The following is a 71475-nucleotide window of genomic DNA, read 5'->3' on the forward strand; positions in this document are numbered from 1 at the left end:
TATAAAGAATTATATATTAGTTAATTATAAATGATCAGATATTGACACGTGTCGTAACTAATTTTGTTAATATTTGGATAAAATAGAAATATTATTAACCCTATCAAAAAAGGAAATATATAAAATAAATATTATAAAGAATTATATATTAAAAATTATTAATAAAATTAAACAAATAACCTAATTTCAGTTATGTAAATTTGGTTTATTAATAAGATAGGGATTTAAAATTTATAATTAACAAGAATATATGGCGGTTTTTGTATACATAAGAGGATTAAGGTTTAAACTTTAATTTTACAATTAAATCATGTTAGTTGTTGGTTTGTGTATATAGCTGATAAATAAGAATTATGGTTTATCTTTATAAATTAAAATTATGGTTTAATTTTAACAATTAAATGAGATTATACGTCGAAACTTGGTTTTTAAATTTACTAACTCACGTGATCATGATAAGTGTCAAGTAAAAACATAAGATGTCGCAACATGTTATATCTAATTTTGTTAATAGTAATATACAAATAGAATTTTTAAACAACATTAAAATATAATTATAAAATTAAAGAGAATATTTGAGAAATACCCCTTTTGGTGTACCCCTTTTCAAAAATACCTCCTTTATCTATCCATTTTCAAAAATATCCATGTTTAAATATGAAAAATTATAAAGTTTTATATGGGTTATAAGGTACTTCTATATAATAACTACTACTTGGAAATTTGATACAAATATTTTATAATGTTTTAAAAGGTTTTAAATCGTTTTTACAAGTTTTATAAGGGTTTTAAGTGGTTTTTAAAAGGGTTTATAAGGTTTTTAAAAGGTTTTTAAAAGGGTTTATAAGGTTTTTAAAAGGTATTTATAAGTTATTTTACGCTATTTATGAAAGATATATAAAAATTTAAACATATATAAAGGTAATTTGTGTATATATTTATAGTTTACACACATATTTGGATAAAATTATGCAACAATAATAAGATTAGGATTTACAAAGGATTTTCATGTAATAAAAATAATAAAATAATTCAAATTACAATAATTCAATTTAAAACCTCTATAAATTAATAGATTTTCATGGTCCCAATATTATTAATTTATAGAGGTTTTACTGTAGCTCCCAAATGTTTTGGTGATTGTCAGTTTGACATTATTAGATTTTTATAATTAACGTTTAATAACGAATTTTAAGATATATATATATATATATATATATATATATATATATATACACGTTTATTTGATACTTCAAACCAAATAAAATCTTTTTCCAAATATAATTAATTTCTCTTATTTCTCCAAAAAAAAATTTAGAAATTATTTTTTTATAACCTATAATAAATTTTTATTTTTATTTAATTTTAAATAAAGATCACCCGTCCATCGAACGGATACTATACTAGTGTTATTATGAAACATACTTTTGCGCAAATATTCAGCTTAGATGTTTAATTTTTTGACAAATTTTTGCACTCAAACTTAATATTAATAATTGTCGTTTTTTTTAATTTTATAAAAGTAATTAATTGTGTTACTCTGTTATTGGTTTTCCTTATCTATGACAGAGTAACACAATTAAGCAATATATTTGGATCTTAAATCTAAAGCTTGATAATTAACGACCTTTAGCGGGAAAATAAACTATTTAAATATCTCTTTCTACTAGACTTGAACCCGCGGTACACCGCGGTATAATAACTAAAGTATATATATATATATATATATATATATATCATGATTTGCAGATATCTAAATTCAGAATCGTGAATCAGTTATTTCATCGATAAATTTTAGTTTTATTCAATCGCTATTTGAATAGTGTAATTTGTTATTATGAATTAATTAATCAAAATTCTAGATAACTAAAAACCTTAAAAGCTAATAACTATACAACACATATAATTCATGTTAACACAATATGAGTTAACATTCACAATGAAATTCGATTGAATAAACAACACTAACGTCCATCGGGATACAAAATCCTGGAACCGACAATATTGATCATTCTTTCTCCACCACCCCATCAAAATGGCGCATAGTGTGCGCGATCCACTTGAGCATGTGCTTAAATGAATAACTACCCAAGGAAAAGTTGCACAAAACTCCAGATCGTTAACCGCTCTTAAACATATGCTATCTACAGGTGTTACATTCTTACCCGAGTTCTTGGTCTCCCCGACAATGATAATCACTAAAAAGTAGAGTACCATCATCTTAAACCTCGCATGACTACGCTCCGGAACCATCGTCTTTAGCTTATCCTTGACGTCTTGGAATCTTACCTTGTATCATATAATCTAACATAAAATGGAGTATTTATCATTTTTTTTAATTCAAATAAAATTGCTATATATGAATATTTTTCCTTAAAATTTAAGTTAATACAGTAAAACCTCTATAAATTAATACTCGATAAATTAATAATCTCTATAAATTAATAAATTTCTCCGTCCCAATTTGGGACCAGTGTAATTTTAGACATATTTCGATAAAATAATAAGATAATATTTTTTTTGAAAATCCTTTGTAAATATATGGTCCCAACAATATTATAAATTAATAATTAGGTAAATTTTTCAAAATATATGCATATATAAACACATTAGTTTTTGTTAGAGTTTATTTCTAGTATTTTACTATATCAGAAATAGTTAGCATTCTCTTTCAAGACATAATAATTATTATTTTCTTTGTAATTGATTATATAAAATACTAATTCTCATGATTAAATCTTATTTTTAATTATTTTTTTGAAAAAACTTTCCAAATTAGGAAAATCTCTCTATAAATTAATAATTATTAATTTATCGATAAATTAAAACCTCTATAAATTAATAGATTTTCATGGTCCCAACATTATTAATTTATAGAGGTTTTACTGTAAATCACATCAAACTTTCCTCCTCCTTTAAAACATTTTTACATAAATTTATTAATAAATTGTTTTGTAAGATATTTTTAATTTATATAAAATCAAATAGTAAAATAACTAAAGTGAATTGTTTACTTTTAGACTTTTAGTATAGTGAAATCTATGAAAATAATAAAATTAGAGGAAGGTTGATTACTTTTCCAGATAATAAATCATCAGATCATATATATAATTTATATAAGAAATATTTATAGGATATTTTCTTATAAGATAAGAAATATCATTAGATTGTTTTTGTGTAGTTTACCAAAAATGAGTTGAACAATGGAAGAAGCTTTTTCTCACTATAAACAAGTAATTATCATATGATTTGGGTTCACTCTATGTACAAAATGAAATTGGAAATCTATAATAGTCCAGCCTCTTCTGACCAATAGATCGTAACCAATGGATCGTAATAAGTTGTTACTCAACATTTTTTTTTTTGATTCAACAACACTAACCTATTTTTCAGAAATTTTTCATATATACTCATCAAAAATGTAAATGCAATTTTTTAAAAAGAGTTATCGAAGTTTTGAGAAAAATTAATTTCCCTTAACCTTAACATTTCCTTCTTTAAAAGGATCATTTGGAGAAAATAATGCAATCATCACTATCTTGCGACTTGTGGAGAGACTTGGTAGTTGTTCGTTTCACTTAAAACTAGATAAATTGTTTAGGCTTAATTAGTGTTGATGGAATAACTGTAAAAGAAGTTTTGTCCAAATGTTTTGAAAGCTCCATTGTTATGTCCTCCAACAAAAATAACAACAACGTAACCACACATTATAACATGGATTCCAAAGTTAGTTTTTCAAAAAAAAAAAAGGCCGAGAAACAATTAAAAATTAGATAATTGACTATGAGGTTTAGAGTGAGAGACATTTTTTAGAAAACTGAAAATTGTGACTCACATTTTTTTTTCCAAGACTAACTATTTTTATTTTAATTTTATAAATAGATCAACATTTCGTTTTAGATTTAGTTAAAACTATTAATCAATCTTTTTTAAATATTAAATCTAATAAAATATTCATGTATCTTATATTTAAATTTATTTATTTCAAAGTTCAAATAATAAAAATATTTGTGACCGTCCACCTCAATTCATGAATTAGCTAAAGAGCAACAGCAAAATAATTAGTGTTTTAAAAATATTAAATCTAATAAAATATTCATATAACCAAATCAAAATAACAACAAAATAACTTTTGTAGAAATTTAAACTACCGGTTATCGCTAATTACCATATGAAAATTATTATGTACCTTGCAGAATATGCATCTGGTTAATAAAAAAGATCATCATTGTTGTGATTCGCTAATTCATATGACCTAAACATATTACTCTGAACCTTTTGTTAAATAGTTCAATTATCTTATGATTTCTGGAAACAGTGAAGAAAGAATCCAATTAGATACACTAACTACCGTAAAAAGTAGATACTGAAAGGTTTAGCCATAAACAACTAAGAAGCTATATTGCAGGTTTACATAACACATTTTTCAGGTTAGCTATATTACAAGTTGATGGTTATCTTATATTGAACACATTAGTCTTGGACAGTGTCTCGGTGAGTCAAAAGGACATGAATGGCTCAAAATGGTCAAAGCCTGCTGTAAAAGAACTTCGGTTTAGTCTTTGTTAGCTGGTGGCTCCATATGAATTTCCGAAAGTTAATATTATTGGGATTGAAACCTGTATCAGGAAGTAAATTGCAGCTACTTAACCACTATACTAAAGGACATTCTACATGCTGCCCCTAAAAACTTAAATATAAATATGCTGCCTAAAGCCCTTGCTTGTTGGGCTTTAGGCACGGGGCGGCTTGGCCGATATATATACTCGACAGACAAAGGAGACTACGTATTAACCTATGAAGCACAAGGCTTAATTATGTAGGCGGAGACGTTTTGAAGATGGAGACAGCTCAGAAAAATAAGATTCGCGTTGGCTGGGACGTTTGCAAGACGTTTTTTTGAGAGAGACATATTAACGTGTTGCACACGAAGAATATAAAAGAAAGGAAAAAGGAAAAGAACGTGAATCCTATATAGTAGGATAAGATTTTTTTTAACTTTGTCTAAACAATGCTATATTTAGTGCATTACACTTATGACACGAGTATTTTTCAAATTTTAATTTAATACTGTAAAATTAGGGAATTTTGAAATACTCGTTTTCAAAAACACCACTTCTTTCAAAATTTATCGAAAAAGCCACCAAAATATTGATATATGTCCATATATGTGTGTAATCTTTTAAATGTATACAAAATTATCTTTCTATGTGTGTAAATTTATATATATATATATATATATATATATATATATATATATATATATATATATATTATATAAATGCCGTAAAATAGCTTATAAAAATCGTTTAAAAATAATTTAGAAACTTTTAAAAACCCTTGTAAAAAAATTTAAAACCTTATACATCGTTTGGATCAAATTTCCTAGTAGTAGTTATATCTAGAATTACCTTATAAACCATATAAGATTGATAATTGTTTATATTTAAATGGAGGTATTTTTGAAAATGGATAGATAAAAATTGTGTTTTTGAAAAGGGGTACACCAAAAGGAGTATTTCTCAAAAATTCTCTTTAAAATTATTTTATTTGACTCCATTTCGTTTGTGAGTTATATGGTATATGTATAGTTTTTTTTAAAAAGGTATCATTGTTACAAAAATGTAATTTTCAAATTTATTTTCTAATAAAATTAAATATCATATAACTTAAAACATAAAATGGATTAGTTATAATTTTGTTATTCAAATAAAATTGTTATTTATGATTTCTTTCCTTAAGATGTAAGTAAATAAATCACATCAAACTTTACTCCTCCTTTTTATTTTATTTTACCTAAATTTATTAATAAATTATTTTTAACAAAATAATAAATAATAAAATTTGAGAAAATTTGATTTTTTAAGTATAATAAATCATCAGAGCATATATAAAATTTAGATAAGAAATAGATATTTTATTTTTTGAAAAAAGAAATATCTATAAGATATTTACTAGATAGAAAATATCATCATATTTTTTTGAGTAGTTTACCAAAATTGAATTGAACAATGGAAGAAGCTTTTTCTCATTATAAACAAGTAGTTTTCATATGATTTGGGTTCAGAATGTGTACAAAATGAAATTGAAAATATGTATTAGTAGCCATGTCTCTTCATAACATTTAGCAATTTGGTTTACGGATTCAGATCAAGTTCCTTCAATAGAGGCTAAATCCAAAAGAAAAGCTGCAACATCCAACGCGACTCGGATTGAGGGTATGCCTTTCTTCAAATCCTTAATACGACTTTTTCACTAATTTTCTCCTCAATACAACGGAAATTCTGGTGTAGGTATTTCTTGATGATTCATTTATAGGATCAATGGCAAAACAATATCTTTTGTTATCGTATTGAATGTCGATTCCATCTTTAATACAACATAACTAGTTCCTTCTATAATAAAGAACAACTTAATGGTGAACTAAATATATTATAAAATAAATCGTAATAAACATAAAAAAATTGATACCTACTCAAGTAAATAAAATTGATTACCTTCAAAATGTAAATATACATTTGCTCTAGGTGCGAGTCCTCTAATTTCCTAAAGTCTTACTACTAAAGGCAGAGTTTCTTCTTGTTGGTCAAAAGACAAAGCAATGCTAATCCATCTGACCACGTTCTTCCTGCGATTAAACCTTTTTGATTGCTTTTTCAAAAATAGTAAGAGAAAATGATATTGGAGATATCAAGCAATGAAAATTAGATCTACGAACATTGCTCATCATCTTTCTCCCCTTTAGAAAATTTCGTCCATAAATTCTGTTGAACTCAAGACAAACTTCGAGCCTTGTTTTTTTTTTGTCTTTTCATCTTTTCTTCTTTTTGGAAAATTTTGCTTTTGGGGAGTTTTGAGGCTATAACTATCTTCACTGTCATCTTCCTTTTTCTTGATATAGTTCTAAGTCGAGTAGTAGCGGGATTCCTCGGTATCTTCCCCTCTTCAATGATCCGAGGTCTGTGAAAGTTGTGAGGAAACAAATTCTCTTCGGTTGCCTCACAATTTGTCATATTATAAGTGATTTTTTACAAAACATTTTGATGACCCACCTTATTGATAACATCTTTCATGAGCAATTAGATCATTTATTTGTTACTTCACCAAAACAATGCACAGCCTTGAGAAAACATGAGACCATGAAATTAGTGAGAAGTATTTTTGTAGTTTCATTCCAACTATATATCACGTTCGTCATTCTTTTATTTTACTCCATGCTTATTAAAGATGTTTTAATAACCTCTCAACATGGTTCTCTGTTTTCTATAATACCTGGTTGCTAGTTATAAAATTCTCATACTTACGATAATGTGGATTCCTAGCTAGATTAAATGTCAAACATTCATTATAAAAGTGATTACAAAATAATGAAAATATATTTATTGAAGAACGAGGTCAATACAAAATGCTTGACAATGCAATAAAATACTTAATGAGTTCTCTCAAAGGTGAGAAGTAATGGTTTTATATGTGAACGTCTTTGCTTGAAGATTACGGTATTGCTGCATGAGGCTTTGGACTTTTCTTCTTTTTGGATTTCAGAGGCTTTGAAGTATTTTTCTTTTTGGTCTTAATTAGAGGCTTTGGAGCTTTCTTCTTTTTAGGTTTAAGAGGCCTTGAGATTTGTCTGCAAAGCTTCTCTTTTACTGCCGTAACTTGACTTCCAATATTAGATCCACATGGTGGAGATGGCCATACCGGTGAGGGTGGTGGTGGATTTAAGATTGGACTTGGGGGCATCGCTGCCAAACTCATACCAAGAAGTTAATACACATAGACCACAATATTCATAGACTTAATATGAGAGGAAGATCATAATAAGAAGGTACTGACCTAGGTTAGGGCGTATAGCTTCTGTGGCACGAAGCTGAAAGGATATACATAGAAGTATATGGAGAAAACTTAGAAGAAGAGAAGCTTGAGCTGTTTTCTTCATAACCATTGGTCCTCTTGTCTCACACTCACATGTCGTCGACCAGTTTAACGTAGAATTTATAATGGAGCAAACCAAAAGAAGAAGAAAATTATTGGAGGAAACAATTGTAAACTCTAAGTCAACAATTATATTTTAAGTCAATACTAAAAAGAAACTTACTTTTGGTTCGACGACTTTGCATTTTTTTGCTACAAACAATTGTGCAAGGCTGGCTCAATCAGTCGTTATTAATTATAAGGGAGATATTAAATAATGATAGTAGTAGGTAAGGAATTATCTAATTACTATCTTCGTTATTAATTAGTTGTTATATAAGATTGTTCACACAGTTTAAGAAATAATAGAACCTATTAAACTCTTGCTTAGCTATTAGAAATTCCAAAGTATTGAATGTTTTATTTATTTAATAAGGGAGAATTGAGATAGTTTTCTTCTACTAAAAAATGACATTAGAAAACAACCACGACAACTAATTTTAAAAAAATAAATAAACAACTAAACCTAGAACCTAGAACGTAAACTATTTAAAAACAGAGGTAGTATATAACATAGTAGGTAAGGAATTTGTGCTAGTTAAATTATTAATTTGTAATTAATTATTTTTTCATGAAATTTGTATATGTGCATAAATTACCAACTGGGGATTAAAATATTTCTTTTGTGATTAACTATATATTAGTGACTTTTAAAATCTTAATATTCATATCTTATATAATTAAAGTTAGTAACTCACGTGTCGTGACACGTGTTAATTTTATCGATTAGAGATGTTTAAAATAAAAAAAAGTAATTGATAATTATAAAAACATGAAAAAATAATGAAAAGAAAATTATAAAGTGAATTTTTTTAAAACAAATAAAAAACTATTCTTTTAAATAAATAAATGAGAAAAATGTCAAAAACTATGAACTTTCAAATTTAGGTAATTTAATAATTTTACATTTTGAACTTCTTGTACGCCATTCAAAACATTAACTAGCATTAAAGGGTGTTATTGGTTTATTGATATGTAAATCCATATAAGATTTGTGATACCTTATTATTTATAAAATTAAAATACATGAATTTTGAAATAACATGTTTTATCCTTGGATTTAAATCCTTCTATTTTATATCAAATCATTTCAAATTCATTTAAAACATACTGCGGATTTTAAAATCCAAAAACAAATCACTAAGGCTATGAAGGTTTTGTAGTTTTTAAAGGGTTTTAGCTTTTAGTTTTTGGCTTTTGACTTTTGGTTTTTTTAGTTTTTGATTTTTGCTGTATATTTTTTTTTTTTTTTGTAAAATCTTGAATGGTAATTTGCTTAGTTTTTGGTCTTTTGGTTTTTGGTTTTTTAGTTTTTGATTTTTGCTGTATATTTTATTTTTTGTAAAATCTTGAATGGTAATTTGCTTAGTTTTTGGTCTTTCTAAGATTTTTATTTGAAAAATAAATAAAAAAAGTAATAATCAATAAGAAAAAGTCACGTAATTTGTTAGAACGCTGAAAAAATGGTTTTTAGATTCTATGAAGGAATTAGTAAAATCTCATAGAATCTGATTTTCCTAAATTTAAGGGAATCTGTTTTTAGCAAAATCATGAATGGCAATTTTTTAATAAATAAAAAAGTAATAATCAATAAGAAAAAGTCACGTAATTTGTTAGAACGCTGAAAAAATGGTTTTTAGATTCTATGAAGGAATCGGTAAAATCTCATGGAATTTAAATTTAAGGGAATCTGTTTTTAGCAAAATCATGAATGGCAATTTTTTTTAGCTTTTTAGAATCAAAAACCAAAATCTGTTCTAAAAACTACTGCCATTCAAAGAATAAACGAATAACATAGAATTGTAACTTTCTAAATCATACAACCAATAACACATGATTTTGATAGTTATTTTAAAATCAATGATTGCATAACATATGATTTTTGTTTGGATTTCCAAATCCATCAAAATCAATGATCCAATAACCCCCTAAGTGTTTTATACATCAAGTTTATGCATCAGTATTCTTAATATGCATTAGTATCCAAACAAAAATCGAAATATTATAGGCTAACAATAATTAAGTTCTTGTTATTTTGCAATACTATACAACAAGAGAAAATTGTTGGCAGTGACATGAACAGTACCGAAAATTATATAGATTGCCACTTATCCTATTTTCTTTTCCCGCTTGCCACACTTCACATGAAAGAAGACGATTTTGCCCTTTTTTATGACTTTCACAAAACCTCAAACATGTTTTTGTTGCTAAAAAAATATGACCTTTCGTTGGTCTTTCCCCAACAGTCTCTTCCTCACACTCTCCTAACAATATGATGGATAAACGACAAATTATCTCTATTTTTTTATTAAAAAATTTCTCCACCCTCATTCATCGAAGAAAAACATTCATATTTTTATGGTTATGGATGACTCTCCTCCTTCCGTAGCCAGCGCCACCGACGAAAAAAGCTCTACTACCTAACACCGAAATTAACCCACCAGACTCTATTATATCCTGCCAAGATAGATCCCTTTCTGACGAAGCTGTAAAAACCTATTTTTCTCTCATTCCCGACGGAGCAGTCATAGCCGGCGAGCCCATAGAACAAACGGTGAATCATTCTACCCAGTATGAGATCCCAACGAATTTGATGGCAGACGACGTGAATGTTCTATCAAATATGAGATCCCAATGAAGTTGATGGCCAGATCAGATGTTGTCCATCGAGAAACCAAAGAGTTAGTATTTGATGGACCAGATCTATTTTCCAACTCATCCGGTATAATTTTGTCCACTCATCTAAATTTTGATTTTTGTCATCCCAACGAAGTTGATGGCCAGATCAGATGATTGTTCTACGACGCATGTCAACAATAGATCAGGTGTTGCCCATCGAAGAACCAAAGAGTGAGTATTTGTCCATCAAGGACTAGATATTATTTAACTCGGACATTTTATTTGGTCCACCGATATGAGCAGTTGTTTTTTTGTCCATAGATTCTCTTTGTCTCGCGGCGCATGACAACAATCTCGGTCCGGATACGAGATCAGGTATTGTCCATCGAGGAACCATAGAGTGAGTATATGATAGACCATGTTTATTATTTAACTCGTACATTATAATACCTTGTCCATTACAATTTTTGTCATTTTACGTTCTTCATGGACCAAAGCTATTATACTAACTCGTCCATTATTCTAACATGTCTTTTATGTTCAACTCTAGCCAGTAGCAGATTGCATAATGGACTCTTCCTTGGACTCAAAGCCATTGACTGTAATGTACATCAAACTTCATCCATCAATGCTCAGGCAATAGACATTCACACATCTACGAGATATGTTTCAGAGATGGACATTTATCCTTTTTATTGGGATTTTGTCCATCGGCGACAAAATTTCATCGCTTCCCGATTTTTTGTTACAGGCCAAATGTAAAAAAAATTGGAAGAGCCAACAGTATTGGTCAACCGCATGATGAATTTGATCCCTATGTGCTCCCACCTCATTTATTTGCGACTACCTTGCATATAATTAATGGACAACATATTATTGGTAGACGACACATAATCATTATATTTATTCTCCATTGCCTTTTCAGCTTCAACATCCCACTTTTGTCCACCATCACAGACATGTTCCTGAGAGTGTCCCAGCCTGCTAATGTCTATTGTCTTATCGGATTCAACATCCGCCAATTGTCCACGACCATGGACATGTTCCTCAGAGTGTCCCATCCTGCTAGTGTCTATTGTCTTTTCGGATTCAACATCCGCCAATTGTCCACGACCATGGACATGTTCCTCATAGTGTCCCAGTATGCTAGTGGACAACAGACCTGCATCATCTCTGTAGACCATAACTGTTGCGTATAAATATAGTCCTTCAATTATCCTATGGGTAATAGATTCACTTTTTCACTCATTAATGTTCACTGTGCCCTGCCAAAAATCCTGTCAAATCAGTTTTTTTTTAATACTGCGCAAAAGCTGTTCTCCTGCTGGAGGGTAGTTTTGTCTTCTTACCTTATCCCTTTTCACTGTTTGTGGAACTTTATAAAATACCTAGAGGAAAGTGGCAGTTCCAGTTTTTTTGGATTAAAAACTGGCAAAACAGATAATATTCCCATACAACAACTAGTTATAAAATAAATTTAACAAAATATTAAGAATCATGTAGCAAAGTTTTTGGGATAAATAGATACTGACCTACATGACGGAGTCTAGCCTCCGTGACTGGGCCAGGAAAGGAGAGACATAGAAGCATAATAAGTAAACTTAGAAAAAGAGACATTTGTTTTTTCTTTACTAGCATTGCTCCTCTTGTGTATTACATGTTTACTAGTTTTAGGCTGTATTTATAGAAAACTAATATCATTGGAGAAAAAAATTCATGTTAAACCACAGAGCATTTATTTACTCTATATTGAAGACTTAAGTGAGTGTAGGGTGCATAAGTCACTCTCTTTTACTATTGAAGACTTGAGTTAAGTTTGAATATCACAGCATTGAATAGTTTATACTCAAGAGAGTGTTTTCTTTGAACTGGTCACATACATAAAGGAGACGACCACATACATTCCCAATCCAGTTAAAAGGTTTATGAGTCTAAAAGGTTTGTACTCGCTGCCTGTAGAATTTAACATTTGGACCAGGTCATACCATATGCTAATGTAGAGACGAATATTCAATAAAGGAAAAACAACAAAACTAAGACAAAGATGAAAGACGAATATTCATACCATCTTTGTCTTAGTTTCATCTTTGTTGATTGAAAGAGGATGGTAGACAACTCAAATTCAAGCTCAAAAATCGAAAGAATCATGTTATGTACTATCACGTGATGTAATCTTACAGCAGGTGACTGGCCTTGAACTTTGATCACACCAATCAACTTCCCTCGAACACATAATTTTTTTTTTTTTTGAATAACTAAGAAGTTCTGGCCGAATCTTATACATTCCCTCGGAACATTTTATATGATCTCGTCTCAAACCCCACTCGAAACAGCGATCTTTATGATTTTGTCAGAGATCTTTACCGATTAAGGTATTGACACATCTGACATATTGTCGAACGCACAATTATAATAATTTTTATTTGGTAGTCAAAATAATGTTATAGTTTTAGATTCATTTTGGTGAATGAACTACTCAGAACGATCATATTCATCTTTAAAGTATTTCTCTATTCCTTTTTTAAAATCAAATTCTTATTATTTTTGTATATATAAAAATAAAATATGCTATAGTACTGTCGGAGGTGAGAGAGATGCCGATCATTGGAAGAGACTTTTGTTTATAATCCTACTAGTGCGAGATACTGTGGTCGAATATTATGTCTATATTTGGCGTTAATTATTAGCTCTGTTACGTTGCATGTATATATTATATTATTTAAAAAAAAAATTAAGTTGTCAAGCAAAAATTCAATAAAAAATGGTCTAACTCGTGTAGCCATAGTTTGTGGAAGTAGTTTTTGTAAACTCTTTTCCACCTGTTTATGATTATTAGAATATAAAAATTATAAAAATTTAGGTTTTATTAGAGTTCCAAAGTGTCACATTGTTTGGGATTAAAATCTTTGGGCAATATATATAGGATGTGGCCAGGGCCGGTCCTAGAGTTTATGAAGCCTAAAGCAAATTTATAAAAACGTTATTTTACATTTTGAAAATTTTACAGAATTAATAGAAAAAAAAAATTTAGTAATATTTTCCTAGTTGCATATGTATATATTTAAATAAATATTTAAACTAGATCGAATATGTATAAAAGTAGTTGAAATATATATATATATATATATATATATATATGTATTAAGGTAAAATAAATAATAAAATAGAAAATGGAAACATAAACATGTGGAATCGAAACTGGGTGACTACAAAAGATTTGTGTGAACAAAAATGGTAAAACCATTAGACTAACAACAACTTCAATTATGTCTTGCCTTAGGGTAGGGCCGGCCCTGGATGTGGCAATCCTTCTCCCTTGAAATAGTTTTTGGGATTAGTTAGGCCACGTTACTAATAGGTTCTATGAAAAAAAGTAAGAACGAAACAAACAATTACATACTTTGTGAAGAAAATATAATCCATGGGACATATTATGATTCGTAATTTGTCTTCTCCAATATGCATAAAAGATCAATGATTTGCACCAGGCGGTCTTGTAGGGCGTCTACAAGGCGCTTCTGTAGCTACATTAACATTATAAATACCACTTCCACAATCTTTAGAGGGCGGAGTAGATACCGAAGCAGAAACGGGAATGCGAACTGGATATATACATCAAGAGATTAAACGTTTTGTTTTCACTATAAGAAAATGCCACACAACATATCGAAATTTATCAAAAGAGACAAAGTTTACAAAATATTTGCAAGGCTAAATCACAGTTAATTAAAAATAAAATTTACAAAATATTCAAGAAATCGTGTAGCAAAGTTTTTGGGATAAATAGATACTGACCTACGTGACGGAGTCTAGCCTCCGTGGTTGGGACATGAAAGGAGAGACATAGAAGCATAACAAGCAAACTTAGAAAAAGAGACATTTGTTTTTTCTTTACTACCATTGCTCCTCTTGTGTGTTACATGGTTACTAGTTTTAGGCTGTATATATAGGAAACTGAAATTATTGGAGAAAAGTAAGATAAAGTGAGTAGTGCATAATTAAGTCACTCTCCTTTAATATTAAAGACTTAGTTAAAAGTTTGAATATTACATCATTGAATAGTTTGATGATCTATTAATTCAAAAAATATGTAAACCTGAATTTATTTCACGTGAAGATTTTTCGTTACTACACAAGAGTATTTTTTTCTTTGAATTGGTCAAGCTTTTTGGCCTTTATATATACATTCTCAGTCCAGTCAAAACGTTAAGGGCATCTCTTAAAGAAAAGAAAAAGAAAGAAATAAAGAAAGGAATATGACTCTAAAATTAGACATTTGGACCAAGTCATACCATATGCTAATGTATAGAAGAACATTCAATAATATCAAATTCAAAATGTTATGGACTTTGAAGGGATATATCTAGGGGTGGACCTAGAATTATTTTATTCTGGATCATATCAAATAGAGGTTTAATTATTTTCTTGCATTAATTTGTGTCAAATTCGATAAACTTCCATTTGGTGTTTGGGCTACTCAGAACAATTATATTGATCTATAAAGAATTTGTCATATGGTAAAACAAACACCCAAATCATCTCTTTATTACAAAAAAAGTATATGTTTTTCTGGTTATTATTTTCAAATTAAATTAGTTTGATTTTTGGTTTATACAAATTTTTGCAATAGTATAGGCATCCCCCGGTTTAAACTCCAGTTATTAAAAAGTGTCGGGAGTATTTACCAAACTAATTACCTTTTTGGCATCAACAAATAAACAGAAATGTGATCAATTAAATTCATATGCATAGGTTACTCTAACGGTCCTTTCACTGAATCATATGACTATAATTTATTATTATACCAACATTATTGGTGGAATCTTAACAGGTATCAAGATCCTATCTTATATAAGATTTGTTAATGGCATATCGAAGGCAAAGTTTCTAACCAAGAATTTTTTTTGGCATTAAAGGCCTTGTGAGGTTTGCACATCCACAAAAAAACTCAGTCACATTTTCATACAAAAGTCTGAAAGATCAAGTTGCGTTTGTAGTACGACGACCATTTCTTCGCATTGGCTAGCCATCACTTCTTCTACTCCTTTAATTAGAGAATCCGAATTTTTCTCAACAACAGTGAAGGCGCCATATCCGGGACATAAACCAGAGAAGCTAACCCACATATGCTTCTACTTCCAAGACATTGTCGCTACGGGTCCAACCTCTAACTCTTCTTCATCCGGTTTTAGGATGGTTGCGGTCGTTGACGACATATGACCATGGGGACATATGCATTGGCCGACCATAAAAAGATTGGTCAGGGCATCATTATTGGGGATATCTTAGACGGCTAAAATACCTCAATTTCGCAAAGAAAATATCTTATATAAACACATGCCAAGACTTTTGCGTATAATCCTAACAGTGGAGATGCTAGCTGTGGTCGAATATAATGTCTTTATTTGGCATTAATTATATATTATCTCTGTTGCATGTATATATTATATCATATGACTAGAAGGAAGAACGAAACAAACAATTCTATATACTTAGTGAAGAAAATATATTCCATGGATGGGACATATTATGATTCGTAATTTGTCTTCTTCAACATACATGGAGATCAAGGATTTGCAGCAGATGGTCTTGAAGGTCGTCTACAAGGCGATTCTGTTGCTCCATTAACATGATAAATACCACTTCCACAAGGTTTAGAGGGCGGAGTAGATCTTGAAGGAGAAGTGGAAATGAGAACTGGATACATCAAGAGATTAGTCATATTGGTTTTACTATAAGAAAATGCCAAAATATAATCGAAATTTATCGCTAACTTCTTGATAGTTTTGCCAGACTAAATCACATTTAATTAAAAGTAAAAATTTCTAAGATATTCAAAATTGTGTAGCAAAGTTTGGAGGGTAAATAGATTACTAACCTACGTGACGGAGCCTAGCCTCTGTGACTATAATATGAAATGATAGACATAGAAGCATTAGAAGCAAACTTAGAAGAAGATAAGTTTGTGTTTTCTTTACTGCCATTGCTTCTCTTCTATATCACAATGTTAACCAGTACGTTTAGATTGTCTATATAGACTTGAACTATTTCAGAAAACAGAATCAGTAATATATTCATTTAGTTAATTGAAATTCAACAATCAAGCATATATATTCAAGAATAAATGTCGACTTCATTTATATGTTAGTTTACCATAACGCGGTTTATAACACTTCTTTAATAGTAAGTGAAGACTCAATGAAGTTTGAATAATCATACCATTCATACATTTCTTAATAGTAACCAGATATGTCTATGGAGAGAATAATAGTCAATTATAGTTCCAACTTCATATTAGCATGGACTTTTCACGGGATAGATCCATATATGTATTATTCAGGTTTTCCGTAAGAGCATCTCAATTGGTTTATATTTAATGAGTATTTCACCAATAAAAATAAAGAAAAAATAGAATTTTCTAATTTTCCTTTTAAGTGTTTTAGTTTTTAAAAATAATCAAAGTATATTAAAATACTAATTAGATTAGAAACCATTTCGAGAACCTTACCAGTGTAGGTGCTCTAAGTCATGTAAGTTCATATAGAAATGTACTTTATTTGATGGTCTCTGTATATAAGAAAGGTTATTGTTGGTCTCTTCATAACATTATGTGTATTTGACAGTTTGGTACTACTCTTCCATCATCCATATGTCTCTCGATCTAATCTACGTTTTTTTTTTTTCGAATAATCAAAAAGGTTCTGGGATAAAGCTCATACATCCCCTCAGGCCCGAAACCAAATCATGTTATATGGTTTCGTACCAAGCAAAATACATTACTCATTTAATAAATATGAAACTCGAGTGTTTTAATAGATATGAAATTCGAGTTTACATACTCCATGCAAAATAAACTATAAATGGACCGGACTAGGCTAGCTTACAATTTCAATACATTAACTCGTTAATAAGCTAGTGGTCCTAGAGCATCTTACGAAAAAGAGGAGACAAAGTAAAGAAAGTAAGAGGCAATGGTCCCTTCACCGAAAGCCATTTGACAAAGTTTGTAACCAAGTCGTTGTGGGTGGGCTTTTAAGGCCTTGTGAGGTTCCACAAATAAATGAAGCAAGCACTTCCACAAAAACGCAATCACATTTTCAGTTTTTTCACACATAAAGCCTAAAAGATCAGTTGAGTTTAATTTGTAGCACAAACAACCATTTCTTCGTCATGGCTAGCCTTCATCTTCTTCCTCTATTCTCAGCTCTTATTCTCGCAGCCACCGCGATTAGCGAATCCAAATCTTTCTCAACAACAGTAAAGGCACCATATCCAGGACATAAACTGGAGAAACTAACCCACTTACGTTTCTACTTCCACGACATTGTCTCCGGAGACAAACCAACCTCTGTCCAAGTAGCTTCCGGTCCAACTACAAACTCTTCTGCGACCGGTTTTGGTATGGTTGCCGTCGTCGACGATATATTGACCGTAGGGCCTGAAATAACATCAGAAGAAGTTGGTCGAGCACAAGGGATGTTTGCATCGGCCGACCAGAACAAGATTGGTCTACTTATGGCTTTTAACTTGGTTTTAACTAAAGGTAAATTTTCCGGTAGCACCGTGGCGATGTATGGCCGGAACCCTATACTGTCGGAGGTGAGAGAGATGCCGATCATCGGAGGTACGGGAGCGTTCAGGTTCGGAAGAGGATATGGCACAGGCCAAGACTTTTGTGTATAATCCTATTAGTGGAGATGCTGTGGTCGAATATAATGTCTATATTTGGCATTAATTATTGGATCTTTTTTCTGTTTTTTTAATAATTATTGGATCTTTTTTCTGTTTTTTTTTATAGATTCATATTGTGATTTTTGTATGCTTAATTGTAAGAAACTGGTAAATCAACATATTTTATATTATGTGATGATTGTTTCTTCTTAACATCACTTCTTTTTCAAAATGATCGAAACTATATATTTAACTAGTAACTTTTAAAATCTATCATATATAATCTTTAACTGCTTAATACACTTCTTCTTTGCCACATGATAGTAAAATGTACGTTTAAAGCTTTTCAGAAATTAATTCATAAATTTCATCATAACTATTTTTTGTTAAGAACTAACCAAACTAACATATACTTTCTCCAAAATACACATGGGAGACTCTTCGTGATAAAGACTCATCAATATAATTGTCTGCATGCATGAGCTGAATTTGCATATTTTGTTGTAAATGCATGCATGTTCATCAGTTCATCTCAATTCTAAATAGTCGTCATGTAAAATAAATATTTTTTAAAAAATCCATGTGTTTTAACATGATTATTTCTCTAATTATTTCCCGTTTGACCTCATTAATAATGTACATTCTTTTCTTTTTTTTCAGTAAAAATAATACAAAATCCATAGATAAACAACAAATTATCAGTGATCTGTCTTTTACATATTTGCATCTTTTCTTTTCACTATTTGGATGTAATTTAGTATCGAGCTTTCAAAAGATGTAATATATATTTCTTTTTATTTATTGTGAATTTAATGATTAAACCATGCAAACCAAGAAACATATAAATTCAACCATAAACTGATATAAAATACATTGATGAATGATCATATACGTAAACTCTTAAAGCCTTGAACTAACTTGATTAACACTCCCTCCTTGAACTTTCTTGGAACCGGTATCGTCCTCATCAACAACCAAACCTTTCGCAATTTCTCTTAGCTTAGGCTTAAGTATCTTCCCGTTCCCGTTCTTTGGCAATTCTTCCAAGAACACCACTTTCCTCGGACACATAAAGTGCGGCATATTCTCACGGCAATGCTTAATCAAATCTTTTTCTTTGGTCTTCATTGATTCCTTTTCACCATATCCTTGATTAGTTTCACCTTTTTTTAGAACAACAAAGGCACATGGGGTTTCACCCCATAGAGAGTGAGGCATGGCCACAACCGCAGCCTCCATCACTTTCTTGTGGTCATAAAGAACTTTCTCAACCTCAATTCTACTAATGTTCTCACCTCCCGAGATTATGATGTCTTTGGATCGGTCTTTGATCTCTACGTGCCCATCCGGATATATCACGCCTATATCTCCCGTGTTGAGCCATCCGTCTTTAAACACTTCAGCTGTTGCTTTAGGGTTCTTTAGATACCCTTTCATCATGGTGCTTCCTTTAATGACAATCTCTCCTATTGTTTTCCCGTCGCGCGGGACACTCTCTTGAGTTTTCGTGTTCTTCACGTCAACTTCTGCTATAGCTAAGTTGCTTACCCCTTGCCTTGCTTTAAGCTGCATTTGTTGATGCTTTGGTAGTCTGTTTAGAATTTTCAATTGAATTTTTGTGATTTTTTACATGGTTTTATATAAATTTTAAGTACTCATAATGGTTATTTTTACCTGTTCCACTCGTCTTGCCACTCACAAGAGAGAACTGAACCAGTGGCTTCCGTAAGTCCATAGGCGTGCATCACCTGGAATCCCAATTTCTGAACTTTTTGAAGAAGCGCAGCCGGTGGGGGTGAACCTCCAGTAATTACCCGGACAGGCCGGGACAAACGTGTCTGGTCGGTTCCATCTCCTTCAAGAAGAATTTTAAAGACCGTAGGGACACAAGACATGTGTGTCACGTTATATAATTCTATGTTCTTATAGATATCTAGGGCAGTAACATTTCTCATACATATATTGGTACCACCACGTGCAGCCACAGACCATGTGTGCGTCCATCCATTGCTGTGAAACATCGGAAGGGTCCAGAGGTAGACCGGGAAAAGCCTCATTTCCATGCTAATAATCGAGCTCAAAACGGTCAAGTAGGCTGCTCGATGGCTAATCACTACACCTTTTGGTTCGGACGTGGTGCCAGAAGTGTAGTTTAAAGAGATAGGGTCATGTTCGTCATGGACACAGAACATGGACGAGGAGACTTTAGGATCTCCTTTACGGATGAGATCCTCGTAGTCTAACTCCTTGGAGTAAGGCTTTACAGTGGAACTGATCTCGTTGATGAATATGATCCGCGGGTAAGCTTGTGACTCACCAGAGGGTAGGAGACGTAAGACTTCTCGGATCAAAGAAGCAAACTCATAGTCCACAAATAAGATCTTTGGCTCAGCATGGCGGATGATGACGGCTATGGTTTTTGCATCAAGACGGGTGTTAATAGGGTTAAGTACGGCTCCGGTCATGGGAACACTAAAATGCACCTCATACATGGCCGGTACGTTTGGGGCCAAAATCGAGACCTAGATAAAAATATAGATAAATAAATAAGTATCGTTAAAATCGCCTTCCTAAAAATAGTAAGTGACATGGTCTTCTACTACATCATGCTGCAAGAAATATCCAATTTTGATAGGCATCAGCAAAGATTATAAGAGAATAACAAAGAAGGTATAGGGAAAAGTTCATACAACGTCGTTTTTGGTGATGTTGAGAGAGAGAAGAGAAGAAGCGAGACGACAGCAACGGTCATAGGTTTGAGGCCAAGTGAAACGAGTTTGTCCATCGATTATGGACGTTCGTTTGGGATAACACTCGGAAGCTCTCTTCAAGAACGTTATGGGCGTAAGAGGAACGTTGTTTGCTTCACATAAAACTAGTTTATCCATCTTGTATGTGTATGTGAAGGAATAGTGATATGCCAATCCATATTATATAGAGAAGATTGTGAATTTGGGACCTCAAAAACATAATTAATAGAAAAGGTAATATTTGAAGAATAATAAATGGATCGCATGTAGGTATTGCCTAAAGTTTGGGAAGCTGTCACAGAAAACACCTCACGTTAATCTCACTTTTTTTTTAGTTTATAACAAAAGCATGATATTATATTGAAAAGTGATCAAAATGTTAGTAAATTATATATTTTGTTGGCAAACAAGAAGATGCGATTCCACATGTTAATACTTAAGAGTGACCAAGTGCTAATATCTCAACTGGTATATAGATTTTTTAATAGCAAAGGCTTAGAAGTCACTGGTTCCAGTAGTATAATTTAAAACGAAACCATATAACATACTTTAGTCCTGGGTCCGAAGTGATATATGGATTTCGACCCAACACTTCTTAGTTATTAAAAAAAATAGAAAAAGACTTAAGAGTGACTTTGTGGACTTATACTGAATCTTTTTAGGTAATATTGGAATGTTAAAAGATTTTTCTGTGTATGAAAAATATCTCACATAAAATAATTTCTTGCCCTTGACCTTGAGTTATATGTCAATAAAGACAATACTGTAAGGTTAAACCATGTATATAAATTTACATATTTTTTTTTATTTTATTTTTTTGTAGTAAATTAGATTCAAAAAAATATATTGTTTTGGTACATCAAAGGCGAAATTTGCTGAAAACTTTTATAGAATGAAAATATAAGAATCTTTAATTATCTTCTAAAAGCAAACCGAACTTTGAAAACTTGATTCGTATCGTCTATAACCAACGGTTTGTCCAGAGATGTGAATAATTATAACTCGGTTCATTTTATATATGTTAGTTTGGATTTCTTACATCTTAAAGATATTTTTTCTAAAGGTTCGGCCATATATTCATATGGAAGAAGAAAAAGACATACAATGCAGTCTATGACAATGACACAAGTGCCATGCAATTAATAGCTTATAAAACATTAGGCACAAAAATGTCTTTATTCACAATTGCTTTTATTGTTCACATGCTTTTGTTTTGTAATCAGAGAAAACTAAATGGTTCTTTCTCGACAGATCCGTTACGACAAAAAAATTTGGTTTAAGATGTTGAGAACCACATATGGACTTAATTTGTTAAAATGACATTTTATTAACTTTTACTGTTTAAAATCATTAAAATGGATGATACAAACTTACACTACACTTAAGATTAATTTTCTTCGCTAATAAAACAATTATTAATGAGTTATAACTATCTCATAAGATTTTTTAACTTACATCAAATGTTATGTTCTTGATTCTTTTGATTTCTTTTAAGAAAATATCTTATATAAGATATTTTCTTAAAAAAGTTTAGACAAAAATATTGCCGCTATTAATGATGATCTTACACATACACAATACACACTCGTTAGAATGGTTATAATTTCATGTATATAAGTCAACCTTTAGAGGAGAGTTATCTTTTCCTAGAGCCATCAGAAATTATATCATTGTACGTGGTTTGTTCCACTGAATTAGAAATGAGTTGATTCCAAAATTCAATATTAGAAATGTGACTTTATTCGATCGTTTGATATTCTACTAACACTTAAAACATATTTTGATCCTAACTTTTCGAATGAATCTTAATAACCAAGAAGAAAGAACAAAAACTCTGAAACTGTACAATTATTTAATAAGAATAGTCTTCATTTTATCATACAAATAAACTTTAACATTTTCTATATTTCATCATACAGCTTGTAAAATCCATACTAATTGTACGTTGGGAAGATGGTTTAAATGCATGAATTGGATTAGCGTGTACTCTAATTCTAAATTTATATCTAGTTCTCTACTAATATAAGGACTAGATGGTAAAGCACTAGATGTCATAAGGAAATTAAAGCGGAATCCCGAGCTCCTTTTTTTTTTTGTCATCAATCCCGAGGTCCTCCTAAATAATAGAAAAAGACTTTTTAATAACTAAAGCCCTTAACTAAAGATATATCCTAATAAATCCCCTCAATTATATTTTATTGAAAAACTTGTCGACTTATAATCTGTTAATTTAGTTACGATATATCTTTAGTTGAGAGGTTTTATACTAAAAATCCAAAAAAACCATGTAAATCCACATGATGTTTTTGAAGTATATGAAAGTCTTGAAATCGTGAAGAATAGACGCGTCTCAATATTCTTATATACTACGACTACCAGGTCAAACGTCAACTAGAAAATAATATATATCTCATCTATAAATTCAATTAAATTAACTACAATTTTGGACAATATATATCTGTGTAATTTTTGAATTATTTTTAAGAAAAAATATTATTAATAATTTTTCTGATGAAAATAAATTTAAGGTTATAGTTATTTGAATATTTTAATGATATTTATATAAATTTTCAATATTAGTATTCTCATATGTAAATTATTTTATAACTATTTTTGGTAAAATTATGTAACCAATTATTTTAAATCTTTTGTCACAATATAAATATTTTATAAATTTAGCCACAATATAATTTTTACAAATTTCTGACGGTTTGTGAATAGTATCAATATAATCGTCACAAATTTTTATTTTGTAACAAAAACTTCACAAGAGTTGTGATTAATATATGTACGTGGTATCCATTTTATCAAAAACAATTATGACACAAAAATAACAATATTTTCTCAATTACAAACAAACAAAATATCTTGACATTGTCACAATTTGTGACTAACATAATGTTTTAATTATATATTCATTATTACGAAATTATAGTTTCAAATTATCACAAATGATAACTAAAAATTTGGCATAATTATAAGAAATACTAAAAATTATAGTATTTTGTGATTATCATTATTCCCATTTCCATCACTCCAAAACTAGTTTCAAATGGTCACAAGTTATTACTAAAAAAATTATCACATATAGTCATAATTATCACTAAAAATATAATCTCAAAACATTATTCTTTATTAAATTATTATCATAATCATACAATTTTCTATTAATTATAAACACTAAATGTACATTATAAGTTCATATTAGAGTTAGTCTGCTTCAGGTCCCGTCATTTAAGTTTTCTCATATAATATTAGATTTAAAACTATTTCAATATTTTTAAATAATATATAACATACAAAATAAAAATATTTTAAACAACAAAATATTGTACTAGGTAAAAAATATATATTATTTTAGGTTAATTTAATGAAAGTAAAGTAACACAAGAAAAGTAGGGGGAATTTCAAAAATATCCCTTTTCATATACCCCTTTTTAAAAATACCCCATTTTCAAACTTTATCAAAAAACCCACTAAAAATGTTGAAATTTATCCAAATATGTGTGTAAGCTTATAAATATATACACAAATTACCTTTATATGTGTATAAAACTTTATATACCTTTCATAAATAACGTAAAAATAAATTATAAAAACCTTATAAAAACCTTATAAAAACCGTATAAACCCTTTTAAAAACCTTAAAAAACTTATAAAAACGATTTAAAACTATTTAAACATTTTAAAACATTTGTATCGAATCTCCCAGTAGTAGTTATTATATAGAAGTACCTTATAAACTATATAAAACTTTATAATTTTTATATTTAAAAGGGGTATTTTTGAAAATGAATAGATAAAGGGGGTGTTTTAAAAAAGGGGTACACCAAAAGGGGTATTTCTCAAAAATTCTCAAAAAAGTAATACAAATGAGACTTCGTTTGTCAATCTATCTAGTCCTTACAATTATAATAAATATTTAATATTTAATATTTATGAATTGAAAAATAACTTTCCAGAAGTAAAGTTGTTCTCAAATCGTTTCAAATATTAGGAATATAATTAATAAATTTTATTTTGGTTCACACAAGTACTAAATCTTTATTTTAAAAATCAAATATATAATTCTACCAACAATTATTCAAAATGATATGCAAATGAGATTATTAATATTCAATTTTTTCTAAATAAATACTAAACATAAATATCATATAATATTACTATTAAATCACTATAATTGTAATATTTTTTTATAAATAATCATTAATATAAAATAAGTGACATGCTTTATCCAAGTGATAAGTGTCTTTATAAGTGGCATGCTCTTTCCAACCTTCAAGATGATTTCATTTATTTTCGTGATTGTTTTATCGTGTTTTCACTGTATTAATTTAATTCATCGTTGTTTAAACTCTTGGGTCGATTGTTTTGTCTGTCGTGTAAACTCTTGTCCCCTATCTTCGTAATCAAATAAGATTTTAGTTAGAATGTGTGGTTGAGTTGATCAAAAGATGGTAACAAAGTCATCTAGTAACTACATAAAGATTATCACGGTCTATATGTCTACATGTTTCGTTTTCTATCAATGGATAAAGATAATTTAGCATATTGCTTCACAAACTCAAAGTCGAGACTTAAAGTTTCTGGATATAAGATTGACTTCATCCTTATCATCAACCAAGCCTTTAGTGATATCTCGTAGTTTAGGCTTAAGGATCTTGCCATTTCCATTCTTGGGCAGTTCTTCCAAGAAAATCACCTTTCTCGGACACATAAAATGTGGCAGATTCTCACGGCAATACTCAATCAAATCTTTCTCTCTATACCCAAATTTATCTTCACAATCTTCTTTATCAGTCTCACCCTTTTGTAAAACAACGAATGCACACGGGGTTTCACCCCACACAGGGTGAGGCATGGCCACGACGGCAACCTCAAGCACTTTTGGGTGCTTGTAAAGAACATTCTCAACTTCAACGCTGCTGATGTTTTCGCCTCCTGAGATGATTATGTCTTTGGACCGATCTTTGATCTCGATGTATCCATCAGGATGAATCACTCCTACGTCCCCGGTATTGAGGCATCCATGTTTAAACGCTTCAAATGTAGCTTTGGGATTCTTTAGATACCCTTTCATTAAGATGCTTCCTCTAATGAAAATTTCTCCTATAGTTTTCCCATCGCGTGGGACACTCTCTTGAGTTTTGTTGTTCCTCACGTCAACTTCAGCTAGGCCTAAGATGCCTAGCCCTTGCCTTGCTTTCAGCTCCATTTGTTGATTCTCTGGTAATCTGGTTCAATTAATTAATAGGGCTGTCATGTTTAAATGTAATTTAAAAGATTTCATCACTATTATTTTGTTTTGATAATATCCTTTTTAGATTAGTAAACCCTTACGTTTTGGTAAATGTTAACTAAATGTGAAATCTGATAATAAATATATAAGGATAAACTTGTACCAATGATCATTACCTATTCCACTCATCTGGCCACTCACAAAAGAGAACTGGACCAGTGGCCTCCGTAAGCCCATAGGCATGCATCACTTGAAACCCCAACCTCTGAACTTTCTTAACAAGAGCAGCCGGCGGTGGTGAACCCCCGGTCAGCACATGAACCGGCCCTGACCTATGTGACTGTTCAAGTGCATTTCCTCGCAATAGAATGTTGAAAACCGTAGGAGCACAACACATATGCGTCACACTATACATTGATATGTTTTTATAGATCCCCGGGGCGGTCACATGCCTCATACACACATTAGTTCCCCCGCGGGCTGCCACTGCCCAAGTAAACGTCCAGCCATTGCAATGAAACATAGGGAGAGTCCAAAGGTAAACAGGGCAAGCCCCCATTTCCCAACCAATAATCATGCTTAATGTGCTCAAATATGCTCCTCGGTGAGTAATCACCACGCCTTTTGGGTCGGCCGTGGTACCGGAAGTGTAGTTCAATGAGATAGGATCATGTTCGTCTTGAATACGGAACATACGTGGGACCAACAAGGGAGAAGGCTCTCCTCTCTGGATGAGACCCTCATAGTCTAACTCCCCGGATGAAACCTTCTTAGGTGCATCGATATCGTCAATGAATATGACCCGCAGGTTCAGTAGTGAGTCGTCACATGATACTAGCCGGAGCGTTTCTCGAGCTAAGGGCTCAAAATTGCGGTTAATGAATAATATCTTAGGCTTGGCGTGGCAGAGGATTGCGGCTATAGATGTTGCGTCGAGACGAGTGTTGATAGGGTTAAGAACAGCTCCAGCCATGGGAACAGCAAAGTGCATCTCATACATGGCCGGTATGTTTGGAGCCACAACGGACACCTAAATTCACATTTATAGTCACATACCTCATATGAATGAGAGATAAAGAGTGAGTGTGACATATTACCACATTGTTCTTGGTAATATTAAGAGATATGAGAGAAGCGGCTAGACGACAGCAACGGTCATAGGTTTGAGGCCAAGTGAAACGAGTTTGTCCATCGATTATCGAAGTTCGATTAGGATAACACTCCGAAGCTCTCTTCAAGAATGTTATGGGAGTTAGAGGAACGTTGTTTGCTTCACATAACGCCAAGTCTTCCATCTTCTTCTTCTTAATCTTTGAATGTTTAGTGAATGTTTGTTTTGTAAGCAAAGCGGGATACGCAAACATATACTATAAATAGACAGTTGTTATTAAGATGGACAGTTGGTAGTTAAAGAAAAATTGAAAATAGAAGCTCAATTATTGCATGAAGATTTAATGCAAGGGACCTTTTCCTTATCAACATGTTTATATGATCAACATTTTATTTTTGCTACCGACCAAATAGTATCCCTCTTTTACTCAATACAATGTATAGAGAGATAAATTTGTATGTTTCGTTAATTTAAATCCATATGGTCATTGATGTTCCATATTAACGGTACTTATTATATATCATTATTATTTTTTATGTGTTTTTGGGTATTTTTATTTGTTTGTTTGAATTTTGATGCAAGATTGCAAGTAATCAAAATAATGACATATGATACAAAAGCATCGATGATCATGTGGTATGGAAAATTTGTCAGAAGATTCAAATATATGAATGTAGTTTATTTTAGCTATAGAGTAAATGATTAAAATATGCTATTTTAAAATATAAATACTTTGGCGCTATTAAAAAAAAATTATACATCATTCAAAAGATGGCTTTAACACTCTCTCTTATAGAACCAATGGGTGGTGATGGTTTGAAACAAGATCTCTTATTGGATTTAAAGATGATTTTGGAAAGTCTTTGACGATCTTGATTCATTGGCCTCATCTCTTGCTTCCTGGAAGGTTTGGGTACATAACTCATGACTTGGGCCTTCGCATAGTATTGTACTATCATTCAATCTACATAAAACTTAATTATCGATTTATCTATAATATAATAAATATATAGAATCCTTACAATATTAAAAAATCTTTAAAATATCACATTTTAAGTTTTTTTCTTCCAACAATAACCCTATTTGTTTATTTTTACCAAAATACCACAATAATTTAAAATATATATATATATATGTATATATATATTATAGACATAAATTTAATTTTTAAAGATATATATATATATATATATATATATATATATATATTATTTTAGGTTTGGGTTGTATATTTTAGATTTAGGGTATAGTTTGTAAGAGTATGTTTTAGTGTTTTAGGATTTAGTTTTGTGGTGTTTTTGAAAAAATATATCTTAAATGTATTTTTGGAAAATAAAACTTATAAATAAGTTTGAAGAAAATGATATGAATAGTCGTATATATAAGACGAAATAGCAACGTCATGTTAATTAGCGATTACTTTGTGAAAAAATTGGCATTCGCCTATAATAGACACTAATCTAGGATTTAGTTATTTAGTTCTATATTTGAGATGGTTTTAAGACTATTAAGTAGTCAAAAATTAGAAACTGTTTAGCAACGCTTAAATAGATATAGTAAATTAATTAGACGCTAATGATAATATAAATTTGATAAGCCAAAATGTTGCTAATCAATGCCTTACACAATATTAAACCTTCGAAAGATCTAACATATTCATAAGAGAAGGTAAAAAAATTTTAGACTGATGGAGAAGGTACTGAAGTAGCTGTACTGAAGTAGCTGGTATCGTTCCTGGTGGTCTGGTGGTTGGTGAGGTGACTAGTGCAATGGCTTGTGAGCATATGGTAAGAGGCGGTGACCTCATGATCCTCATCTATTGCAGTGATTGCCTCCACATCTCTTTAAAATTGTTGATTGATTTGTATCTACGGAGAGCCTCTTTTTCTTATCAGCCTTTCTTTTATTATCTTTCCGTATGTCCTTACAAAGATGGAAACAAAAAAATCAGCAAAAAGTTTCTTTTGTAAAAACCAGGATATCTTAACCCCCTAAAATACCCCAATAATATTGGTCTTAAAACGTTATTAACATAAGACCTATCTGTATGAGCTACCCCAAATTCATGCCATCTAATTCTCCGCTTACGATCTTACCATCAGCTACGAGCACAAAAGTCTTAGCGCTACTAACCAAAGTGCAGTCTTTTTCATGTAGTAGTTTAAATGATTTAGTATCTCTAGTAGTTTAAGTTATTTGGCATTATAATTATTTTGTATCTCTAGTAGTTTAAATCAATGTAGAAACCTTGAAACTTAACATATTACCAATTCTCTATAGGTAAATTTCTCATGTCTTCAAATAAGTCACATATATGTGGATATTTGATAAACTTCGAATTCCTTCTAATTTTCTTCTAGGATGACGCAAAAACTTAGAAGTCGCTGATTCGAATGACATTTGGAACGAGAGCATATAACATGTTTTAGTCTCGACCTTAAGAAGATACTAGATTCGGATCTGCGCTATAACGCGGAGGAAAATTGCCAGATTTTGTTTTGATTTTAATCTAAATGTCAATATGGAAAAATGGATTGTTAGGCCATCTACATTGAATATATTTTGTGAATGTCTTCAACATTTTTAATACTTCATTTTAATACTATTTACATGTAGGTATCCTTAAAGTCTAAAAACTGTCTTGATATGCCTACTTAAAGATATTTTAACATCATTTGTCGTTAAAATTAATTATAAAAAATATGTAGACATCCATAAGAAAATGACTAATAGAGATGGTCTTAGAGAGTGTTCATAAAATATAATTAAAAAATGAAATACTAATTATATAATAAAATTTTTAGATAATGTGAGACACCACATTTAAAGTTTCTTTATTTATTTATTTATTTATTTAGTTTTTGTCAAATTATCCATATAGAAATTGACTCAAAAATTTTTTATTTTGATTGAGTTTTTTCAAAAGACACTTATAATATAATTTAATTAAAATAATATTAAGACTAGGCATGTCAGTTAGGGCTAAAGCCCGCAGGCTAGTTTGGCCCGGCCCTGAAAAACATCGGGTTCGACCTTAAATATATATGTCCAGAAAAAAACGGGCTTTTTGGGCTAAGCCCATTCGAGCTAAAGGGTTTTTTGGGCTTAACCAGGTCGGGCTCGGGCCGGCCCGCAAAACCCTTAAACAAATATATTTTGAATTTTTTTTAATACTTTAGTTTGATTAGAAGATTTGATTAATGACTTAGTTTTCATATTTACTTACTAGCCTTACTTATTACTTTTAAAATCTTTATCTATAATATTTTCTATTATTTATAAATATCAAAAATGAACAAAGCTAAAACTATATATATATATAAGTATCTTGATTTTGAAATCATCAAAATATATATTAAATTTTGACTCTATCATCTACTTTAAAGTATTTTATTGGGTTATAGTGTAAATAATTTATTTGGTTTTCATTTTTTTCACTTAAATTAAGTTAGTTTTATTGAATATTGATAAGTTATTTAAAATTTGATGCATTATTTTTATGGTAGACCTTTAAATATTGTTTTTGCAAAACTATTATGAACTTAAAAATTGATTTTTTTTATCGGTAAGTAAAGCCATGTAGCCCTGTTAGGGCCGGGCCGGGCTTTGAAATATAGGCTCAAAAACTTTTCGGGCCGGGCTCTTATATATGAGGACTTTACGGGTTTTGGGCCGGACCGGACCAGTCTAGCTCGATTAACATGCCTAATTAAGAGACCCATAATAATTGTGCAATAGGGATGGCCTTAGTGTTGGAAGTTAGATGTTTTAAGTATTTTTTTGCTTAAAAGATTCATGTAAAAAATTATTGTATGATATAGATTTTAAATTTGTACAAAGTAACAAATGCGGTGTAATATTTTTATTAATGTTTGTTTTCCGCGCTAAATTTGTGATTTATGAAATTTTGGTAACCAAGCATATTTGTATATTGTAATTTTGGTTTTATAATTGTAATTATTCAAAGTTATTAGTGGTTGTGGGAACATTGGATATTATTATATATTTTAGTTAACAAATATACATGAATGGATCGTTTTTATTTTTTTTATTAATAGACCCATAAATAGATCTTTCCTCGCGTTTACAAACATATACTTTATGATATTCAATTGTGTGTTTCAAGAGTACCCAAAATTTATTTTTCAAATTTTATGTTTCAAAAACAGCCTTGTATAAGGCCTTAATTAACGTTGGTATATTAAGAAAAATACTAATTATAAGTTTATAACCCTTTGGGCTGGGGGATTTACGTGTATGTAGGGCGAAGCTTTATCTAATATATTCCTCATTGGCTAATATTTAATATTTTGAGAAAATGCTCAAATCGTTTACGTATATTCTCCAAAAATATTTGCATTGTTCTTAGTGGAAAAACACTATTTATTACCCTTTCATGCTTGTTTACACTATTTAAACACTATTTACTACTACGTAAATCATAATTGTCTCAACAGTAGTATTTATTACTAGTAAACATAAATTTATTACTTGATTGGACCTATAAATTTTAATTGCTCCAACAATCATATTTATTGTTTGTGTCCTATCCTATCAAATACAGTCAGTAGAAAAGTTAAATAAACGATGGGGGACCTTTCTTTGTGCATTTCTAACTTATAAATATTTTTTAAATAAATCTATATAATTGCAGCAAATCGAAAAAATACCATTAAAATTATCTGTTTTCGTAGAAAAGTTTTCGTGTCTTTCTAATGTAATCTTTTAATTCGCATTTTTCGTCCTAATTTTCTCAAGTATTTTTATGTCAGAATTTTATGTCTACGTCTTTTAGTTGTAATCTTTTGTTTGCGTCTTTGTCCTAACTTTTTGTAAGAGAACAGTAAATAAATGTCATTTACAGTAATGATTTTTCTTCGTAACCTTTCATAAAATACTTTTTTCATTTTCATTTATGAAAGCTATTAAATATCATATATAGTCGTGTGATTCACGTCTTTTTTGTTGTGACATATCATTATTTGTAGGATCGTAGACATAAAATTTATAATAGAGGATATCTTAAATAAGATCTTGTATATTTGATCAACCGTTGGAACATTTACTTTATTTTACAAAACAGTCATTGTAACATTTAATATATCATTGCTACATTTACCATTTCTTAAAGATATTTTGAGCACTAATCAAAGGTAGATAGAAAGAAAAATAAATCACTAGAAGAAAATTAAAGAGAACACAAAGCATCATCAAAATATGATTATTACAAATTACTATGATCATCATCTCCTTATCTTGTGAAATATCTCTTAAGTGTATATATTTTTTTGGTAAGATCTCTTAAGTGTATATTGATACTGAGGTAGCATCTCTATTTTTTTTTCTCCCCAACCAACTAACCAATTTGGTTTTAGGTTAAACACTTTTCTAAATTTCATTATTATCTCTTACAATAATAGAAGTCCCAACAAATACCTTTTAGAGATGCATTTTTAACCCTATATTCTTTTAGATAGTTTTTACATCTATAATCGTCTAGAAATTTTTCTAAAATGCTTATTTTTCATTGTAACTCCCTATTTTTTAATAATAAATAAATTATTTAAGGTAGCGCTTATTTACCATTATTTATGATCTTTACTATTTAATTAAGGTAAATATATCACATTATCTCTTTTTCAAGATACTTATTTATTTTAGTAATAAATGTGTGTATAACATTAATATATTTATAAATCTATTTATTTCTTAATTTTAATATAATTACCAAGTTTTCATTTATTTATTTTTCATAATATACTGAAATATCAAATGCTTTTTATCATAATTTGTTTTTGCCATTTTATCATATGCTTTAACTTACGACTCATGTATTTTCACCCTTATTTATTTTTAATTTCCAAAACAATATTTTTTTCCATGTATACATATTAATTATTCAATATATCCAAATTTTAATAACCATATTTTCAAGTATTATAAAAAATACTAGATAGATTTATTTTAAGATTGAAACAAAATATTTTTCTTACTAAATAAAATGACCAAACGATCTTACCAAAAAAAAAATGACCAAACGAATGAAAATATTTTTCCTACTAAATAAATGAAAGACAAGTCTATAAATGAAAGACAAGTCTATTATTTCGTTGTACATTAGTTCTGAAACGTCATAGTTACTCTCTCTCTCGGGAAAAATGTGGTGGTGGCTTTCTTCTTCTCCATGGCTCTCCGAGCTATCATATTCATCGTCGACCGTAGTAGAACAAACATCGTCACTTTCAGTTCCAATCCAATGGCTTAGATTTGTTTTGCTTTCTCCATGTCCTCAACGTGTTCTCTTCTCCGCCACTGATCTTTTATTCCTCCTCCTCCTCCTCTTCCTCTACTTCGCTCTTCACAAGCTTTTTTCTTCTTCTTCTTCTTCGGACGTCCATATGAGAAAACCTCTCCTTGGATCACTCCGTGCAACCCGAATAACCCGAACAACTGCCTGGTACAACATGACGGTCGTGGTCACCTTTCTATTGTTGTTTTGCTCTGTCTTGCTCTGTGTTTTGGCGTTCATGAGGAACACACGTACTCCGTCTCAGAGACCATGGAACCTCATAGATCGGCTCTTTTGGCTCATCCACGTTGTCACGCTCGTCGTCGTCGTTGCTGTCGTCCTCCAAGAAAGGAGTTTGGCTGCTCTCCATCATCCTTTATCTCTAAGAATATATTGGATTTTGAGTTTCTTACTCACTACGCTCTTCGCTGTCTCCGCTATTTGCCATTTTTTCTTCGACGCGGACTACACTCACCTCATAGAAGAAGACGTCGCTTCGTTCTTCTCATTCCCGTTGACCGCCTTTCTACTCATCGTCGCTGTCAGACGAACCTCGGGCCTCGTGACCGTGGAGTCCAACAGCCCTCCTACGAACGCTGTTCAGGAGACATCCAACAACGTCTCTCTCTATGCATCAGCTTCTACTTTCTCCAAAATGTTCTGGTTATGGATGAATCCTTTACTAACTAAAGGCTACAAATCTCCTTTGACGCTCCAACAAGTTCCGACGCTCTCACCTGAGCACAAAGCTGAGAGGCTCGCACTTCTCTTCGATACAAATTGGCCCAACCCATCGGAGAATTCGAGCCACCCTCTGCTAACCACTCTACTCCGATGTTTCTGGAAGGAGATCCTCTTCACCGCCATTCTAGCCATTATCCGTCTCGGCGTCATGTACATTGGCCCTGCTCTCATCCAGAGCTTTATCGATTTCACCTCAGGCAAGAGATCCTCGTCATGGCAGAGGTATTACCTCGTCCTCATCCTCCTCGGTGCCAAATTTGTCGAGGTCTTGACAACGCATCAGTTCAATTTTAATTCCCAGAAGCTTGGGATGCTCATAAGGTCTACTCTTATAACTGCACTCTACAAAAAAGGTTTAAAGCTCACTTGCTCAGCGCGTCAGAACCACGGCGTTGGCCAAATCGTGAATTACATGGCCGTAGACGTACAACAACTCTCTGACATGATGCTTCAGCTCCATGCAATATGGCTCATGCCTTTGCAAGTTGTTGTTGCACTTGTGCTCCTTTACGGAAGCTTAGGGGCTTCTGTAGTGACGGCGGTCATTGGATTGACAGGAGTGTTCGTCTTCATCTTCCTGGGAACTAAGAGAAACAACACGTACCAGTTCAGTTTGATGGGAAACCGAGATTCTAGGATGAAGGCCACCAATGAAATGCTTAATTACATGCGAGTCATCAAGTTTCAGGCTTGGGAAAATCATTTCAATAAAAGGATCCTCATGTTTAGGGACGCGGAGTTTGGTTGGCTGTCCAAGTTTCTATACTCTATGGCTGGCAACATCATTGTCCTATGGAGCACGCCAATACTTATTTCTGCGCTCACCTTCTCTACCGCCGTTGCGTGGGGGTCAAGCTTGACGCTGGGACTGTCTTCACCACCACAACCATTTTCAAGATCCTCCAAGAACCTATCAAAACGTTTCCTCAGTCTATGATATCTCTCTCGCAGGCAATGATCTCTTTGGGAAGACTAGACTCTTATATGATGAGCAAAGAGCTTTGTGGAGATGTTGTGGAGAGATCTTTGGGATGTGATGATAGTATTGTCGTGGAGGTTAGAAATGGTAGCTTCAGTTGGGATGACGAGGACAACAAACCTGCTCTTAGAGATATCAGCTTTAAGGTTAGGAAAGGAGAGCTCACCGCTATTGTCGGAACCGTTGGTTCAGGGAAATCTTCTTTGTTAGCTTCGGTTCTTGGTGAAATGCACAAAATCTCGGGACAGGTGCGACTTTTTTGTTTATGTAACTTGTAGATTTAGAGCATTAACACTTAAATAATTGATTAACTTGAAACTAGATTATTTTTAGGTGAGGGTTTGTGGCAATACAGGTTATGTAGGGCAAACATCATGGATAGAAAACGGGACCATTCAAGACAACATCTTGTTTGGTCTTCCAATAGTTAGCGAGAAGTATAACGAAGTTCTCAATGTCTGTTGTCTCGATAGAGACTTGCAAATGATGGAGTTTGGGGATCAAACTGAGATTGGGGAACGGGGAATCAATCTCAGCGGGGGGCAGAAGCAGCGTATACAGCTCGCACGTGCGGTTTACCAAGAATGCGATGTGTACTTGCTCGATGATGTTTTTAGCGCCGTGGATGCTCATACAGGTTCAGATATATTTAAGGTGAAAACTGATAGAAAAATCTTGTTGTATTCACTTTAAAGAGGCAATACAAGTTAATTCTTGTTATTGTAATGTTTTTATAGAATTGTGTAAGAGGAGCTCTAAAAGGCAAGACCATATTGCTTGTAACCCATCAAGTGGACTTCTTGCACAACGTGGATTGCATCTTGGTAGGAAATTGATTTAAACTTTTATCTTATATTTGATTATAAGATACTTGAATTTGTTTAAACGAAATGGACTTTTAGGTGATGCGGGAGGGGATGATTGTTGAGTCTGGAAGATATGACGAGTTGGTCAACTCTGGTTTGGATTTTGAGGAACTCGTGACCGCACATAAGACATCAATGGAGCTAGTTGAAGCTAGTGCACACTTAACGGAAGAAAAACAAATCACAATCATCCCAATAACACCAAAGTCTCCTCACCTAAGTGACCTAAAAGATGAGCATTTCAAGTCATTGATTAGCTCTCACACACTTGAAGATGGCTCAAAGATCATCAAAGAAGAGGAAAAGGAAATCGGACAAGTCAGTCTTCGAGTTTACAAACATTATTTCACGGAGGCCTATGGCTGGTGGGGGATTGGGCTTGTGGTGTTCCTCTCTCTGACTTGGCAAGGTTCTTTAATGGCCAGCGATTACTGGATTGCATACGAAACATCAGCCAAGAATGCAATTTCATTTGACGAATCTGTTTTCATTCGTGTATACGTAATTATTACATTTGTCTCCATCATTTTAGTGTGCCTAAGGTCATATTACGTTACTCACCTAGGACTCAAGACATCTCAGATATTTTTCCGACAAATTCTTAACAGTATCTTACACGCTCCAATGTCGTTCTTCGACACCACGCCATCGGGAAGAATTCTTAGTCGGGTGAGATAATTTTTTTGCCTTTTAGTATGCTCTTACATAAAATTTTAGTAGATATATTAAAGGTTTTTCTCTTTCGACTTTTGCAGGCATCTACTGATCAAACTAATATTGATACTCTCATTCCCTTTATGCTCGGACTTGTGGCCTCAATGTACACAACTTTACTGAGCATTTTCATAATTACTTGCCAGTACACTTGGCCAACTATATTCTTTGTGATCCCCCTAGGATGGCTTAACATTTGGTACCGGGTAGGCGATCTCTTTAACTTCATAAGCTGATGTTTCTTCTCTTTGACGATGATGTTCTGAACGTCTCTTTGCTTTTGATATTCAGAATTATTACCTTGCTTCTTCCCGTGAATTAACACGCCTAGACTCTATCACTAAAGCTCCCATCATCCACCATTTCTCAGAAAGTATAGCTGGAGTGATGACAATCCGATCACTTAGAAAGCAAGAGTTGTTTAAGAAAGAAAATGTGAAGCGTGTCAACGCCAATTTGAGGATGGACTTCCACAACAATGGCTCCAACGAGTGGCTCGGGTTTCGACTAGAGCTTATTGGAAGTTGGGTGCTCTGCATCTCAGCTTTGTGTATGGTATTGTTACCTAGCAACGTTATCAGACCAGGTAAGGATCACTAAAACCAAATTTAAGTAGTTGAGTTCAGTATTGCTAAACATGGATTTTTTTTATACAGAGAACGTAGGGTTGTCCCTTTCTTATGGCCTGTCCCTAAACTCGGTTCTGTTTTGGGCTATATACATAAGCTGCTCTGTTGAGAACAAGATGGTTTCTGTCGAAAGGATCAAACAGTTTATTGATATTCCGTCTGAATCCGAGTGGGAGAGCAAAGGATACCTTCCACCATCAAATTGGCCCTCACATGGAAATGTACATCTCAAAGACCTCAAGGTGAATCATAAAAACTAAACAGCTTTGTTATGGAAAACTCACCTTTAGTATTCAATCTTGAGAAGGATGTGTATTTTAACAACAGGTGCGCTACAGACCGAACACTCCACTTGTCCTCAAGGGAATCACTCTAGAAATCAAAGGAGGAGAGAAGGTTGGTGTGGTCGGGCGAACGGGAAGCGGGAAATCGACATTGATCCAAGTCTTGTTCAGGCTTGTAGAACCGTCACAAGGAAATATAATCATAGACGGTATTGATATTCGAACTATAGGGCTGCATGATCTCAGGTCAAGATTCGGAATCATTCCGCAAGAACCTGTGCTCTTCGAAGGAACAGTGAGGAGCAACATTGATCCAACTGAGCAATACTCTGACCAAGAAATCTGGAAGGTGAGGATATTAATCTTGATCTCTAAGCTACAACCATTTTCCATATACAATAATCTTTAATTATTTTCCACTAATATTAGAGCCTTGAAAGATGCCAGCTTAAGGATCTTGTTTCTTCCAAGCCTGAAAAACTCGATTCTTTGGGTGAGTTCTGATGTCTCTATGTCTCTCTCTCCTATATATAGCGGTAGAAATTAGAAAGTAACTAATTGACTGGAACAGTGGTTGACAATGGGGAGAACTGGAGCGTAGGGCAAAGGCAACTTCTATGTTTAGGGAGGGTAATGCTGAAACAGAGCAGACTTTTGTTCCTAGATGAAGCAACGGCATCAGTTGATTCACAAACGGACGCCATGATCCAGAAGATCATCAGAAAAGACTTCGAGGCTTGCACCATAATCAGCATCGCCCACAGGATTCCTACAGTGATGGACAGTGATCGAGTCCTAGTGATAGACGCTGGTAAGAGAAACAAAACTAAACAAACAAACTTTGAGAGTTATAGTTGTTTTTCACACTTTTAAGAGAATCATTTTATGGCAATTTTGAATAGGGAAAGCAAAAGAGTTCGATAGCCCGGCTCGTTTACTGGAGAAGCAATCGATGTTCACCGCGCTGGTGCAAGAGTACGCACTCCGATCTACCGGAATATGAATCTTGGATGACGGCTGGATAGTTTGTATGTTGACATATTTAAATAATTTGAGTATCCAAAGATTGTACGTTGGGGAATTTCTTATGTTGTAATGTTTTAAACTTTGGGATTTTCAGAATCCTTTTACTTGTACTTGCTTCTATTTTAATGGAATAAAAACAAGTGTTTGTCCAAAAAAAAAAGAGTATCCAAAGATAAAACTCAATTTTAACCATCTAGCAGGTATCATCTTTATCTTACCATGACGTACTAATTAGTCGCAAACAATCTATAATGCTATTAAAACCCCAATATTTGGACATTGCATCAGGAAAATGTGTGTACTTATTTATTCGAAGGCCAATACTTAGGTTCATCTCTAAGGTAAACCTCTCTTATTCACCCTCTTTTAGTTAAATAATCAAAAGTTATCATGTAATTTAATTAAACAAAAAAATAATTAATATTATCTCAATAAAATAATTAAAATAAATCAACACAGTTTAATAAGATACAACTAAATTTTAAATTTTTTTTTTTTTGGTAGGAAACCGGGAGTACTCCCGGCTAATTAAATAAAAACATTATGCAAAAATAAAATTACATTCGAGTTAGTCGAGGACACGCAGGTCCCGACATATCCTCTCTCAAAAGAGACTCCATAGACTCTAGAGCCGAGCTAAAAGCATGAAATCCTAACGGTAGTGAAAACGCACAGTTAGCCAACCCATATGCAAGACAATTAGCTTCCCTATACACATGTGTAACACGAACAATCCAGTCCCTCGATAAAAAACCATGGCACAAACGTACCAGGAAAGACAAAGGGTGAGAGTCACCAATCCCCTTTAAGAAAACCAACCATTATTTCCGAATCCACCTCCAAAACAGCCCTCTCCAGACCACGATCCCAAGCAATGCAAAGCCCATAGTAAACTCCCCATAGTTCTGCTAAAGGTGCCGAACAACGACCAATATTCAACGCGAAACCCCCGCACCAAGTCCCATCTGGATCCCGAATTACCCCTCCAGCAGTAGCAAGTCCCGGATTTCCCCGAGACGCACCATCCGTATTAATCTTATACCACCCAAGAGATGGGGGTAACCATCGAATTAGGTTCTCCACCTTTTCAGCCCTTAGACCTGTATTCGCAGTATGGGCCGCAATAATTTCTTTAACATTGTCCTTAAGAAATTTAACTCGATCCCGCCATACTCATTTTTCACCAAAAACATCACTACACCTCCATTTCCAAGCCCACCAAGCTGCTAAAGCAAACAACGTCGACCAATGTCGAGTCGCGTCTTCCCCTCCTCCACATAAATTCTCATATAACCATGCAAATAAGCTCTGAGAAAAGAAAATGGACTGCTTCCTTCTCGGCACTATCCGCTTCCAAACACCAACCATAGCCGGACAATCCCGTAAGACATGCATGATCGTCTCAATGCCTCCTTTACAGATTGGACAAGCTCCGTTATCACTCAAGTGCCGTCGAACTCTCTCCGCATTTGTCATTATTACTTGACGGGAAACTAGCCATAAAAACACTCGCACCCTTTCCGGCGCCCTTACTTTCCACACTCCATCATAGAAAGACCTCATCTGTTGCTGCGTTGCTTCCTCCATAGTCAATCGAGCATACATTTTTAAAATCATTAACCCTTACATTTTTTAGTTATAGAATATAAATTCTAACCACTCTTTTATAAATCCAAACCGATATATAATTTGTTTAATTATAAATCTTAACCCTAACCATTATTTTATAAATCCAAACCGAAATATAGTTTTGTTTATTTATAAAATCTAAACCTTAACCACTCTTTTATAAATCTTTAACTTTTAAATTTTGATTCATTTTTAACTATAATATGACATGTCATATTGTTGTATTTTGATTGCCTAATTAAGAGAGGGTGGATAATAGTGGTTCATCACCCTTAGGGGTGAACACAAGTATTTTTTCAAGTTAAGGACTAAGTGTTAGAGTTGAAGTAAAGTATTAGAGTTGTTAGAGTGGAGTTGTTCTGTAAGCTTAAATTAAGGAGTTTATATGAGTATATCCAAGTGATCCAAATAAACAATGTAGTTGAGTAATGCTTTCTCTCTTCTCTCTTACTAAACGTTTGTGTACAAATAACAAGAGAGTAAAGAGAGAACAAGAGGTAATCTATATTCTGAAAGAGGAAAAGAAACAGAGAGATACTAAAGAGAGATGAGAGTGAAGTGTGAACCTCTTTCAGCCTCTCGGTTGCCACTTACTCGAGGAATTGGTTGCATAAACATAACCCGTTATAGCGTGGGCCGTCACTTGCTGAGGTTGGTTTTGCACTGGCACGTTAGCAGTTTTTCCCCCGGCCTTCCTCGACCTGCTTCCTCCAAAGTGAATTTTGGAGGATCTTGCTCCATTACCCTCCAAGTTCCTCCTCATTGTCATGGTCTCTTCTGTGTCATTAGCAAAATACACGTTATATTTATCTATATAGATCAAGCTTTTAATGATCTATGCTATATATAACAAATACAATAAAGGGAAAATGTAAATGAGCTAAAACAAACATATGTATAGGTCGAAAGGACTCACCGAGATTGGGGTGTTCGATTTGGGCAGCGAAAACGTTTCCATCTACTAAAAGGGAGAGTATGGTGCAAAGAAGAAAGAAAATGATGGAAGAAACTAAAGACGCGGCCATGTTAATTGTGAAGATGATGATGATCACTTACATTACATTTCGAGCATTTATAGAGCATAGAGGAGAGATCAAAGTTGAAGCTATGGACGATAACGTTGTCTTTGGGCTCAGCTTGTTGGTGTCTTAACTATGGTGTACTCGGTCAAAAGAGTAATGTGTATATAGGGACAACTTTGTATTTTTCTTTATTTTCCATTATTTTATAAATCTAATAAGTTATCACTACCAAAAAGAAAAAAATAACCGTTCCTAAAGACAGTCTATACGTACATGAAACTTAATAAGTCACTTTGAATATCTTTAAAAAAAAAAAAAAAACTAAATAAGTCACTGAGAAAACATGGTTAAAATTATCTTATTGTTTTAATTTGTGCCATCTTATACTTTTTTTCGTTAGCGATGGGGAAGCTTTGTATAATTTTTTTTTTTTGTTTCATGGGTTAGTTAATAGAAAAATTAATAAACTGATTTATTGGTTTATAGTTTATTTATACTAGTGTCGATGTCTATCTCCGATTATGTCCGTCTTGAGTTGACCCTCCTTCTTCTCAATCCGATTTTGGATTGGGAGTTTCCATTGCCATTTCTTTAGTTCCTTTCTCATAGACATCATTTGTTTCTGCCCCATCTGCGTCAATATTACACATGACACATTTAGTGTCAAACCTTCAATTTCAGTTATATAACAATACATTGAACATTTGAACCGCCGACAAAAAAAAACTATTCATTGAACTAATAAAGTAAGTAAATAGAAATACTCTCAAATAGCACCAAATTATGGACGATTATAACACATACTCCACAAATTTTCAAAAATAGAACTAATTGACATAATTACAAATTTTTAAATTTTCTTTCAAGGGTTTAAGATGACTATTGTACATTTCGGATATAGTTTTTAGGAGTATGATTTATTGTTTAGAGTTTATGAATTAATTTTAAAATTTTAGTTTTGATATATAGCGTTAATTATGGAAAGTAAGAGAATGTGTGACAGGTTTGGAAGAAAAACTAAAATTAATACTATTTTTGAGAATTGTCCGTAAAATAGTCAATGAGTCAACATAAGAAGAAGAAATAGATGGGAGAAATTACACACTAAGACATCGTAATAATACCGATGAGTGTGACTAAATTTATGAGAGTTGACTTAGTTTGTGTAGGTCATCGAAGTAAAGGTCTCCTTCTCTCAGATTTGTTTTCTTAATATTTAGATTGACTATTTTTACATTTAGGGTATAGTTTTAAGGAGGTAGGATTTTAGTATTTAGAGTTTATAATTTTTCTTTTAAAGTTTAATCTTGAAACGTAGTTAATTTTGAAAATTTATGAAGTGTTTGCTAAAGTTGGAAACAAAATTTGTTTTGGTGCTATTAATAACAATTGCCTTATATCTATTAGAAACAATCTCTAGCAAGCAAGTGCAAGAAACAGGTCGATCTTACCTCTCTATTCATTATCGGATATAATTTTTGCGAAGAATTGAACACAAAATTTAGGGTTCTAATTTAGATCTGCGGATAAGAGCGGATGGAGATTGTACGTTGATTTTTTTTAACAACAATAAATAAAACTTTTACTATAGAAAAAGGGAAAAACTAATTCAACCCTTCAACCAATCTTTTTTTATTTGGATGTTTCTTTATTCTAACGTCGGTCAATCACAATTGCTAGGGACCTAATAATCTATGCACAAGCACAACCAAACTTAATTATCAAGAAAATGATACTGTATATTGGCAAAAGCTTCTTTACTCTTTTTTTTTTTTACTTCGTGAGACCTTTGAAAGTGGACGAGGGGAGGAAGTTGCCTTCAAATAATTCAGCCTTTTCAACATAGAAAATTCTCCAAACGCAACGGTACTTGAATAAAACATTACTTCTTGAATCATCTCCAAACACATCAGAGTGTAAGGAAACTTCAAAACTCTTTACAAGAATTATTAGGATAGAGATATATGACATATATCTCTATCCTAATAAGAATCAAAACCATAATCAATCCCAATTTCATCATAACCAAAAAATGCTTCGAGAGCTCTTTTTAAGGGTCTTCACCATCAACCTCAAAGTATGCACACGCTCCAAAAGATGAAGTTGTTGATTACAAGGTCAAGTACAAGGAATTTCAAAACCTTTTGCAAGCTTTAAAGCCAAAAACCATCCCCTGTTTCATCATAGCGAAGTCTCAAAGGTCCTCAAAACTTCACTGGTGGAACACGCCCCAACCACTTTAACCAAAATTTTCACTGTGTCCAAAAAATCAATTTCTACTTTAGTGTCCAAAAGAAATTAATACACTAAACACAGTTAAAGCTATCATTTACAAGCTTTTGAAATCGGTGCCAACCTAGTCCACCTAAATTTGAAAACAATTTTAAGCCTGACTCGATCTAAGCTGGAAAATCTTTTTTTTTTGGGTTTATTATGTATCCTAACGATGTTTTGTTTACTGATGAAGACTTAGATGTTAAACCACTACAAAAAAAAAAATAGATTCCTAAGTTTAAGTGTGTGTTGAGTTGTTCAAATTAATAAAAGACGGTAACAAATTATATATATTAAATGTCATTTAGTAATAGTGATTATAACGGTGTATGCCTAGCTGTCCATTAATGGATAAATTAAGATAAATTTCTCATTATTTAATAAACAACCATACATATTTAGAAGTTATAGATTTATCACTCAAAGTCGAGATATAAAGTGATCGACCCGAGATTTATCTTCATGCCGTTGAACAAATTTAGATCTAACATTGACCTCATCCTCAGCAACCAAACCTTTAGCGATGTCTCGTAGCTTAAGTTTAAGGATCTTGCCATTTCTGTTTTTAGGCAGTTTTTCCAAAAATACCACTTTTCTTGGACACGTAAAATGTGGCAGATTATTACGGCAATACACTATCAAATCTGTCTCTTTGGTATCAGTCTCACCCCTCTGTAAAACAACAAACGCACACGGGGTTTCACCCCACGAACGGTGAGGCATGGCCACGACGGCAGCCTCAAGCACTTTTGGGTGCTTATAAAGAACATTCTCGACTTCAACACTGCTGATGTTTTCACCTCCCGATATGATTATGTCTTTGGACCGATCTTTGATCTCAATGTGTCCATCAGGATGAATCACACCTACATCTCCAGTGTTGAGCCATCCATGTTTAAATACTTCCAATGTAGCTTTGGGATTATTTAGATACCCTTTCATTATGCTGCTTCCTTTGATGACAATTTCTCCCATGGTCTTCCCATCGCGTGGGACACTTTCTTGAGTTTCTTTGTTCTTTACGTCAACTTCAGCTAGGCCTAAGGTACCTAGACCTTGCCTTGCTTTCAGCTCCATCTGTTGATTCTCTGGTAATCTGTTTAAATGAGTAGTAGGGTTGTCATATTAAACCTTAATAATATTGAATCAAGTTTGTAAGTTAGAAAATTCATTACTATTCAACTTTCTTTTGTTAGAAAAAATCATTGTTTTCGGTAAGTAAACTATTACTTTTGGAAAATGTTAATGAAATGTGAAAGCTAATATTGTATAAACAAGTTTAAAATTTTTATCCAAATAATGATAATTACCTGTTCCACTCGTCTTGCCACTCACAAAAGAGAACTGGACCAGCTTCCGTTAGTCCATAGGCATGCATCACTTGAAACCCCAACCGTTGAACTTTCTTCAGAAGAGCAGCAGGTGGTGGTGAGCCTCCAATCAGAACATGGACAAGCCAGGACCTTTGTGATAGGTCAAGTGGATTTTCTCGCAGGAGAATGTTGAAAACCGTAGGAACACAACACATATGTGTCACCCTATGCATTTCTATATTCTTATAGATCTCGGGGCCAGTAACATGTCTCATACAAACATTGGTCCCCCCACGCGCGGCTATTCCCCATGTACACATCCATCCATTGGAATGAAACATAGGGAGAGTCCAAAGGTAGACAGGGTATGCCCCCATTTCCCAAGCAATAATTGAGCTTAATGTGCTTAAATATGCTCCTCTATGGGTAATCACCGCACCTTTTGGGTCGGCTGTGGTACCCGATGTGTAGTTCAAGGATATAGGATCTTTTTCGTCTTTAATATGGAACATACGTGCCACCAACGAGGGTGTAGGCTCTCCTTTCTGGATGAGACCCTCATAGTCTAATTCCCCGGATGAAATCCTCTTAGGGACATCAACCTCGTCAATAAATATGACCGGCAAGTTCAGTTATGAGTCGTTACTTGATAGTAGATGGAGGATCTCTCGAGCCAAGGGCTCATAGGTGCGGTCAATGAATAAGATCTTAGGCTTGGCGTGGCGAATGATAGCGGCAATGGATGTTGCGTCCAGACGAGTGTTGATAGGGTTAAGGACAGCTCCAGCCATGGGAACGGCAAAGTGCATCTCATACATGGCCGGTATGTTTGGTGCAACAACGGATACCTAAATGCACAACACATAAGCCTCATTAATATATATGTAAGACATAATAAGAGAGAGAAAGAGAGACAGTGTGACATACCACATCGTTCTTGGCAATGTTAAGGGATATGAGAGAAGCGGCAAGACGACAGCAACGGTCATAAGTCTGAGGCCAAGTGAAACGAGTTTGTCCGTTTATTATCGAAGTTCGATTAGGATAACACTCGGAAGCTCTCTTCAAGAATGTTATGGGCGTTAGAGGGACGTTGTTTGCTTCACATAACACTAGATTATCCATCTTCTTATTTATTTTTCTCGTGTGTAATGAATGTTTGTGTGAGTGAAGACTGAAGAGAGATACACAATAGTTTGCCAATATATAGGAAAGTTATATATACATCTTTCTTATCAACATTTTTATGTGGATATGATTCAGAAGAACTCGAATAATTGATATACACAAGCCAAATAATTGTGTATTCGTCTTCTACTCAGTACAATAAATTTTGTTTGTTTCGTGGAATTTAAATCTAGATATGGTCACTGATATTTCGTATTTACCGTATTTGAATTTTACTATATGTCTTGTCCCTATTTAATAAGTGGTTAATGATTTAAATTCAATAAAATGAGCTTTGAGTTTAGGGTAAATTAGAGAATTTAGTTTTAAAAACACATTGGAAATCTATAGTGACATTCTTTGTGAAACAAATTTTTTTTTCTAGAGTGACACTCTTTGTGAAACAGAGGCTAGGAAGTATTACTTTTATTTTGTTTTGCTGAAAATTGATTCAAAAGCATCTATTGGATCGTGTGGAGAATGGCTTTGTTCACATTGGGGAGGAAGTAAGTTTAACAAGTTTGTTTTTCTTCAAGGTTTTTTTAAATATATTTTACTTTTGTTTTGTACTAGGTAATGTCCCGCGCATATGCGCGGGTTGTTGTATATTAAATTAATTAATTTTAATTAATTTATTATTTATAAAAAATAAAACAAATAAATTTTAATGTTTATGACATTTTTACACTTTATTTATTTAAATCATATAATAGAAGCATAAATCCATATCTTTTGAATTTATTCGTTGATTAATTGTTCAATTTTGATAATAATTTTCTTTAGTACTTTTGAGTTTTTTTGATAAAAAATAATAATATTGTTAATGATAAAAATAGAAATGATATTGAGAGAATTTTAAAAATACCCCTTTTCAAATACCACTTTTTAAATTTATTCATTTTCAAACCTTATAAAAAAATCACTAAAAATGTTGAAATTCATCCAAATATGTGTGTAACCTTATAAATATACATACACATTACCTTTGTTCGTGTATAAAATTTCAATGTCTTAAAAATGGTTTAATAATTACAATTATTTTATTACAATAATTACATACTTTTGAAAATAAAATAAATATACATGAATATGTGAGAAAGAAACAAACATCTAAAGTAAAAGAATGAAGATGGTTTTTTTTTACTTGATTTTCTTATGGTGCGATGGTCGGAAATCAATACTTCTGAATCCCATCGATAAAGTAATTTTCTTATAGCCATAAAAATTATTATAGAATGTATTATACATTTAATAGTATAAGAAAACAATGAAGAAATGAAGAAGTACATAAAACAAAGAAAATATAGAATTAAAAACAAAATATTAAACCAAATATATAATCAAGCTCTTACAATGAAAAAATATTAAAAAATAAAACATAGAAAATATTGAGGGTATCAGATATGGTGGAGGAGGATGTAAGATTGGGTATTTATAGGATAAAGTATGATGTAATATATATTTCTAAAATAATTAAATTAGAGGTGTTATAATTATAACTTACAATGTGTTAATTGAAATTGAACGGAGGAAACAGATAGTCAAATCACAAGTTATATAATTTCAGTTACAATTTAGTATTAAAGTATGGATTTCAAGTATGAATTAAAGTATATGATTAAATGTGTTAGATATTTGGTTTAATTAAAAATAAATATTATAATTAAAAATAAATGCTAAATGGACCAATAAGGAGAGAGTGAAACCTTAAAAATTCCCAAAGAATAATTTTATTTTTTAAACTCTTTTTATATTCCTCTTAATTTAAGTGATATCTCTAGGTTTAATTATTTTCATCCTTTTAGTATATATAATAGATATAAAATTGAACATCAAAAGCTTTTTTAGATAGAAAATCAAGTATAAAATTCAAAGTTAACAAAAATTATAATGTTCTTTATATTATTAAATGTTGAATCACAAACTAAATATAAGGATCATTATTCTTAAAATAATGTCTTACAAATTGGTTTGATAATTATATAACAAAAATTTATTTTGTTAAAAATTACATACTTTTGAAATTTAAATAAATATACATGAAATATGTGAGAAAGAAACAAACATCCAAAGTAAAAGAATGAAGATAGTTTTTTTTTTTTTTGGTCATCATGAAGATAGTTTCTTTAGCTTGATTTTCTTATTGTGCAATGGTTGGAAATCAATTTTTTTGAATCCCATCGATAAAATAATTTTCTTATAACCATAAAATATTATTATACATATGTATTACATTTAAAAATATAAAGAAAACAATGAAGAAATGAAAAATACATATAAACAAAAAATAAATAAAATTGAAAACAAAAGTTTAAACCAAATATTTAATCAAACTCTTACAATGACATCTTAATTGAGTTTTCACCCATGCAAGAACTTTTTAAAAAAAACAAAGAAAATAATGAAGATATGAGATATGGTAGAGGAGGATGTGAGAATGGCTATTTATAGGATAAAAAGTGATGTAAGTTACATTTTTAAAATAATTAAATTAGAGGAGTCATAATTATAATTTATAGTGTGTGTAATTGAAATTCAATAAAGAAAACAAATAGTCTTTGAAATTTATATAATTTTCAGTTACATTATAGTAGTAAAGTGTGGATTTAAAGTATGAATTAATGTATATGATTAAATGTGTTTTTTGGTATTTAAAATATTAACTTTTTTCATTTTCTTTGCCATTTGTTTTTAACTTATGGTGTAATTAATTTTTGTATTGAATGATTGTCATAAACATTGACTTATATATATATATTTAAAAAAAAATAAAGGACTTAAATGTTTTTCCACCAATAATGAGAGAGTCAAACCTTACTTTTATATATATGATTTTTTTTCTTTCTATTATGGTTTTAATAAGGCGATAACTTAGAGTTTTACTTTCATTGTGAATGTTTTTGCTTTACTCTTTTAAATTTGTAATTTTTGAAAATATTTAATCTTTCCGGCATAGTATTTCGACAATATATCTTTCCATCTTATTATTAATATAAATAAGATAGATGAAAAGAAAAGATGATGAGGGGTGAAAATTTAATTTATTGAAATTTGGACAGCTAAAATATAGGAAGTAGAAAATTAATTTGCCGACCAAAAACTTATTTTCTAGTGTTTCGCGTAGTTTCTACCCAAAATAGTTTTCTCTGTTTTATAGGTAAAGAGAAAATCAATGTAAGTTATGATATTCTGATGCGTGGATGAACATTTTTATGTGGTCGACTAATTAATATTTGTATTAGCAGATTTAGAAAAACAAAAATCACTCAAATTTCATATTCAACTCGTTCAAGCTTTATTTTGTTTTTCCTTCCCTTTTGCCATTTTAGGTCATTAAAAAGGTGGTCAGGACTTTTTCTTTACTAGTAAGCAGATCCTCTTATAATCTTCATGTATGTAAAGATCAATCAACCAATTTAGACGTGTTTCTTATCTCTAAAGGAGAAATTTTAAAGTTTAACGTATCATACAATTACTTTGATCTAGTTTAAAAGTTTATAGTTTAAATTTTTGATCTACATGGTCACTGATGGTTCGTATTTACAATCTCAATTATACAATTACTTTTTTTTTATGTTCTGGATATTTTTATTTTTTTTGGTTGAAGATTGACATTTATTTTGTATTATTTTTGTTTGTGTTACGATTTTTATTAGGATTTCGATAATGAAGGATTTTTTGTTTCTCGTTTAGGTTTTCGTTTTTTTTTGGGTTCGTAGTTTTTTTTTTTTCTTTTAACTCAGGGTAAATCCCCAGACCTATGGAAGGATCCAAGACTAATCCCTGGGGAGAGGGTATCCCACGGGTAGGGTCCCTCCAGGTTTTTAGATGGGCCTTAAGCAAGAGGCCCATACCCATGTGGCCAAAGGGATAAAGCTAGCAATTCTGCGTCTGAAAAGAATCGATCCCTGGCCTAGACCAACAGGGCGACTTTTCGTAGTTTGTCCTTCGATTATCGAAGTTCGGTTGAGATAACATTCCAAATCTCTTCAAAAATGTTATGGGCGTTAGAGAGACGTTGTTTGGTTCACATAACACTAGATTAAACATCTTCTTATCTTCGATGAGTGTGCATCACAAATCCATCACAAGTGTACTGAATACTTTGTGTGAGTGAAGAGAGATGCAAATACATACCATATATTGCAATGGTCATTTTCCTTATCAATAGAATTCGAATGAGTGATAACCGTAAGCCACGATTTAATTGTGCTAGTTAAAATAAATAAATAAATAAAACTGTGGTCAGTGATGTTGTTTGTTTCGTATAATTTAAATATAGATGGTCAGTGATGTTTGTGTATTTACCGTCTTGGTTTTATAATTATTTAATTTTATGCATTTTTGGTATTTCTATTTTGTACATATCAGAAAAGCATCTATTAGATTCTGTGGGATGGCTTTGTTCACATTGGTGATCTAGAGCCATTGAACAAACATTTTAAGTAGTGGATCTCATGGTTGAAAATTTAAAATAAAACTTCATATATACCTTAAACAAATTATACACATTAAACTTACTCTTAGATTGTTTTCATATAAATAGGAGATGTGTATGTTTGTGTTCATGAACTAAGACTATGTACAATGGTTAGATTTATCAATACCCTAATTTTTACCATTTATTTTTCTGTCTTCCACCTCGTATTCAACACACATTCAATTTTTTTCACTTACAATGGTTTTGTTTAAAATTATTCAACACCATATCCCACTATTTTTAATTTATGATTCTTTTATATTTATATAATTATATATTATAACAATTAATCGATCCAGTTGTAGCATTTCAACTGTTGACAACAATTTATACACACTTCCATTGTAAGTAATCTATTAGTAATAACTTAACTACCTACTAATCAAAGTCATATGAGAATTTAGGGATATTACAATCTCTATTAAGAACATAATAGTAATAGCTGTCAAACATGTATTAGAGTCTAAATGTGTGGTTGATAAAAAAAAAACATGTATTAGAGTCCAAAAGAATGACAAGCCCAACCCTAATGTGATTTCATTTAATTAGGGTTCTTACCAAGATGAATAAATATATATTCATGTAATGAGAACTTAGAATATACCCTTGAGAGTAGTCTCAAAACAACTCTCCCTTTTCAATCTTATGAAATATCAAATCTAATATTGTTCGCTCTTGGTGACAAGATTTAAGTTCTTTGCTTTTATCTTTTAGTTTAGATTTGAATAAAGCTCTCTATGAACTATCTAATCTCTTAGTTTAATCAATCTTAATAAGCTTATTTGGGCATCAATAATCTTACTTTGGAATTGCTATAAAAAATAACTCTAAAACCCATCATAAATAGGTAATAATGATTATAATGGTCTATGTTTATTCGTCTATCAATCAATATAGATAAATTCTCATTACCTAATTGATAATAATACACATTTGGAAGTCGTGAAATTATAGACTCAAAGTCGAGAAGTAATACGATCGACCCGCAATTTATCTTCACGTCGTTGAACTATTTCAGATGTAACATTGACCTTACTGTCATCAACTAAACCTTTAGCGATGTCTCTTAGCTTAGGCTTAAGGATCTTGCCATTTCCGTTTTTAGGCAGTTCTTCCAAAAATACCACTTTTCTCGGACACGTAAAATGTGGCAGATTATCACGGCAAAAGTTTATCAAATCTCTCTCTCTGGTCAAAGATTTATCTTCACAATCTTCTTTATCATCCTCACCCCTTTGTAAAACAACAAACGCACACGGGGTTTCACCCCACGTAGGGTGAGGCATGGCCACGACGGCAGCCTCAAGCACTTTTGGGTGCTTATAAAGAACATTCTCGACTTCAACACTGCTGATGTTTTCGCCTCCCGAGATGATTATGTATTTGGACCTATCTTTGATCTCGATGTGTCCATCAGGATGAATCACACCTACATCCCCAGTGTTGAGCCATCCATGTTTAAATGCTTCGAAGGTGGCTTTTGGATTATTTAAATACCCTTTCATTATGCTGCTTCCTTTCATGAAAATTTCTCCCATGGTCTTCCCATCTCGTGGGACACTCTCTTGAGTTTCGTTGTTCTTTATGTCAACTTCAGCTAGGCCTAAGATGCCTAACCCTTGCCTTGCTTTCAACTCCATCTGTTGATTCTCTGGTAATCTGTTTCAGTTGAGTAATAGGGTTGTCATATTGAACTTACTAATATTTAGCATGGTTGTAAGTTAGAAAATTCATAACAATCAAACATTTTTTGTTAAAAAGAATCCCCCTTCTATAAATAACATATTATTTTGGAAAATGTTAAACGAAACATGAAAGCTTATTGTATATACAAGTTTAAAATTGTATCAATGATACCTGTTCCACTTTGCCACTCTCAAAAGAGAACTGAACCTGTAGCTTCCGTAAGCCCATAGGCATGCATCACCTGAAACCCGAACCGTTGTACTTTCTTAACAAGAGCAGGAGGCGGCGGTGAACCTCCAGTAAGCACATGGACTGGCCCTGACCTTTGTGACAGGTCAAGCCTATTTCCTCGCAGGAGAATGTTGAAAACCGTAGGAGCACAACACATATGTGTCACATTATGCATTTCTATGTTCTTGTAGATCTCCGGTGCAGTCACATTCCTCATACACACATTGGTACCCCCACGTGCGGCCGTTGCCCATGTAAACGTCCATCCATTGCAATGAAACATAGGGAGAGTCCAAAGGTAGACAGGACAGGTTCCCATTTCCCAGCCAATAATCGCGCTTAACGTACTCAAATATGTTCCTCGGTGAGTGACCACCACACCTTTTGGGTCGGCCGTGGTACCCGAGGTGTAGTTCAAAGAGATAGGATCTTGTTCGTCTTGAATACGGAACATACGTGATACCAACAAGGCCGTAGGCTCTCCCCTCTGGATCAGACCCTCATAGCCTAACTCCTCCGGTGAAACCACTCTAGGGGAATTGATCTCGTCAATGTATATCACCCGCAAGTTCAGTTGTGAGTTTTCACATGGTAGTAGCAGGAGGATCTCTCGAGCCAAGGGCTCAAAACTCCGGTCAATGAACAAGATCTTGGGCTTGGCGTGGCGCAGGATAGCGGTAATGGATGTTGCGTCCAGACGAGTGTTGATAGGGTTAAGGACAGCTCCAGCCATGGGAACGGCAAAGTGCATCTCATACATGGCCGGTATGTTTGGTGCCACAACGGATACCTAAAGACACAACACATATGCCTGATTTAACAGAATGAGAGAGAAAGAAAGAGAGTGTGACATATTACCACATCGTTCTTAGCAATGTTAAGAGATATGAGAGAAGAGGCTAGACGACAGCAACGGTCATAGGTCTGAGGCCAAGTGAAACGAGTTTGTCCATTGATTATTGAAGTTCGAGTAGGATAACACTCGGAAGCTCTCTTCAAGAACGTTATAGGAGTTAGAGGAACGTTGTTTGCTTCACATAACTCCAGTTTATCCATCTTCTAATCTTTCTTTTCAATAGGTAATGAAATGTTTGTGCGAGTGAAGAGGGTTACAGAAATAGTTACTATATATATTAAAAATAAATAATAAAAGAATAAAAGAAAAAAAAAGACAAAAAGAAAAAAAAAACACTCCTCGATTATTTCGAGGTCCATTTCTTTTATGAACATTTTGATGTCGACGTTTTCCAGCTCTTGTTTTATACTATATTTAATAAAGTATTTTATGGTGTTATGATTGGTAAAGACAAAATTACATTAAATGTACTCTTTTTGATCATTTTTAATGCAACCACTTGACCTCTTAAAGTAATCGACTCGAGAGTCACCTCACATTTTATATTCAACTCGTTTAAGCATGATCATTTTTTTATATAAAGTCAAAGATTAGTTGTCAGTAACGTATTTGACAACTAAAGAGTTTTAGGTGAGATTTGGAAAATACTCTAGAATAAATTATAACAACGTTTTTCAAAATGATCAAACTATATATTATATGTAAACTCAAAACAATTAATAAAAGTATTAGATTCAATACATTCTTTAAGTAATCTTTTTTAATTGTGACACTAAGAATTAACTTATAGTACACCGTAAGATAATGTTTTACATCATCGTAATTGAAGAAACATAATTTGACACGTTTTATATTCTACTATTACTAGTATTAACAAGATAATAAAATGATAATACTATACTTGTTAATGATATTTTGAACTTTTATTAATGTTAATCCAACCCGGGCAAACATTTAGAAATTATGCTCAATCAACCAAGATGTGGCAGATGGGCTAAATGACGTGCGACCAGTCGTGAGCTTCTTGTCCACACGACCACACAGGCCATAAAAGCCGTGAACGGTCTCATGCCTACACAACGAGTCAACACTCCGGTCACAGCCCACATGGCCTATCCTGATGAAGACCTTGTCCATATATTCACTTAGCAAAGCGACGTTGTTTTGGCGTCTTAACTCTTAACCTTAACTCGAGCCTATAAATACCACATTTTAATTTAAGGATGACTAAATTGTGCTTCCTTGGTGCTTTCTCTGTCCAGCCTCGGCTCAACAATTTGGCATGTCCATAGGCAAAAAAACTTTTTTGGCCTTTTATCTAATTTATACCAAAGAGATTCAATTTTTTTGGGCCCATAAAACTTGTTTTAAAGATATTTTTATACATAAATAGGTTCTTTCACAAAAGAAAATACGAAAATGGATCATATTATATGGATACAATATTATTTTGGTCCCCTAATTTACTATTTTACAACAAAAATGGACTTTTAAGTCTTAAATTTTTTTTTTAAAAGTACTCGGACCCATAGACCACTGTCCTTATGTCCACCCCTGTTGAGCCGGACCTGCTCGTGCCCCCTTAGTTCTTCCACAGCCCTAAAAGAAAGACGACCAGAGAGCCTCCTTCTCCCCGCTCCACCGTCAAAGTCACCACCAATCACCTCTAGCTAGTCTTTTCCTTTCTCTTGTTTACGTACATAGTCATTAAGTCTTCTATGTATCTTCCTCTTAGTTCAAAGTCTTTGGTGGACTGTTTTGTTTGGTAGAAATATGAACTTTTTTTGTTTTATCTTTAAACTCTTATCCTTTAATTTGGTAACCAAATGATATTTTTTGGTTCAATGTGTGGTTGAGTTGATCAAAAGATGGTAAAAAATTATATATTTTAAATTTCCATTTAGTCAGTACATAATTGATTATTACGGTCTATATTTAGTCGTCCATCCATGTATACATATAATTTTATCATTACTTAGTAGATTCACGAACTCAAAGTCGAGACGTAAAGTGAGCGATCCAAGGTTTGTCATCACGCGATTGAACTATTTTAGATCTAGCAGTGACGTCATCCTTCTCATCTACCAAACTTTTAGCGATGTCTCGTAGTTTAGGCTTAAGAATCTTGCCATTCCCGTTTTTAGGCAGTTCTTCCAAGAACACCACTTTTCTCGGACACATAAAATGTGGCAGATTCTCACGACAATACTCTATCAAATCTCTCTCTCTGGTCACAAATTTATATTCATGGCCTTTTTTATCATTCTCACCTTTTTCTAAAACAACGAATGCACAAGGGGTTTCACCCCATGCTGGGTGAGGCATGGCAACGACGGCAGCCTCAAGCACTTTTGGGTGCTTATAAAGAACATTCTCGAGTTCAACACTACTAATGTTTTCGCCACCCGAGATGATTATGTCTTTGGACCGGTCTTTGATCTCGATGTATCCCTCCGGATGAATCACTCCTACGTCCCCAGTGCTGAAACATCCATGTTTAAACGCTTCAAATGTAGCTTTAGGATTCTTTAAATATCCTTTCATTAAGACGCTTCCTCTAATAACTATTTCTCCTAACGTCTTCCCATCGCGTGGAACACTCTCTTGAGTTTCATTGTTCTTCACGTCAACTTCAGCTATGCCTAAGACGCCTAGCCCTTGCCTTGCTTTTAACTCCATTTGTTGATTTTCTGGTAATCTGTTTCAGTTAAGTAATTGGGTTGTCAAATATGATAATAGTGAATTATTTTTAAATAAGTAACGTTATAAATAAACTTGAATATAACAATTATTATTACCTGTTCCACTCATCTGGCCACTCACAAAAGAGAACTGGGCCAGTGGCCTCCGTAAGTCCATAGGCATGCATCACTTGAAAACCCAACTCCTGAACTCTCTTAAGAAGAGCAGCGGGGGGTGGTGAACCTCCGGTCAACACATGGACCGGCCGGGACCTATGTGACAGGTCAAGCCTCTTTCCTCGCAGGAGAATGTTGAAAACCGTAGGAGCACAACACATATGTGTCACATTATGCATTTCTATGTTCTTATAGATCTCCGGGGCAGTCACATTCCTCATACACACATTGGTGCCCCCGCGCGAGGCCGTTGCCCATGTAAACGTCCATCCATTGCAATGAAACATAGGGAGAGTCCAAAGGTAAACGGGACATGTTCCCATTTCCCAACCAATAATCACGCTTAATGTGCTCAAATATGCTCCTCGGTGGGTAATCACCACACCTTTTGGGTCGGCCGTGGTACCTGACGTGTAGTTCAAGGAGATCGGATCATTTTCGTCTTGAATACGGAACATACGTGTGACCATCGAGGGCGTAGGCTCTCCTCTCTGGATGAGACCCTCATAGTCTAACTCCTCGACTGAGAGCCTTCTAGGGGAATTAAACTCGTCAATAAAGATGACCCGCAGGTTCTGTTTTGAGTTGTCACATGGTAATAGATGAAGGATCTCTCGAGCCAACGGCTCATAAGTGCGGTCAATGAACAAGATCTTAGTCATGGCGTGGAGAAGGATAGCGGCAATGGATGTTGCGTCCAGACGAGTGTTGATAGGGTTAAGGACAGCTCCGGCCATGGGAACGGCAAAGTGCATCTCATACATGGCCGGTATGTTTGGTGCCACAACTGATACCTAAACATATTGACATATAAAGCCAAAGTTATGTATATGAATGAAACAATGAGAGAGAAAGAGAGACAGTGTGACATACCACATCATTCTTAGCAATGTTAAGAGATATGAGAGCAGCAGCAAGACGACAACAACGGTCATATGTCTGAGGCCAAGTGAAACGAGTTTGTCCGTTGATTATCGAAGTTCGGTTAGGATAACACTCGGAAGCTCTCTTCAAGAATGTTATGGGCGTTAGAGGAACGTTGTTTGCTTCACTTAACACAAGATTAACCATCTTCTTATTGCTCTCGTGTGTATTGAAATATTTGTGTGAGTGAAGAGGGATATACAAATTAATACTATATATAGAAAAAAAACTATGAGAAATGTGCCAACTAGACACTAGTCATATTAAAGATGTAAGTTAAATAGTTAAAGAATACATAAAAACATTGCTCAATTATTTCAAGGGTCCTTTTCCTTATCAACATTTTTATGTGGTTAGGATTCAACAGATCTCGAATTATTGATTTCCGCAAATCACGTTTTAACTGTGCTACGAACCGACAGGGTTGTGCATTTGTGCCAAATATATAGTTCTGTGTATTTATTTGTTTCGTCAGATTTATATCTAGATGGTCACTGATGTTTGGTATGTACCATCTTAATTATACAATTTTTTTAGGTATTTTTATTTTGTTTGGTTGAAAATTGATCCCAATTAAGTAAACAAAATAATGATTGATATATATATATATATATATATAGATGATCATAGAAAAACAACTATTTGACATAATAAAAAGAAAATACAAAGTACTAAACGTCAAGAAAAATAATATATGACGAATTTTTAAGAGTTTTTTCCAAAAATAAAAGCATCTATTAATTGTGTGGGATCGTTTTGCTTAAAATTTACATTGGTGAGGAAATAAGATTTGACATTGATTCATATTTTTTTTTTTATGATTTTAGTTAGTTATTCGGTAATTAGAGTTTTACTTTTCTCTTTTGAATTTGTAGTCTCCGAAAATATTTAGTGTTTCCGTCGACATAGTATTTCGATAAAAAAAATTTCATAGCATTATAAATATACTAAAAAAAGACTGATAATTTTAGGACAAGAACAAGATGTGTTTGGTTTATCTTCTGTGTTTTTATTATTCAAGCCTCAATGCATTGTTATACAGAGAGAGAGATATCACCTAAAGTGTTGTGTAGAAAATGACCAAAAGGGACAAACGAAGATATTGACTAAGCTATCTAAGCTACTGACCAAGCTATACACGTTATAGATAAATAGCAGTAGCTAAACACGTTATAGAAGTAGCAATAGCTTTAACACCCTCCCTCAAGTGGGAGCATGCACATCGAAAATGCCCAACTTGCGAAGAAAGAAACCAACTTCCTTTTGACCCAATGCTTTAGTGAGGATGTCGGCGAGCTGTAGATGAGAAGGAACATAAGTAGTAGCAACAATACCAGCCACGATAGCATCACGAATAAAATGGCAGTCCACCTCAACATGTTTGGTGCGCTCATGTTGAACCGGGTTGACACTTAGAGCAATTGCAGATTTACTATCAGAGAAGATACGCATAGGTTGAACATGAGTGACACCGAGATCATAAAGCACCCTCTTGAGCCACATGAGTTCTTGAGTGAGAAACGCCATAGCTCGATATTCAGCCTCCGCGGAAGAGCGACTAACAGTGGGCTGCTTTTTCGTTTTCCACGATATGGGAGTATCACCAAGCTGCACAAAGTATCCTGTGAGAGAACGACGAGTGAGAGGACAAGCCGCATAGTCACTATCACACCAACCATTAAGCTGAAGAGTGGAATTGCGAGAGAGCAAAATTCCTTGTCCTGGATTAGATTTTAAGTCACGACCAACTCGAACTGCAGCGTCCCAATGATCTTGACGCGGATGTTGCATGAACTGTGCTAGAGTGTGAACGGAGTAAGACAACTCAGGACGTGTGACAGCCAAGTAAATAAGCCTCCCAACAAGACGACGATACCTTGCAGGATCAGATATAAGAGGAGACTTGGACAGCGAGAGTTTATGATTTTGTTCAAGTGGGAAAGCTGATGGTTTAGCTCCAAGAAGTCCCATTTCAGAAATAATATCCAGAACATACTTCCGTTGGGACAAGTAGAATCCTTGATCATTGCGGCTTACTTCAATACCGAGAAAGTATTTGAGTAAACCAAGGTCTTTCATGTGGAAACAAGATTCCAGATATAATTTGAACTGAGCAATAGCCTCAGAACAGTTACCCGAAATGATCAAATCGTCAACATATATGAGGACATGAACATATATGCCATCATTGTTGTAGTTAAACAAAGAGTAATCAGACAATGATTGTGTGAAGCCATATTGTTTCAAGGCGGAAGAAAGCCTAGAGAACCAACATCTCGGAGCTTGTTTTAGACCGTATAAAGACTTATGAAGACGACATACCTTGGTCGGATCATCACATTTAAATCCCTGAGGCAATTTCATATACACTTCCTCCGTCAGATCACCATGTAGGAATGCGTTATGTACATCCATTTGATGTACATGCCAGTCACGAGCAGCAGCGACTCCAAGAAACACACGCACAGTACTCATTTTTGCGGCCGGAGCAAAAGTCTCGTCATAGTCCACTCCTTCTTCTTGACGATTACCCAATGCCACTAAGCGAGCCTTGTATCGTTCTACCTCCCCGTCAGAGCGATACTTGATCTTGTAAACCCATTTATTACCAATGGCTCGCTTCCCTGGAGGCAAATTCACAATTGAAAAAGTTTGATTAACGCGCAGAGATTCAATCTCAGCGGACATAGCATCACGCCAAACTTTTTCAATCACAGCTCGATTGTACGTTGTTGGTTCCATACCGAGGGTAACAGCAGCGAGAAAAGCCTTGTGGGATGAGGAGAAGCGATGACAATCAACATATTGCTCAATAGGATAGAGAGAAGATGAAGATTCATCTTTGGAATCAGATTCTACCCGCACAGTATTGGTAACAAAGTTTTTTAAAATTACCGATTTTTCTTTCTTACGATGTCCACGCCCAAGTGGTGTTGGCTCCGTGATTGCATTCGGAGACGTAGATGACTCAGTCGGCAAAGGAGAAATATTCATTGTCGTGGTCCCTGGTTCAACTAAAAGAGGCGGAGAAGTGACAGACTCAAGTTGTTGAGTACTTGGGCCTTCACTATCAAGGACTGATGTCACGACAGAAGTTGTTGGGCCTGTTTGAGTACTGACATTTGGCCCATTTACTTCAAGAAGATCAATGACGCTCGACAAAATAGGAGATTGATTCACACAACTCAGCATAGGACCATCATCTTCTTTATACTCCTCCTTTGCATATGGAAACTCTGTTTCCTGGAAAATTACATCTCTAGAGACCAAGAATTTTTGTTCCTCTAAGTCAAATAATCTCCATCCTTTCTGGCCGTGTGGATACCCGACAAAGATACAACGCTTTGATCTGGGCTCAAATTTATCTCCTTTATGATTCTGGTTATGTGCGTAGCACAATGAGCCAAAAACACGAAGGTGAAAATAGTGGGGAGCTGTCTTGTACAACATCTCATACGGAGATTTACCTTGAAGAAGTATCGACGGTGTGCGATTGATAAGATAAGCCGCCGACAAGATGCACTCTCCCCAGAACTGAATCGGCAAATGTGACTGAAACCGCAAAGCTCTCGCAATATTTAAAATATGCCGGTGCTTCCTCTCAGCCCTTCCATTCTGATGTGGAGTCCCAACGCATGAAGTTTCATGTGTGATTCCATGTTGCAAAAAATACTCACGCATACAAACGAACTCAGTCCCATTATCACTTCTCACAGTTTTGATCTTAGTTTCAAATTGTCGTTCAACCAAGGCCAAGAAATCTTTCAAATGCTTCTGTGTCTCACCTTTTTCAGTCATCAAATATACCCACACCCCACGTGAGAAATCATCAACAATCGTCAAGAAATATCGAGCACCAGAATAAGACGGTGTGCGGTATGGTCCCCACACATCACAGTGAATAAGTTGAAAAATATCTGAACTTCTATTAGCACTGAGAGGGAATGTTTCACGAGTTTGCTTAGCTCGCATACATGTATCGCATACATTATCCAAAATATCTTTACTACTTGACAAAAGCTCTTTAGGCAGCAAGTTAACTATCTTGTTTGATGCGTGTCCCAAACGCCTATGCCAGAGATCAAAAGAGCCCTTCACACTAGTGTGCACAGCTGCTACATTCTCCATTCTCCGAAAACAAAAACTTCCATCCTCTCGTTTACCAACTCCAGTCACCATCCTCGTAGTGCGGTCCTGTATCACAAGGAAGTGATCAGCGAGTTGAACAACACAATGATTCTCATCCATCATCTGCCCAACAGAGATCAAATCTGATTGCAACTCCTTGACATAGAAAACTGATTTCAAAATCAGTTGTGAACCAAGTCTAATTGTTCCTTCACTAACAGCCACTCTCTTATTCCCATCAGCTAACACAATCAAAACTGGTGACATAGTTCTCAAATCACTCAACAATTCCAGTTTTCCAGTCATGTGGTGTGTCGCACCTGTATCAAGTATCCAAGAAGAGAAAAGAGAACATGTACCTGATAGAGTTTCATGAGCATCGGACTTGTTATCACTTCTTCCAGCATTGAGAAGCTTAACAACTCCACGCCATTGCTCATCAGTAAGCCCGCTAACCGCATCACGGTCTCGGTCAGTGATTACACGGTTCACTTGTTCAGTAGATGAGGATGGCCCGGCCATGACCGCATTCACGTACGTTGGCCGAGTTTGTCCTCCACTAAAACCAGGCCCAAATCTTCCTCTGCCACGGCCTATTGAACTGGTCGAGTTTGATTTTTCTCTTGAACGGTCTCCCCACCACTCTGGATAACCAATCAACATAAAGCAGTTCTCTGGTGAATGACCTCCTCTATTACAATGATTACAGACTTTCTTGTTTTGGGGCTTTGAGTTCACTTCAGAACGTGCTTGAACTGCAAAAGCAGAGACATCAATTCTTTCTTCTTTAGACACTCTATTATTCAACATATCTTCTTCTTGTCTCACTATGTTGTAAACCTCTTCCAGCCCCGGAAGAGGTACACGAGACGTCAAGCTTGAACGTATGGTGTGAAATTTAGTTTCATTCAGACCGTAAAGAAACTGTTGAACCATGTCATCTTCTCGGTCTTTCTTTGTTGTGTTCCGAGATTGCAGACACATTTACCACATTTGCATATCCGAAGTGGGCGATAGCTGTTGATATTATCCCAAATCTTGTTGAGTTTTCCATAATATCCTTCCACTGTCATACCCTCCTGCTTGCAAGTAGCAAGATCTGTCTTCATCTTTTGATTCTTCGGCCCATTAGAAACAGAGAAACGCTTCCGAATCTGTTCCCACAAGTCTCTCGCCACATCACGGTGGGAGATGTTCGTTAGTAACTCTGAATTAATAGTCATCTTCATCCAAGAGACTAGTAACGCATTAATCGTCAGCCAATCTTCCAGATCTGGTGAATCATCCGGTGGCTGAGGAATAGTTCCATCGAGAAATCCAAACTTTTTCCTAGAGCGTAGCGCAGTTTTGAAACCACATGCCCACTCTTCATAGTTATTAGTCTTCAGTATAGGGTGAGAGATCACAGCTCCCGAGTTATCAGCTGCCGTTAAGTCGTACGGCGAAATCGTGCGTCGGACCTCAGTTACCGGTGTGTTCGTCGGAGTTGTAACTGGAGGTGGTTGAGTGCCAGCCGTAGATGGAGGTGTTGGAGCGTCAGCCATAACTTCAGATGAAGCTCACTTTGTGTTCAATAATTAACTCGAAAATCCCAGATTTTGCTCTGATACCATGATAATTTTAGGACAAGAACAAGATGTGTTTGGTTTATCTTCTGTGTTTTTATTATTCAAGCCTCAATGCATTGTTATACAGAGAGAGAGATATCACCTAAAGTGTTGTGTAGAAAATGACCAAAAGGGACAAACGAAGATATTGACTAAGCTATCTAAGCTACTGACCAAGCTATACACGTTATAGATAAATAGCAGTAGCTAAACACGTTATAGAAGTAGCAATAGCTTTAACAAAGACATATATATGACCAAAAAAATGATGCAGGATGGAAAATTTATTGAATTTTGGACAACTACTATATAGGAGGAAGTTGGGGAATTAATTTGCCGGTCATCTTATCAACCAATATTAACTTTTGAAAGTAAAGAAAAAAATAATATAAGTTATGATATTCTCATGCATGGTTGAAGTGTCCTCTTTCTTATGAACATTTTTATGTGGTCAGGTTTCAATAGAGTTCGAATTGATTGATATCCTTGAGCCACGTTTTTTCAGTGCTACTGACCTACAGGGTTGGGCCAAATAGTTGTATCCGTCTTCTACTCAATAAATTGTATAGATATAAAATTTATTGTTCCCTTAATTATAAAGTTTTGTTCTGTTTATACCATTTTTTCAGGATTTTTATGTCCTTGTTGATCAATCTTGTTTGCTTGAATTAAAAGATGTCATTTCCATGTAATTATGCAAATAAATAAAATCAATCATAATTTGATCATACAAAGACATTTAAAATATGAAAATTTATTGAAATTTGGACAGCCAATATTTATTTATTTTGGTAAAAAGACAGCCAAGTTGCTGAAGAACTTACGATATTTGGAGGAGAAATATCGTAAAGACTGATAAATCATTAACATTTCTCTCATCTGGTCGACCGATCGTTACCACTTGGGAATAAAATGATCGACTAATCAATTTTTGTTTTACTAGATTTGTGAAATATAAATAGGCTCAAGTCAAGTCTACCTTGTCTAAACCTAATTGTTAGTTCACTAACTTCTCATAGAGTTCCCATACATCTTTCTTTACCAGAAAATCACTGGAGGATCACAAGTTAACTCAAACCTAAATGCATTACATATTAGGTACTTTTAATTATATGGTTTATGTTTCTATACCCAATTAACAAACCAAACTGTAAACCAGAATTAAAAAATATTTTTAAAAGTACATATATCTAAATCGTCTGTTTTATCAATGATTTCCAATATCAAGTGATCATTAGTTAACTATTTTACAAGATCATATGTTATGTTTTAAAATGGAGAAAACCTCATTAAAAAAATCATTAGTGTGGAATCCTCCTTATTCCCTGGATGAAAGCTCTATATGGAAATTTGCATTCGCGTATTTGGAAATGATGAGGAATTAGATGATTTTGATGATGAGGATGAAGACGCTGAGGAGTAAATATCATATAGTATTTGTTGTAGTAGCAAGGTCATGCATTTCTGATGTTTGTTTGCGAGTTGCAAGATAAAAAAGATATTTGTGAGACTAAAAGATTAAATTTATATTTTGATGAAATTATGTGATTTTATATGTTAAATTGAAAACATATATATATATTTTTTTGGTGAACAAATTGAAAATATATATTTGTGAGACTAAAAGAAATACATATTTTTTTCTGAAATGTACATACATCTATTACCCCATGAACTCATTATATCCTAAATTAAAATAAAATTTAAAACTCCCAAATTAATTATAAAACCAAAACTGACAAATACATTAATTTTTTTGACTCAAGCTTTGAATCACTCCTCAACACTCTACCGGAAGGGATGTCAAACTTTTACGTATGTACCCGAGCCATATTACAAAAAGCAACTAATTCTAAATAACAAACTAGGAAGTTCATTAAAGATTAATATACAATAAATATATATATATATATATAACAACCCTTATAAGTAAACACGTTTAAAAGATTTTAACATTGCTTATAAAATTTTAAATAATCGTATAATGTTTCACAATTCAGAATTAATAATATAGATTTAGAATCCATAGTTTTATTACTCTTACAATCCAATCCGAACAAACCAAATTAAAGAACCGTAATTATTGTCCAATGCATAATTCCCTAATAATCATGGACAAAATAAAAACCTCTAACAACAATCATTGTCAAATAATAAATAAGTCTACGTTTCTTGGGGAATGACTTGGAGAGCTATGAAAAAAAATAGGAACATCATCCACAAGCTGGCACTGGAGGAACTAAAGGCAATGATGCGTCTCGATCACACATATCCGCACTAATGGTTATGACTCCTTCACCCTGCCATGATTTTAATTATGAAGTTCAAAAACTATGCAACTTAATAATCAATGATAATGATGATATATACTCTTGAATTAAAACTAAATTCTATGAATAAAGTTTAGTATTTAGTCAACCAAACTAGATAATGTTTAGTTTAAAAAGGTTAACCCAAATCAATTCAGCTTCTCAATTGCGTTTTAAAATCAATAATTCGCTTTTTAAAATTGTTAATTTTTTTTTTCCCAAATTGATTTGGTTTTGATGAAATTTAAAAGTGGCGGTTCATTTCGGATAAAAAAGAGAGACTAGGTCTCATATTTCATATCAGACTTAATCAAATTGCAGTATAGTGTACTCGAATTATCAATTTTAAAACGCTATTGAAATTTTTTGATTGTGGTTAATTGGATATAACTATAAAGTCTGAGTGGAATTTGATAGAATTTATGTCGTATAGGTGGAATTAGGTAGAGACTGAAAGTGTAAGGGGAACGTAGTTGAAACGCTATATTACAGGGGGACTAGTACATGCAGCCGAATTAAAGTTTAGTATAAAGTTTATAAACACAATCACAAGATAATGATTTTATTATTTTAGTCCTTAGATATGAAGAGATTGAAATATTCAAACATTAGGTTAGAATGTAGATGTTGTTACCTTAGCAATGTTTCTGAAGTAAGTAGTTGTATAGTTTCCAGTTGGAAACAAGGCTTCCACTATATCAGCTAGTACAAGATTTGGTTGCGAGATTGCTCCGTCGTACCAGTCTTCTCATTTTGTAATAAAAATCAAATATTTTAGCTCAAATCAATAGACAATAAACAATGTATTAAGACTTTCTTACCAAGAGTTGTTCCTTTGCTGACCCTTTTGTCATATCTCCAAATGCTCTGGTTCGCAAGAAATGAAAAGCAAGAGTTATCATCAACGTTTATGTTCGCCAAGAACGTTGTTTGTGTGTAATTCTGAGGGTCGGACGATAGCGTTTCATCGATCACCGCATCCACAGTCTGTTAAATCGAAGTTTTGAGGCTAAGTTTATTTTGGTCATCAGCAGAATGAAAGCTAAAGAAATGTGTGACACGCGCGCTTACGCATAATATGGCGTGGAGTGCTTCCAAATCATCAGGATCAGTGACATTGTAAGAGATTTTGTTTATCGATTTGTCGATATTTTCTCCACCCGCATCTTCTATAAACTGTTGTGTTTGTATGCATCATGTTCAGTTCCAAAAGATGTTTCCGGAGATTTAAAGACACAACTAATGGTCACAAATGTTGAATTTAATGCATACCTTTAGCTTGTGTGATTCCTTGGTAAAACTCCAAATGCATCCCTTGAAGATAAAAAATTACACACAATGAGTTTAGAATCATATATAAAAAGTAGAAGAAAGCTTTCTTACATTTTGATCATATCCCATCCAAGCTACAATTGGCTTGAAGGATTTTGTCTTGTTAGCAGCCATTTGAGTCAAGCAAGTATAGCTTGCTTTAACCTACAATGGTTCCACAACATATTTTATAAACATTAAGAATAGACCATGTAGACACTTTTCTCAAAGAGAAGCAAAGATTGTCACTAACCGCATCATAGACTTGATTGGCTTTAGTTTCAAGATTGGTAAAAGCTCCGAGGAATTTAATCCACTCCGCTCGCTTATTCAAGATTACAAAACAAGCATTACCTCTGATTAAAATGTGTAAAGTTGATCTATATCGGCTAGGTGATCTATGAATTGATACCTGAAGAGGAGTGCCTTCACTAAGTGGGAAAAAGTTTGCAAAATTGCAAGTCTGAGGTTGATCGGTGTCGCTAATGAAATGCGCTGCGAATTGAGATAACACCTCCCCTTGTTTTTCACCTTTATCAAGCTTAACTACTTCTCCTGCCTCAAAGAGTTTCAGAACACACGGTGAAGCAACCGCCTCCGATGTTATTCCCTTCAAGCTCCCGAGTAAGCCAAGTAGCTGCGGATATAATCATAAACTTCGTCGTTCGGCTTATCTAAAGACAACATCAAAGTTTTCTCCCATTCTAATGCGTGAACCTAAAGAAAATTATTTACACTAGTGCCAACCAAAATCTAGATCTAACTTAACACAAATCCAAATCTTGAAGTTAGCTAGAAAATAGTGTTTACCTCGAAGAATGATACCGGAATGCCTCCTAAACAAGTAAAGCACACAAAGAGATCTCAAAAACAAAGTATCTTACTCTCTTAAAAAACAAAGGCAAAACAAAAACAGGGGAACAAAACAGAGCATACCTTGAGAAGATTGAGTGTCTACTGAGTAGTTGATTAGTGGAATCACATAAGACTTTATCCTGGAAGTACAATACTTTGTCCGAACCGCCATTCTAGAAGTGTTCTACATATTAACTTCAATTTTTCAGACAAGGACCATACTATACATTTGGAAGCAAAACAAAGACAAGTTAATGAGAAGAAGCAAGAACCTGAATAAGGAGATAGCTTTTGCCATCAATGGCGTTCTTGATGACTTTAAAGGTCTGTCCATAATAGATATGAAAATTCTCAGCATCTTCAATCTTTGAAATGCTTCCAACCTTTACATTGTTGGAAGCTCCGTTTGATTCTCTAGCTACCATGCACCAAATTACTAGCAATAACACTAGAGGCCAGGAGCCATAAGACAATGAAGACATTATCACTGTTGATGACTGATGAAGAAAGAAGACAAAATCAACTAAAAATCCTTAAGGAATTTAGATTGGCTCTTCTTGAATTCACACTACAAATATCTGAAATGTTACAAGAAGGGGAGAGAGAGTGAGAGTGAGAGTGAGAGAGATGAGAAGTATTTTATTACTATTGTTTTCATTTAGCAAAGATATACTTTTTTTTAATATGCTAGCAATTCTATTGGAATGTACTTTTTGTTTTCTAGTTTGGATTTTAAACAATTGTGGAATTCAGATGGAATATTTTGCCTCACTGGACTTACTTATTTAAGAGTAAATGTACATGCAACCACTATTTTATTATAAACATCAGTACAATATTACATTCTTCATATATATAGTTTTTATTTCATTTTAGTTAATGCCAATATATATATGGATCTCTCGTATGATAGCTCAAACATATTTACACTTAGGTGATTGCCAAGTGATGCAAAAAGTCATTGTGTCACTAGCCCCATTATCATATATAGTGTATAAAATATAAAAAGATAAAATGTAAAAATTAACTATCTTTAATCAAATTATCATCTCTTCTTCTAACATCAGCTATACAAATTCTATAATCTAAAAAATGAAGAAGAATGAGGAATAAAAATATCAAATATATAAGTAAAGAAATTATGTTCCTTTTTGTTTTTACTGATAGTAGAAAAATAGTTTGATTTACCATAAAGCTATTTTCCAGCCTAATTTATTTATTATTCGTAAATGTAAAATTATATTATGGCTTAGAATAATATTTTCATCAAATAAACTAAAACTGACTCAAATGAGCCAACTCGAACAATTGTTTACATACTTGATAATATGCGGATCGGAACGAGTTTTGCTAAAGAAGAATATTTGTAACTGTAGTATAATAATAAAAAATTCTGATACATAATCAGTAATATTGTTATGGTCATAATTCATGAAGTAAATTGTGTAACACAAACAGACAAATAATAATTTCTTATAAGAAAAATTACAAAAGAGAAAAAGAAAGAAATAGAAGAAACTGATCATGTATTGATTGAAAGGTGAGAACAATAGAGGTGGTGACCCGTGAAGAGAGAGCACGCGACTATTATTGGTTTGTCACTTTGTGTTTGAATAGTTTTAGCACTTTTCGCTTTCTTGTGATTTTATGTCTTCACCCATTACGTCTTACCACGTGCATCCCATCCCACATTACCACAAGCTCGACGACTCCAAAGATCCTAAAGAGATAATAATGCAAATGATGGTCATTTTTAGAGTATTATAATTACTTTTAATAGATTAAACTAAAGGTACTAGGTTCGGACCCGCACTAAAGCGCGGGGGAAATAATTATATATATATAATTTTTAATTGATTATAATATGTTATATTTTAATTTTATTGCAATGCATTCGATTACGGTGAATTATATATTTGTATAATAAGTTTAAATAAAATACTAAACGGAAAAGCGAGTAAATAATAATATATTGAGTTTTGATACAAATTAAATAACATTAAAAATTAACAGCATGAAACAATCTTTATCGACAAATTATTCAATTGACCATTTCTGTAGTAAAAGTAGGAATATACATAAAAATTACATACTTACAATATATTTTATGAAGAATCAACTCGTAACATAATTCATTTGGTAAAAAACATTATTCATAACTCGCTTTACCATTATAATTGTGATTTTAACAAACTACCCGTGAACTATCTAAATTTACATAGTTTGATATATAACATATTTTATCAATAGTAATTATGTCACAAAAAAGTAATTTTAATATTTTAAATTCTAATTATTTTATATATTTCAACCTTTTAATTATAATATTTTAAAACTTTTTGAACTTTTAAATACGCTCATGTAACAATGGTTTTAATATTGATCATACTGATTTAAATCATTGTCCAAAATATTTAACCGAGTGTAGTTGAGTATTATATGTCCGTTTTGAAACATTCAAATTGCAACATATGCAAAAAATAAAATAAAATTTTTATTAAATATTTTTATTATATAGTATAATATCATAAATTAAAAATAATATCAAATAAATGTTAAAGAAGAATGATAATTGTTTTTAATATATTATATTAAATTAGTTAGAGAGATATTAGGAAATCATAAAATTAGTTATGGAAATAATATAATCTTAAAATTAGATATGGAAAGTATCCGATATATGTATCCAAACCCATTTTAATATCCAATTTTGAAGTATCCAATTGTTAAAATCGGGTTAATTTTTAATTTTGACTCGATCCGTATTCTATTTTGTACTTCTCTTTTACTAATATAGAGATTAAGAGAACACACACTGCATAGTTTTACATTTGAAATGTTGAGTAATGAAAAGTTAGGCTTCTTCAAGTATTGTTTTGTGATTATCGAATTATATATACTATAGTGCGGGGGAATAATTTCAAAATATAATATTTTTATTTTTTATTTTTATTATACTTTGGTGTATATTTAAATTTATGCTTGATAATGGAATTTGTAAATTTCAATAGGAGTAAATTGGTAAAAGTAAAATTATTAAAATATCATAAAATATAGTGTTTGTAAAAGTAAAACAGATCTTATGATTTTGTAGACATATTTTAGAAGGAAGTAATTATAATACATTTGTCTTTTTTACAATTTTATATAACAATAATATTAATTTTGAAATTATAGTTTAATGTATATATATAATAAATAGAGGAGTTTATTTTGGCCTTTGATTATATACTAGTGATGGACCCGCACGTACGTGCGGGGTTATTTTTACAAAATTACGATTTTTTATGTAGATGCTATTTTGGTAAAATTTTGTTTTATGAGTTTATTTGATAAACTATATATAGACATATAGTTGTAAAATATAGATATTGTATTACATAATAAAATTTTAAAATTGTAATTTTAAAATAATTTAAATGAAAATAATAAGTGATATTACATGTTTATTTTTTAATTTAATCAAAACATTTCTAACTGCTTACTTAGAGATGTTAAATCGGATTTGGGTTTAGCTTTAGTTTGAATTGTTTTATGTGTAGTTTAGAATTGAAAACCCGTCATGTCCCTTTCTGTCTCGTCCTGACCCGTCCCGTCCCACCCCGCCCCGTCCCGTCCCACCCCGCCCCGTCTCGTCCCGTCTTCTATCTGTCATAAAATTTATGTCCCGTAATCGTTTCTTTTTAAAACATAATCATTTGCCAATGTTTATTATAAGAAACTTGGTAAAAGATTTAGACAGGATACCCGTATTCCTCGTTTAAATATTCCTTGTTCGATTTTTAATTTTATTGATCTTTCAGTTTCATCTTTATTTCTCATTACTTTCTTCAATTCAAATATTCATGTTTTAGCCTTTTTGTTTTCTAAAGATTTAGGTATTTCTATTTTTTAATACATGGATTTATTGTAGTTTTGTTATCCGAAGTATAC

At 32.9% G+C, this 71475-nt stretch overlaps 7 protein-coding genes, 1 long non-coding RNA gene and 3 pseudogenes across 9 annotated transcripts; 2 read left to right on the top strand and 9 right to left on the bottom strand.

Moving 5' to 3' along the window:
- Nucleotides 1-7365: 7365 nt before the first annotated feature.
- On the bottom strand, nt 7366-7946 carry LOC17895073. The gene is made up of 2 exons (XM_006302947.2): nt 7834-7946; nt 7366-7742 (listed from the first exon to the last, which is right to left on the bottom strand). Exons 1-2 carry the CDS (start codon nt 7940-7942, stop codon nt 7492-7494), a joined length of 360 nt encoding a protein of 119 aa, XP_006303009.1. The 5' UTR covers nt 7943-7946; the 3' UTR covers nt 7366-7491.
- A 5859-nt stretch (nt 7947-13805) lies between these two features.
- Nucleotides 13806-14488, bottom strand: LOC17894305. The gene is made up of 3 exons (XR_002835228.1): nt 14386-14488; nt 13991-14192; nt 13806-13905 (listed from the first exon to the last, which is right to left on the bottom strand). It is a non-coding gene; the product is annotated as an uncharacterized LOC17894305 (long non-coding RNA).
- Nucleotides 14489-17719: 3231 nt separating this feature from the next.
- LOC17894746 (dirigent protein 21) lies at nt 17720-18424 on the top strand. The gene is given in 2 exon segments (XM_023788200.1): nt 17720-18246; nt 18248-18424. Coding segments are annotated over 2 exon segments (564 nt in total). The 5' UTR covers nt 17720-17760; the 3' UTR covers nt 18326-18424.
- Nucleotides 18425-19045: 621 nt separating this feature from the next.
- LOC17895221 (butyrate--CoA ligase AAE11, peroxisomal) lies at nt 19046-21158 on the bottom strand. The gene is made up of 3 exons (XM_006301384.2): nt 20952-21158; nt 19936-20783; nt 19046-19852 (listed from the first exon to the last, which is right to left on the bottom strand). Exons 1-3 carry the CDS (start codon nt 21147-21149, stop codon nt 19162-19164), a joined length of 1737 nt encoding a protein of 578 aa, XP_006301446.1. The 5' UTR covers nt 21150-21158; the 3' UTR covers nt 19046-19161.
- A 4334-nt stretch (nt 21159-25492) lies between these two features.
- LOC17895157 (probable acyl-activating enzyme 12, peroxisomal) lies at nt 25493-27566 on the bottom strand. The gene is made up of 3 exons (XM_023788061.1): nt 27348-27566; nt 26427-27280; nt 25493-26245 (listed from the first exon to the last, which is right to left on the bottom strand). Exons 1-3 carry the CDS (start codon nt 27543-27545, stop codon nt 25576-25578), a joined length of 1722 nt encoding a protein of 573 aa, XP_023643829.1. The 5' UTR covers nt 27546-27566; the 3' UTR covers nt 25493-25575.
- A 5953-nt stretch (nt 27567-33519) lies between these two features.
- On the top strand, nt 33520-38949 carry LOC17894116 (annotated as a pseudogene).
- Nucleotides 38950-40970: 2021 nt separating this feature from the next.
- Nucleotides 40971-41593, bottom strand: LOC17894304. The gene is made up of 2 exons (XM_006302975.2): nt 41438-41593; nt 40971-41298 (listed from the first exon to the last, which is right to left on the bottom strand). The coding sequence occupies exons 1-2, from the start codon at nt 41544-41546 to the stop codon at nt 41093-41095; spliced, it is 315 nt and encodes a 104-aa protein (XP_006303037.1). The 5' UTR covers nt 41547-41593; the 3' UTR covers nt 40971-41092.
- A 2644-nt stretch (nt 41594-44237) lies between these two features.
- LOC17896531 lies at nt 44238-46255 on the bottom strand (annotated as a pseudogene).
- A 5404-nt stretch (nt 46256-51659) lies between these two features.
- LOC17895046 lies at nt 51660-53750 on the bottom strand (annotated as a pseudogene).
- A 1734-nt stretch (nt 53751-55484) lies between these two features.
- Nucleotides 55485-57513, bottom strand: LOC17894170 (probable acyl-activating enzyme 12, peroxisomal). Its single transcript, XM_006301989.2, has 3 exons — nt 57282-57513; nt 56349-57202; nt 55485-56248 (listed from the first exon to the last, which is right to left on the bottom strand). Exons 1-3 carry the CDS (start codon nt 57477-57479, stop codon nt 55543-55545), a joined length of 1758 nt encoding a protein of 585 aa, XP_006302051.1. The 5' UTR covers nt 57480-57513; the 3' UTR covers nt 55485-55542.
- Nucleotides 57514-65005: 7492 nt separating this feature from the next.
- On the bottom strand, nt 65006-68141 carry LOC17895423. 2 transcript variants are annotated; one of them, XM_006302251.2, is made up of 11 exons: nt 67815-68141; nt 67624-67726; nt 67498-67523; nt 67100-67324; nt 66941-67012; nt 66760-66852; nt 66649-66690; nt 66448-66552; nt 66198-66363; nt 66011-66120; nt 65006-65367 (listed from the first exon to the last, which is right to left on the bottom strand). In XM_006302251.2, exons 1-11 carry the CDS (start codon nt 68022-68024, stop codon nt 65281-65283), a joined length of 1239 nt encoding a protein of 412 aa, XP_006302313.2. In that variant the 5' UTR covers nt 68025-68141; the 3' UTR covers nt 65006-65280. The 2 variants fall into 2 exon arrangements, with proteins under 2 accessions (XP_006302313.2, XP_023643756.1); XM_023787988.1 differs by having other exon boundaries at nt 67624-67715; nt 67815-67979.
- Between the last annotated feature and the right edge of the window lie 3334 nt (nt 68142-71475).

Source organism: Capsella rubella, unplaced genomic scaffold (assembly GCF_000375325.1).
Source record: "Capsella rubella cultivar Monte Gargano unplaced genomic scaffold, Caprub1_0 scaffold_2, whole genome shotgun sequence".
NCBI classification, from domain to species: domain Eukaryota; kingdom Viridiplantae; phylum Streptophyta; class Magnoliopsida; order Brassicales; family Brassicaceae; genus Capsella; species Capsella rubella.

Excerpts from the sequence above, each read along its gene's own strand:
- LOC17895073 (XM_006302947.2), bottom strand. The coding sequence starts at position 7,942 with ATGGTTATGAAGAAAACAGCTCAAGCTTCTCTTCTTCTAAGTTTTCTC. Across the intron at positions 7,743-7,833 it reads AGCTATACGCCCTAACCTAG|CGATGCCCCCAAGTCCAATC; the intron begins GTCAGTACCTTC and ends TGAGTTTGGCAG.
- LOC17894170 (XM_006301989.2), bottom strand. The coding sequence starts at position 57,479 with ATGGTTAATCTTGTGTTAAGTGAAGCAAACAACGTTCCTCTAACGCCC. Across the intron at positions 57,203-57,281 it reads ACATTGCTAAGAATGATGTG|GTATCAGTTGTGGCACCAAA; the intron begins GTATGTCACACT and ends CAATATGTTTAG. Across the intron at positions 56,249-56,348 it reads TGGCCAGATGAGTGGAACAG|ATTACCAGAAAATCAACAAA; the intron begins GTAATAATAATT and ends TAACTGAAACAG.
- LOC17895221 (XM_006301384.2), bottom strand. The coding sequence starts at position 21,149 with ATGGATAAACTAGTTTTATGTGAAGCAAACAACGTTCCTCTTACGCCC. Across the intron at positions 20,784-20,951 it reads ACATCACCAAAAACGACGTT|GTCTCGATTTTGGCCCCAAA; the intron begins GTATGAACTTTT and ends ATTTTTATCTAG. Across the intron at positions 19,853-19,935 it reads TGGCAAGACGAGTGGAACAG|ACTACCAAAGCATCAACAAA; the intron begins GTAAAAATAACC and ends AATTCTAAACAG.
- LOC17895423 (XM_006302251.2), bottom strand. The coding sequence starts at position 68,024 with ATGTCTTCATTGTCTTATGGCTCCTGGCCTCTAGTGTTATTGCTAGTA. Across the intron at positions 66,691-66,759 it reads GGATGGGATATGATCAAAAT|GGATGCATTTGGAGTTTTAC; the intron begins GTAAGAAAGCTT and ends TTTATCTTCAAG. Across the intron at positions 65,368-66,010 it reads ACTTCAGAAACATTGCTAAG|GGTGAAGGAGTCATAACCAT; the intron begins GTAACAACATCT and ends AAATCATGGCAG.
- LOC17895157 (XM_023788061.1), bottom strand. The coding sequence starts at position 27,545 with ATGGAAGACTTGGCGTTATGTGAAGCAAACAACGTTCCTCTAACTCCC. Across the intron at positions 27,281-27,347 it reads ATATTACCAAGAACAATGTG|GTGTCCGTTGTGGCTCCAAA; the intron begins GTAATATGTCAC and ends ATGTGAATTTAG. Across the intron at positions 26,246-26,426 it reads TGGCCAGATGAGTGGAATAG|ATTACCAGAGAATCAACAAA; the intron begins GTAATGATCATT and ends TAATTGAACCAG.
- LOC17894304 (XM_006302975.2), bottom strand. The coding sequence starts at position 41,546 with ATGGCCGCGTCTTTAGTTTCTTCCATCATTTTCTTTCTTCTTTGCACC. Across the intron at positions 41,299-41,437 it reads AATCGAACACCCCAATCTCG|AAGAGACCATGACAATGAGG; the intron begins GTGAGTCCTTTC and ends CTAATGACACAG.